This window comes from Papio anubis, chromosome 13, assembly GCF_008728515.1.
Source record: "Papio anubis isolate 15944 chromosome 13, Panubis1.0, whole genome shotgun sequence".
Classification (NCBI taxonomy): Eukaryota; Metazoa; Chordata; class Mammalia; order Primates; family Cercopithecidae; genus Papio; species Papio anubis.
Genome location: NC_044988.1, coordinates 99,326,362 through 99,396,783, shown reverse-complemented (window position 1 = coordinate 99,396,783; position 70,422 = coordinate 99,326,362). Strand labels below are relative to the sequence as shown.

The 70,422-nt window shown below is 50.8% G+C and overlaps 1 protein-coding gene across 3 annotated transcripts; it reads left to right on the top strand.

Annotated features, from left to right (window-relative positions):
• The first annotated feature begins 17,428 nt into the window (after positions 1-17,428).
• On the top strand, positions 17,429-59,746 carry PTGES (prostaglandin E synthase). Of its 3 annotated transcripts, none has more exons than XM_031654634.1 (4): positions 17,429-18,129; positions 43,001-43,274; positions 47,736-47,818; positions 50,901-51,150. In XM_031654634.1, exons 1-4 carry the CDS (start codon positions 17,702-17,704, stop codon positions 50,926-50,928), a joined length of 813 nt encoding a protein of 270 aa, XP_031510494.1. In that variant the 5' UTR covers positions 17,429-17,701; the 3' UTR covers positions 50,929-51,150. The 3 variants fall into 3 exon arrangements, with proteins under 3 accessions (XP_031510494.1, XP_021782825.2, XP_031510495.1); XM_021927133.2 differs by lacking the exon at positions 50,901-51,150 and adding an exon at positions 58,238-59,746 and having other exon boundaries at positions 17,430-18,129; XM_031654635.1 differs by lacking the exon at positions 50,901-51,150 and adding an exon at positions 58,238-59,740 and having other exon boundaries at positions 17,981-18,136.
• Positions 59,747-70,422: the final 10,676 nt, after the last annotated feature.

Genomic DNA, 70,422 nt, shown 5'->3' with positions numbered 1-70,422 from the left:
TAGCAACATGATATACACTCTTTCTTTCCCTCCCTCCCTCCCTCCCTTCCTCCCTCCCTCCCTTCCTTCCTCCCTCCCTTCCTTCCTTCCTCTATTGCCCAGGCTAAAGTGCAGTGGTGTGATCTCGGCTCACTGCTACCTCCACCTCCCGGGATCAAATGATTGTCATGTCTCAGCCTCTCGGGTAGCTGGGATTACAGGCATGAGCCACCACGCCCGGCTAATTTTTGTATTTTTCTTAAAGACAGGGTTTCATCATGTTGGCCAGGCTAGTCTTAAACTCCTAGCCTCAAGTGATCTGCCTGCCTTGGCCTCCCAAATTGCTGGAATTACAGGCGTAAGGCACAATGCCTGGCCTATTTACATATTAAAAATGCAACATGCCAGGCGAGGTGGATCACATCTGTTATCCCAGCACTTTGGGAGTCTAAGGTGGATGGATCATGAGGTCAAGAATTCAAAACCAGCCTGGTCAAGATGGTGAAACTCTGTCTCTACTAAAAATACAAAAAAGTAGACGGGCGTGGTGGTGGGCACCTGTAATCCCAGCTACTCAGGAGACTGAGGCAGAGAACTGCTTGAACCTGGGAAGCGGAGGTTGCAGTGAGCCGAAATAGCGCCACTGCACTCCAGCCTGGGCAGCAGAGCGAGACTCCATCTCAAAAAATAAAATAAAAATAAAAATACAGCTGGGCAAGGTGGCTCACGCCTGTAATCCCAGCACTTTGGGAGGCTGAGGCGGGTAGATCACCTGAGGTCAGGAGTTTGAGATCAGCCTGGTCAACATGGCAAAATCCTGACTCTACTAAAAATGCAAAATTATCTGGGCCTGTTGGCGGGCACCTGTAATCCCAGCTACTCAGGAGGCCGAGGCAGGAGAGTCGCTTGAACTCAGGAGGCAGAGGTTGCAGTGAGCCAAGACTGCACCATTGCACTCCAGCCTAGGTGACAGAGTGAGACTCCATCTCCAAAAAAAGAAAGAGTGCAAAAACCTCACAGCAATCTCATCCATTTTTCTGGACACATAATACATGTGTAGCTGAAGCAAAAAACTAAACACACAAAAGGAATATGAGAGTGTAGAATATATATATATATATATATATATATATTTTTTTTTGAGATTTGAGTCTGGCTCTTGTTGTTTGTAAGCTGGGAGTGGCACGATCTCAGCTCTCACTGCAAGCCCCGGGCCTCCGGGTTTACTTTATTCTCCCTGCCCAGCCTCCAGTAAGCACCAGGCTCACCACCTCGGCCTCGCTAATTTTTTTTGTGGGCTTTAGGTAGAGACGGGGTTTCACCGCGTTAGCCAGGGATGGTCTCGACCTCCTGAATCAGATCCGGCCTGCCTCTGGCCTCCCGTGCTGCTGGGATTACAGGCTTGAGCTACCGCCACCAGCCTTTTTTTGAGACGGAGTCTGGCTGTTGCCCAGGCTGGAGTGCAATGGCTAATCTCCACGCTGACTGCAAGCTACATCTTGCTCCTCACGCCATTCCTCCGCTCAGCTTCCTGGAGTAGCCAGGGACTACAGGCATCCACCACCGCTGCCCAGCTAATTTCTTGTATTTAATAGAGACAGGGTTTCATCTTGTTGCTGTATTTTGTCTCTGACATCTCCTGACTCCTACATCCACCACCCCGGCCTCCCAAAGTGCTGGGACAGGCGTGAGCCACCGTGCCCGCAGGAATTGATATTTTTAAGCATTGGCCTCTGAGAGTGTGGACAACATTTTTTAAAAAAAGGAATTGATATATTTCAACTTAGGCATGGAGATAAATTGAGAGGGAACGCTAAAAGTGATGGGGCCTGAAGCTTCTTAGCCTGGCCAAAGACAGGAGACCCAGGGCCAGGCACAGTGGCTCATGCCTGTAATCCCAGCACTTTGGGAGGCTGAGACAGGAGGATCACTTTGAGTCCAGGAGTTCAAGACCAGCCTGGGCAACATAACGACCCCTGTCTCTACAAAACTTAGTTGGGTATGGTGTTGCACGCCCATAGTCCCAGCTAGTCTGTGGAAGTTGAGGTGGGAGGATTGCCGAGCCCGGGAGGCTGAGGTTGCAGTGAGCTGTGATTGCTTCACTGCACCCAGCCTGGGCAACGGAGCCAGACCCTGTCTCAAAAAGGTTAAAAGGGCCGGGCACGGTGGCTCAAGCCTGTAATCAAGAGCATTCTTGGGAGGCCGAGATCGGCGGATCACGAGGTCAGGAGATCAAGACCATCCTGGGCTAACACGTGAAACCTCGTCTCTACTAAAAAATACAAAACCTAGCCGGGCTGGTGTGGCAGCCTGCAGTCCCAGCTACTGAGGCTGAGGTGGAGAAGGAACCTCGGGAGGTTTGTTTCTGGTGAGCTGAGATCCGCCACTGTAGACTCCAGCCTGGAAGGACAGAATCAGACCTGTCTCAAAAAAAAAAAAAAAAAAAAGAAAAAAAAAAAAGAGATCTGAAGCAAATATAGCAAAATGCAAATGTAATCTCTGTTAAATCTGGGTGGTGAGTATGTTCTCTCCTATCTTTGATGAAATAGGCTTTGCAATTAACAAAAAGCAGATGGTCTCTAGATGGTAGCTTACACACATCTGGAGAATCTGGCCTTTGGTAACCTGAAGAATGTTGCTGCTCTTTACAGGGAGGCTGGCTAGAAAGCATCCATTTCTCCCCAAGGTCTTATAAGCCTGGGGTACTTCCCCTCATCTGTCTTCACTAGATGTACCACGGGTTAGAAATGGTATTCTGAGGGATGTGGTATTCCTCCAACTTGACACAAGGAAGAATCAGTTTTGCAAGAGAAAACAGAGATGATAATTTCATTTGAGAACATGAGAAACAGGTAAAGGTAGAAAACAAAGCAGTCACAGCTGCAGTGGCTCGCTGGTAATCCCAGCACTGGGAGGCTGAGGAGGGCATATTGCTTGAGTCCAGGAGTGCCCGGGAGACCAGCCTGGGGCAACATAGCCAGACCCCTGTCTCTACAAAAATAAAATTAGCTGGGCATGGTGGTACAAGGCACCCAGAACCCAGCTACTTCGAGGGCTGGAGGCAGAGGTTCACTTGAACCTGCGGAGTTTGAGGGCTGCAGGATCCACAATCGCAAGCACTCAGGCCTGGCAACAGAGCCGGAAACTCTGTCTTGAAAAGAGAAAACAAAAGAGTACTAAGACCCAGGTAACAAAAGAACCCCTAAAGTGAAGCAATACCACTTTACAGGTGTTGGTGGAAGTACCTATTTTCTAGTGTCCTAAGTTACCAAGATGCAATTGTTAAGCACAAAACAGATGCCAATAGCCTGTGGGGTTCCAGTTTCTATCCCTTTGGAATTTTTTTGTTTGTTTGTGTTTTGTTTTGTTTTGTTTTTGAGATGGAGTCTTGCTTGTCGCCCAGGGTGCTGGTGTGCAGTGGTGCGATCCTCGCCTCACTGCAAACCCCAGCCTCCTGGGTTCAAACGATTCTCCTGCCTCAGCCTCCTCCCAAGTGCTGGGATTACAGGCTGGACACCACGCCCAGCTAATTTTTGTATTTTTTTAGTAGAGACGTGTTTCACATGTTGACCATGCCAACCCCAAACTCCTGAGCTCAGGGTGTGATTCACCCACCTCGCCTCCTAAGGCTGGGACACAGATGTGAGCCACCGCCACCGCCCCTTTCCCTTTGTCTGATTTCTGATATCCTTCCACCCTTGTTCACTGAACCAGCCAGGAGGCGCGGTCCACCCTGGAGGCTGGAATGATCCAGGAATGCCTGGGCCAAGCATAGAGGCCCCTGAGTTCATCTTCTAGCTCTGCTCCCAGCCAGCCTCTGTGGGATCTCTCAAGTGATGGTCTAGCCTTCCAGGCTTCTGCTCTTCTTGGATCTGTAAAGTAGGGATGATAATAATACTACTCCAGCCTGCAGTCCAGCCATTTGGGAGGCTGAGGTGGGAGGATCCCTTGAGCCCAGGAGTTCAAGGTGCAGTGAGCTGCACCACTACTTCACACCCCACCCCAGGAAGCAACAGAGGAGAAGACTGTCCCATCTGTACAGGCACACAGGGCCTCATGACTGCTCATGTGATCTTTATCCCCGCCCCTCTGGGCCCCAGAATCCTCACCATGTATTTGCTCGCCCAGACTGGCCGTGCATTCCTCTGGGAAGGGGTGAAGCTTGTCTCACCATATCCCAGGGCCAGCACAGGGATAAACTTAAAATTCTTTGGAACGAACAGCAACAAAAAATCAGGGTCAGCGCGGGTGGCTCATTCTGTAAAGCCCAGCACTTTGGTAGCCGGAGGGTATCACTGAGTCCAGGAGTTTGATACCACTTAGGGACAAATATATGAGACCCTGTCTCTAATGAAAAATTTAAAACTTAGCTGGGCATGGCGTGTGTCTGTAGTCCCAGCTACTCAGGAGGCTTTCAGGATGGGAGGGATGACTTGAGCCTGGGAGACTGAGGCCAAGCAGCTTGGAGATCACTTACTGCACTCCAACCTGGGTGACAGAGGGAGACCTTGTCTCAAAAAAAAGAAAAGAAAAAAAGAATAGGCTGGGCATGGTTGCTCACACCTGTAATCCCCAACACTTTGAGAGGCCAAGACGGGCGCATTCACTGAGGTCACAGTTCAAGACCAGCCTGGCCAACATGATGAAACCTCATCTCTAATGCACCATGTACTCAGCTGGTCGTGGCAGCATGGGCCTGTAACGCGAGCTACCAGGAGGCTGAGGAACAGGAGAATTGCTTGAACCCAGCAGGCAGAAGTTTCGTGAGCCAAGATCACACCACTGCACTCCAGCCTGAGTGACAGAGTGAGACTCCATCTCAATAAATAAATAAATCGGTCAACATGGCTCCAACTCCAGTGAACGTCTGAAGTAGCATTATTGAGGCATATATTTTCCATATCATAATTCTACTCCCTTTTAAAATGCAATTCTAGGGATTTTTATCACATTATCATAGTCAATTTTACCAACCTACTATGGTGCAACCACCAACGTGTAAGGCAGTTTTAAAATATTTTCATCATCCCAATATGACGCTTCTTTCTGAGACGGGTCCTGCCTCTGTTTGCCCGGTGGTTACAGTGGCGAATCTTGTACACTGCAGCCTCAACCTCCCAGCCTGCTGCTCCTCCCACCTCAGCCTCCCCAGTAGCTGGGAGACTACAGGTGCACACACCCAGCTAATTTTTCTACTTTGATAGAGACAGGATCTCACATGCTGCCCAATCTGATCTCATGCACATTTAAATGCTCCAGCTCCTGGCCAGGTGCAGTGGCTCTGTGCCTGTAATCCCAGCACTTGGGAGGTCAGAGGTGGTAGATTACCTGGAGGTCAGGAATTCAAGACCAGCCTTGGCCAATATAGTGAAACCCCATCTCTACAAAAATAGTTAAAAATTAGCCAGGCATGACATGATAACCGTAATCCCAGCTACTCGGGAGGCTGAGGCAGGAGAATCACTTGAACTCAGGCGGTGGAGGTTGCAGAGAGCCAAGATCATGCCATTGCACCCAACCCAGGATAGAGAGACTTCCATCTAAAACAGTTCCAGTCTCTAAGCATAGCCCCACCCAGACAACCAATGACCCACGCCTGTCTCATAGCTTTGTGCATTTCTTTCTTATCATTGTATTGAAATGCTCCACATAATATGTGGTCTTTGTGTCCATCTTCTCTCCTGCCATGTCTTTTGAGTTTCATCCATGTTGCAGCAGGTATCTGAGATGGTTCCTTTTTTTTGAGAGGGAGTCTCTGCACTGTCGCCCAGGCTGGAGTGCAGTGGCCGGATCTCAGCTCACTGCAAGCTCCTCGGGCCTCCCAGGCTTACTTATTCTCCACCTCAGCCTCCCTATAGCTGGGACTACAGGCTCGGCTTTACCTCGGGCCTCGCTATTTTTTGTATTTTAGTAGAGACGGGTTTCACTCAGGTTAGCCAGGATGGTCTCATCTCCTGACCTCAGATCCTCATCTGCCCGGCCTCCAAAGTGCTGGGATTACAGGTTTGAGCCACCACCGGCTGAGATGGTTCCTTTCATTGATCTTAATAGAATTCCATTGTAAGGGATATGTCACATTGGGCCTGTCTATTCACCAGTTGGACGTTTGAGCTTTTAATTTTTTAGCCCAGCAAATTTAACCTGTCTCATGGTGGATTTTAATAACTTGTTAGCCCCTTTGACATGACATGTAAATGTGTGTATATGTATGTATGTGTGTGTGGAAAAGAGAGTGGTGGTGGTGGTGGTGGGTGGTTCAGGGTGGCAGATCCAGGTGGTGGTATCAGACCCAGGACAGATCCAGACAGATCCAGGTCCATGGACAGAAGATCCCAGGTGGAATGATCAGGATCCAGGGAGGAATCCAGGGACAGGGACAGGAGACCCAGTGGACAGGAAGGACAGGACATAGGAAGGAACCAGGTGGAAGGGAACTTGTGTGGTTCATCCATGTATGTGTGGGTAGATTCAGGTGGCATCCAGATATGTGTATGTGTGCATTCAGGGGTATGGTGGTGGCATTCAGGGAGGGTATGTATTCAGGTACATGTATTCAGGGTATATGTATTCAGGTATAGATATGTATGTAGATATGTGGTGGTAGAGCATAAGGTAGGTTGTAGGTGGTATCTGTGGTAGATTCAGGAAGAGTGAAAGAAATCTAGGTTTGAGTAAGCCAAAGGGAGACCAGGTCTGATCCCGGAATGTAGAGGGCAATGACTCTAGGACTGAACTGACCCCACCTGAGGTCTGACTGACTCAATGATGTGGAGGAAACGATCTCGAAATGGCATGGAGGGCACGTAGTCCCAGCTACTACTGGAGGCTTAGGCAGGAGAATCAATGGAACCCGGGAGGTGGAGGTGGTGAGCTGAGATGGTTCCACTGGGCACTCTAGCCTGCCATAGAGTGAGACTCCATTCAAAATAAATAAACAGACTAAGCTGTCTGCACGTCTAAATTAGGTGGAATTATTAATCATTCTAGTCTAAGAGTGCATGCCTTTGCTAGGCGATGTTGCCCAGAGGGTCTCTTGGTTGAGGCTGGAGGGCATCAGTCAGCAACGGCGCTCCTGAACCAGCATCCAGGCTGAGTCAGCCAGAGAAGGGTAGGGGTGGGGTCGTGAAAGTTTGCTGGTAGCAGTTCTCCCTAGGAACAGCATCAAGAACAGTGCTGTGGTGCCCAGGCTAGCCCACAACATCTGCTAACACCCCACAGTGTACCTTAGTGGAGGTTCTGAGAGGGATGAAGGGGGAAGAGAAACAAGGGGAGAGGAGTTACCCACCCCATTCCTAATGCAACAATGAAGAAAGACCCTCTTTTTAAGAAAATTGGTAGCATTTTATTTGGGGAATAAAAAGGAATCTACAGAAAATTAGAACTAATACTATGATAAACAACCACATATCCGTGCCTAGATTCACCAAAAATTAATGTTTTCCCACGTTGGCCCCTCTTTCCTCTTTTTTATTGAGACAAGGTCTCACTCTGTCACCCAGGCTGGACTGCAGTGGTGCTATCATGGCTTAATGCAGCCTCAAACTCCCAGGTTCAAGTGATCCTCCCACCTCAGCCTCCCGAGTAGCTAAGACTACAAGCATGCAATCCCACACCCAACTAATTTTTGTATTTTTTCTAGAGTTTGGTTTCATTATGTTGACCAGGCTGGTCTTAAACTCCTGAGCTCGAGTGATCCTCCCACCTTGTCCTCCCAGAGTGCTGGTATTACAGGCGTGAGCCACCACACCTGGCCTCTCTTTTTTGTTTTTTTAACTGACCTATTTGAAAGCACTTTGCAGACATTTTAAAATGTCAACCCTACACCCTTCATCATGTATCTCCTAAGATTAAGGACAGCTCTTCCAAAACCATAATACCCATACCGTCTTGCTTTGCTTTTCATTTCTTTTTCAAGACGGGGTCTCATTCTGTCGCCCTGACTGGAGTTCAGTGGGGCAATCTCGGCTCACTGCAACCTCCGCCTCCCAGGTTCAAACGATTCTCCTGCCTCAGCCTCCCGAGTAGCTGGGATTACAGGCACCTGCCACCACGCCTAGCTAATTTTTGAATTTTTAGTAGAGACAGGGTTTTGCCATGTTGGCCAGGCTGGTCTCCAACTCCTGACTTCAGGTGATCCGCCCGCCTAGGCCTCCCAAAGTGCTGGGATTACAGGCGTGAGCCATCGCACCTGGCCTGTTTTGTTTTTTGAATTCAAGATCTAATCAAGGATTAAACCTAGCATTTTGTTGTCATGGGAAGCCAGAACCCAGGCTGAATTGAATCCAGGCTAATGAACTTTGCTAGCCCATGTGAGAACTTGCATGGGCCAGGTGCGTGGGGAAAGTGCAGTGCACCCTGAATCTCATTTAATCCTCAGAACAGTCTGCTGGGCGCCGCTGCCCACATTTTATGGAGAGAGGTGGTGTCCTTGTCAGAGAGCTGAGCTATCATCACTCAGGTTTAGTAGATGAGAAAAGCGAGGATAGGGACCTGATATGTCTTGCCCAGGTCCTCCAATTTGGGAGGAGTGGCAGAGCTGAGATTTGAACCCAAACCCAGCTGATTCTGAGCACCAAGGCGCTCCTGCTCTGCAGACCCCACACCTCCAGTCTCATCTCGGCCCCTGTCCTGTGCCTGGCCCAGCTCAATGTGCCCCAGATGGCACCCTGCATTTAATGTCCTGTTCCCGCTAAGCCAGCTTCACTGTGGCGCAAGCACCCCCAGTCCCCAGAAGACCCCCAGCATTTGTTAACGCCAGCACCCTTGTGGTGGCTGCACTCAGACTGTGCTAAGCTGTCTGAGTCCGGGAGGCCGCTAGGGGAGTGCCAGAGCTGAGCAAACAACGTGCACCGCCTGCTGGCGCCACCGCTCTGGCTGCACCAGTTGCCTGGGCACCCTGTGCCAGTTCCATTTTCCTAGTCGGCTTCTCTACCCCACTGCAGACCTCACATCTGGGTGGAAGCCATGGAGCTGTGGAGTGAAATGAATAAGGGAGGGGTTGTGGGGAACCTCGGGCTGCTGCCCATTGTTTCTTTTGACTTGAGAATTAAGGGAGAAAGAAAAGAAGCCCCTATAATGGGTGTGTATATTTTAAGATATATTTTTTTAAATGACAGAAACACAGGACATGTGTTGAAGAAAAGTAGAAAATACAAACAAGCAAAAACAAACAGAAATCTCACATCCCTACCACTGACAACCGTTTTCCTTTAAATATCAGCGCACAGCCCCTGAATCTTTTTCCAGACATTGCATATCGGGGTTTTGTTTTAGTTCAGTTTTCCCAACTGAGATCTTATATGACTGGATCACTGGGTGATGGGAGCTGTGGTTTTATTTTTATTTATTTATTTATTTTTTTGAGACGGAGTCTCGCTCTGTCGCCCAGGCTGGAGTACAGTGGCGGGATCTCGGCTCACTGCAAGCTCCGCCTCCCGGGTTCATGCCATTCTCCTGCCTCAGCCTCCCGAGTAGCTGGGACTACAGGCGCCGGCCACCATGCCCAGCTAATTTTTTGCATTTTTAGTAGAGACGGGGTTTCACCGTGTTAGCCAGGATGGTCTCGATCTCCTGACCTCCTGATCCGCCCACCTCGGCCCCCCAAAGTGCTGGGATTACAGGCGTGAGCCACCGCGCCTGGCCAGGAGCTGTGGTTTTATATAAGAATGTTATTCTTCTTAGGAGATGCTGATTAAATAATCTTTTTTTTTTTTTTTTTTTTTTTTTGAGACAGAGTTTTGCTCTTGTTGCCCCGGCTGGAGTGCAATGGTGCAATCTCAGCTCACTGAACTTCTGCCTCCTGGGTTCAAGAAATTCTCATTCCTCAGCCTCCTGAGTAGCTGGGATTACAGGCATGCGCCATCACACTCAGCCAAATTTTGTATTTTTAGTAGAGATGAGGTTTCGCCATGTTGTCCAGGCTGGTCTTGAACCCCTGACCTCAGGTGATCCACCCGCCTTGGCCTCCCAAAGTGCTGGGATTACAGGCCACCGCATCTGACCCTAAATAATCATTTTTAAAATTAATCAATCCTGGCCGGGCGCGGTGGCTCAAGCCTGTAATCCTAGCACTTTGGGAGGCCGAGGCGGGTGGATCACGAGGTCAGGAGATCGAGACCATCCTGGCTAACATGGTGAAACCCCGTCTCTACTAAAAATACAAAAAACTAATCGGGCGTGGTGGCGGGCGCCTGTAGTCCCAGCTACTTGGGAGGCTGAGGCGGGAGAATGGCATGAACCTGGGAGGCGGAGCTTGCAGTGAGCTGAGATCCGGCCACTGCACTCCAGCCTGGGAGACACAGCGAGACTCCATCTCAAAAAAAATAAAAATAAAAATAAAAAAATAAAAAACATAAAAATAAATAAAATTAATCAATCCTTCTTTCCTCCCTCCCTCCCTCCTCTTTCTTTCTTTCTTTTTCTTTCTTTCGTTCTTTCTTTTTTTCTTTCTTTCTTTCTTTTTCTTTCTTTCTCTTTCTCTTTCTTTCTTTTTCTTTCTCTCTCTCTCTCTTTCCTTCCCTCCCTCCCTCCTTCTCTCTCTCTTTCTTGCTTTTCTTTCTTTCCTTTCTTTCCTTTCTTTCTTTCTTTCTTTCCTTTCTTTCCTTTCTTTCCTTTCTTTCTTTTTCTTTCTCTCTCTTTTCCTTCCCTCCCCCCTTTCTTCCTTCCTTCTTTCCTCCCTCTCTCCCTCTCTTTCTTTCATGGATGGGTTCTCATTCTATTGCCCAGGCTGGAGTGTAGTGCTTCGACAATGGCTCAGTACAGCTTTGAGCTCCTGGGTTCAAGCAATTGTCCCACTTCAGTCTCCCAAGTAGCTAGGACCACAGGTAGACACCGCCACGCCTGGCTAATTTTTAAATTATTTGTAGATAGAGCATCTTTCTATGTTGCCTATCCTGGTCTTGAACTCCTGGGCTTAAGTGATCCTCCCATCTTGGGCTCCCAAAGTGCTGGGATTACAGGCAGGAGCCTGATTAAGTGATCTTCATGTGATTTCATTTGGTGGTAACAAAACAAAATGCACTGTTTTATAACCTGCTTTAGTCAACTGGTAATTTACATTTTCTAAATTTTCATCTGATCTAAAACAAGGTTTTATTATGATGTTCTCAGTGAACCCAAAAGTCTTTTTTTTTTTTTTTTTTTTTTTGAGATGGAGTGTTTTGCTCTTGTTGCCCAGGCTGCAGTGCAATGGTGTGATCTCAGCTCACCGCAACCTCCACCTCCCAGGTTCAAGCAATTCTCGTGCCTCAGCCTCCTGAGTAGCTGGGACTACAGGTGTGACCACCACGCCCAGCTAATTTTTGTATTTTCAGTAGAGATGGCGTTTCACCATGTTGGCCAGGCTGGTCTCAAACTCCTGACCCCGGGTGATCCACCTGCCTCGACTTCCCAAAGTGCTGGGATTACAGACATGAGCCGTGCCCAAACTTACTTACTTTCTTTCTTTCTTTCTTTCTTTCTTTCTTTCTTTCTTTCTTTCTTTCTTTCTTTCTTTCTTTCTTTCTTTCTTTCTTTCTCTCTCTCTTTCTCTCTTTCTTTCTTTTCTTTCTTTCTTTCTTTTTCTTTCTTTCTCTTTCTCTCTCTTTCTTTCTCTTTCTCTCTCTTTCTTCCTTCTTCTTTCTCTTTCTTTATCTCTTTTTTTTCTCTCTCTCTCTCCCTCTCTTTCTCTCTCTCTCTCTCTCTTTCTTTCTTTCTCTTTTTTGAGACAGAGTATCCTCTGTTGCCCAGCCTGGAGTGCAGTGGCTCAGTTTCAGCCCACTGCAACCTCTGCCTCCTGGGTTCAAGTGATTCTCCTGCCTCAGCCTCCTCAGTAGCTGGGATTACAGTCAAGTGCCACCTGGCTAATTTTTTTTTGTATTTTTAGTAGAGACGGGGTTTCACCATGTTATGGTCAGGCTCAAAATTATCTTTTTCTTTCTTTTTTTTTTTTCAGAGTCTTGCTCTGTTACCCAGGCTGGAGTGCAGCGGGGCAATCTCGGCTCATTGCAACCTCTGCCTCCCAGGTTCAAGCGATTCTCCTGTCTCAGCTTCCTGAGTAGCTGGAATTACAGGCGTGTGCCACCTGGGTAATTTTTTTTTTTTTTTAATTTTATTTTTAGTAGAGACAGGGTTTTGCCATGTTGGCCAGGCTCAAAATTATCTTTATAGCTGGTTTGTGCATGCTGGTGCAGTGTACTATGTCTGATTGCTGTGTCCTTGAGGTTCAATCTGGTGTGCCCCTCTCTTGTGACAGTGCCCAAGAGGGAACTGGGACAGATGTCGCATGGGAAGCCCCACCCTCTGGATCTGTTGCTGCTCCTGACATTGTTCAACTCATTCCCTATCCCCTGTATTTCCTCCAAGCTGGAAGTTAAAGTGTGCTGGTGATTTTATGTGTCCACTTGACTGGACCATGTGATGCCCACACATTTGGTCAGACGTTATTCTGAGTGTGTCCGTGAGAGCATTTCTGGATGAAATTAACATTGGAATCAGTAGGCTGAGTAAGGTGGATTGTCCTCTCTAACGGGGGTGGGCACCATCCAATCAACCCAAGACCTGAAGAGAACAAAAGGCTGGTTAGGAGGGCAGATAGCCTGCCCGAGTGCAGGAGCTGGGGCATCATCTCCTGCTCTCATGCTGGAACTTGTGCTATCAGCTCTCCTGGGTGTCAGGCCTTCGCACTTGGACTGGAACGACTCCATGACTCTCCTGGGTCTCCAGCTTGCTGAGATCTTGGGACTTGACATGCATAACTGTGTAAGCCAATATCTTTTTTCTTCTATTTTTTTGAGACGGAGTTTCACTCTTATTGCCCAGGCTGGAGTGCAATGGCATGATCTTGGCTCACCGCAATCTCCGCCTCCCAGGTTCAATCGATTCTCCTGCCTCAGCCTCCCGAGTAGCTGGGATTACAGGTGCATGCACCACCACACCCGGCTAATTTTTTGTTTTTAGTAAAGATGGGGCTTCTCCATGTTGGTCAGGCTGGTCTCAAACTCCCGACCTCCAGTGATCCACCTGCCTCGGCCTCCCAAAGTGCTGGGATTACAGATGTGAACCACCATGCCCGGCTTCCAATTTCTTATGATAGATCTCTCTTTCTAATATACACAGAGGATATGTGTATGTGTGTTTATCCTATTGGTTCTGTATTCTCTATATAAACATACATAGAATGTGTGTGTGCACGCACGTGTGTGTGTGTATCTAGGCCAGGCACAGTGGCTCATGCCTGTAATTCAAGCACTTTGGGAGGCTGAGGTGGATGGCTCACTTGAGGTCAGGAGTTCGAGACCAGGCTGGCCAACATGGCAAAACCCTGTTTCTACAAAAATTAGCAAAGTGTGATGGCTCATGCGCCTGTAATCCCAGCTACTCGGGAAGCTGAGAGGCACAAGAACTTGAACCCAGGAGTCAGAGGCTGTGGTAAGTCGAGACTGCACCACTGCACTCTGGCCTGGGTGTTCAAAAATATATATATATATATATATATATATATATATATATATTTATTTATTTATTTATATACATATATACATAGTTGCATTAAGTTATATAGTATGTTCATATATAGTTATACAACATATATAGTTTTATATATGGACAATAATATACTTTATATTTGGGTGCTCAGAAACAGGAACCAATAATAGGAGATAGATATATATGTAGAAACACACACATTTTTATATATACACATATATATGTGTGTATATAGATATATTTTTGAGATGGAGTTTCACTCTTGTTGCCCAGGCTGGAGTGCAATGGCGCGATCTAGGCTCACCACAACCTCCACCTCCTGGGTTCAAGTGATTCTCCTGCCTCAACCTCCCAAGTAGCTGGGATTACAGGCACCTGCCACCGTGCCCAGCTAATTTTTTATTTTTAGTAAAGATGGGGTTTCTCCATGTTGGTCAGGCTGGTCTCAAATTTCTGACCTCCCAAAGTGTTGGGATTATAGGCATGAGCCACCGCGCCCAGCCACATTTATATATTTTTAAATATATATATTTATATATGTGTGTAGTTATATATATAACTACCTCCTCTAGGTTCTGTTTCTACTCTCTCTATATATAAACATATATAGAGGACATATATATGTGTGTGTGCATGTGTTTCTATAGATAAATCTATCTCCTATTGGTCTGTTTCTATTCTACATATAAACATATATAGACTATATATGTGCATGTGTTTCTATATATCTATCACCTACTGGTTCTGTTTCTCTGGAGAACACTAATACATAAAGCAAGGCTTCCTGGTGTGAAATGAGCCTGTGAATAGAATTTCCAGTGACACAGACATGTGTCAATGAGGGACGGGAGGTCTCCCACCCTGCCTTTCCCCGTCCTTGTCTTTGAGATGATGAACACTGTTACTGACTGGGTTTCCTTCTTCAGACCTTTTGCTCTGCTGATATAAACACACAGCTCTCTCTAGGCCTGGAAATTTGCTTTTGTTTTTACAAAAAAAGAAATTTATACAATAGCTCTTGTTCTTTTAAGAAATGTAACATAGGCCGGGCGTGGTGGCTCAAGCCTGTAATCCCAGCACTTTGGGAGGCCGAGACGGGCGGATCACAAGGTCAGGAGATCGAGACCATCCTGGCTAACACGGGGAAACCCCGTCTCTACTGAAAAATACAAAAAACTAGCCGGGCGAGGTGGTGGGCGCCTGTAGTCCCAGCTACTTGGGAGGCTGAGGCAGGAGAATGGCATAAACCCGGGAGGCGGAGCTTGCAGTGAGCTGAGATCCGGCCACTGCACTCCAGCCTGGGCGGCAGAGCGGGACTCCGTCTCAAAAAAAAAAAAAAAAAAAAAAAAAAAAAAGAAATGTAACATATTGTACAAAAATTGTACAAGTTAATAAGAAATGTAAGGATGTTTTGGCCATCTGTCCATTTTGCTAGATCGACATGAACCCTTGGACCATAGGCTAGGTCAGCAGCCCAAGTGGGGGCCTCGGAGTCTCCCATGAAGGGAGACTTCGGCCTCCACTCAGTACCAGGCAGGAGCAATGGGGAGGGCTAGAAGTGGTGAATTGGATAGAACACACCAATTATTAAATAATCTCAGTCTTAAGAAGTGTTTTGATAACAAAAGCGACTGAAAGCTTATGGAATTAAGTTCTGGTAACTTTAAAGGAAGCAGCTCTCTCCTCACTATATGGGAAGGGGCTGGAAGGACATTCTGGGGCAGTTACTGGACAGAAGGAACCTGCTTTGCCTGTGGCTCCAGCTAGTTGTACCTCGTCCCACAGGCTTTGGGTGTGTAGGAGCACAGGTGGGGGGATCCCCAGGCCAGGGACTCCAGTTACCTTATTCCTGGCTGTTCCCACATCCAAATCCATGCCCAACACACAAGCTCATTCAATGCCTCCTCAATAACCCTTGGAAGTGGCCGGGCACAGTGGCTCACGCCTGTAATCCCAGCACTTTGGGAGGCTGAGGCGGGCAGATCACCTAAGGTCGGGAGTTCGAGACCAGCCTGACCAACATGGAGAAACCCCATCTCCACTAAAAATACAAAATTAGCCAGGCACTGTGGCAGGCGCCTGTAATCCCAGCTACTTGGGAGGCTGAGGCAGGCGAACTGCTTGAACCCAGGAGGTGGAGGTTGTAGTGAGCCGAGATCGTGCCATTGCACTCCAGCCTGGACAACAAGAGCAAAACTCCATCTTAGTAAATAAATACATACTACTGGAAGCTAACATGGAGGTTGCTACCCCCTTTTGCTGGTGTGAGGTTCAGTTCTGAGAGGCAGGGCAGACACCCATTGGGGCCTTTTGCTAAGGACTGAGTTATGTCCTCCTAGAATTTGTGTGTCAAACTCCAAATCCCCAATGTGGTGGTGTTGGAAATGGGGCCTTTCGGAGGTGATTAGGGTTTGATAAGGTCATGAGGGTGGGGCCCTCGAGATTGGATCAGTGCCCTTGTAAGAAGAGACACCAGGGAACTTGCTTCCGCTCTCTCTTGCCCTGTGAGGACACAGTGAGAAGGCACCTGGATCTTGGACTTCCCAGTCTCCATAAATGTAAGAAATAAATTCCTGTTGTTTAAGCAGCCAGTCTGTGGCATTTTATTTATTTATTTATTTGTTTATTTATTTGAGAGCCAAGGTCTTGTTTTGTCACCTGGACTGGAGTGCAGTGGCACCATCATGGCTCCCTGCAGCCTCAGACGGCTGGGCTCAGGGGATCCTCCTGCTTCAGCATTCCGAGTGGCTGAGAATACAGGTGTGTGCCACCACGCTTGGCTATTTTTTTTTTTTTTAGAGATGGAGTCTTGCTATGTTGTCCAGGCTAGTCCTGAACTCCTGGGCTCAAGCGATCCTTCTGCCTCAGGCTCCCAAAGTGCTGAGATTACAGGTGTGAGTTACCACACCTGGCGATGGCATTTTATTATGGCAGCCTGAGCTGACTAAGGTAGACAGCAGAGAAAGAAGCTTCCATGCATTCCTCTCTGGGGAACTTTCCAAGGCCTGCCTCCCTCCCCTGCAGGACACTGGAACACGTTCAGTGATAGGTGCTCTGGGCCTGAGGCTGTGCATCCCATGTCCCCAGAGCCTCTCTGTTGCTAGAAAATGTTCTTTCTTTCCTTGTGATTAAGGAGAAATCTGCCTTCCTGGGCCTCTCCACCCCTGGGGCCCATCTCTACTACTCTACCATTTGGGTTTCTAGAACCGTCCCATCTCCTTTGGAGACATCCTCTTTCTTTTCTTTTCTTTTCTTTCTTTCCTTTTTTTTTTTTTTGAGACAGAGTCTCGCTCTGTCTCCCAGGCTGGAGTGCAGTGGTATGATCTCGGCTTACTGCAACCTCCACCTCCCAGGTTCAAGCGATTCTCCTGCCTCAGCCTCCTGAGTAGCTGAGATTACAGGTGCCCGCCACCACGCCCAGCTAATTTTTTGTATTTTTAGTAGAGATAGGGTTTCACCATGTTGGCCAGACTGGTCTCAAACTCCTGACCTCATGTGATCTGCCCACCTCAGCCTCCCAAAGTGCTGGGATTACAGGTGTGAGCCACCACGCCCAGCCTCAACCTTTCTCCTAATCATCACCTTGCCCTGGGCTGGGTCCTAACTGCTGGGAGCCCCCAGCAAGCCTTATCTTAACAAGCCAGAGCCACAGCCCAGATGAGGGGATGGGGGAATGACAGGAAGTCACCAGGTCATGGTTGCAAAGGTGGCAAATGGCAGAGGAGCTGGGACACACCCACAGGGTGTCTGAACGTGATTTTTTTTTTTTTTTTTTTTGAGGCGGAGTCTCACTCTGTCGCCCAGGCTGGAGTGCAGTGGCGCAATCTCGGCTCACTGCAAGCTCCGCTTCCCGGGTTCACGTCATTCTCCTGCTTCAGCCTCCTGAGTAGCTGGGACTACAGGTGCCCGCACCACACCCGGCTAATTTTTTTGTATTTTTATTAGAGACGGGGTTTCACCGTGTTCGCCAGGATGGTCTCGATCTTCTGACCTCGTGATCCACCTGCCTTGGCCTCCCAAAGTGCTGGGATTACAGGCCTGAGCCACCACGCCTGGCCTCTGCCCGTGATTTTAACTGCTCTTCCATGCCTCCATGAGTGAATGAATGAATGAATGAATGAACACCTGTTCTATTACCAGACTTTGTTTTTCAGAAATATAGCAACCCTTTGGAAAAATCATAGATCCCATCACTAACCAGTTGAATTTAGTTATCAGGTCACTTTCTTGGTTAGAGAAGAGGAAAAGGAAGGAGGAGATGGGAAGAGGAAGAGGAGGAGGGAGGAGGGAGGATGAAGAAGCTCTGATGGGACCTAGTAGTGCAGGGCAGAGGGTGTCTCTGAAGGAAGTTCCTCTTCACTGTGGCAATTTCCTGAGGCTTGGTCTTGGCCTCCCGCAGCAAACAGGGTCTTCATCTGCCCAGCATCTGAACCCTAACCGCAGAGAGTTGAGAGACAGAGGAGGGGGCCCCCGCAGGGCCTGTGGTTTGAGTGAGGAAAGCGATTGTGTAAAAGTGGAGAGCCTTTCCGCAGCTCAGAGCCAGTCCCTGCCTGAGTCATGCTTGAGAGAGAGGGAGGAACAGGCAGGATCCCGGAGCCACCTGGATTTCAAGCTGGCTGAGGCCTCCCGAGTGACGTGGCTGCGGTCATTGCCTGATGAGCTCAGGCAGAGGCGCCTGGGGACGGGGTAAGAGGTGAGAGGGAGGGCCTGGGTGAAGCCCAGCCTCTGGTTGGAGACTCTGCTGTGGTGAGAGGTCCACCCCACCCTCTAGCACCATCTGGGGACACTCCAGCCTCCCATTCCAATGGCTGTTCTGCCAGGGCCTCACCCTGGCTCTCTGGTCTCAGGCCTGCTGTGTTTGCTTGCCTGGGTGTGTGGGTCAATCTGTGCAGAGCTGGGGAACAAGTGATCACTGGGAGCAAAGACAGCTTTCAGCCAGGAGGGAGAAGCATTTCTCCCCGCTGGGATAATGGCCAATTCAGAGGCCCTACACCATGCTGTCCCCAGGACCTGGGTGCGTTGCTGATGATGAGATCCCAGCCGGGGGTCAGGGCCTCCCAGGACTGTCAAGCTGGGCTGCGTGGGTCCCTGGGTCCAGGGTGGGGGTGGGGCTGGATGGCAAGGGTCATAGCTGGTCCATTCCAGGCTCCAACCTCAGAACCCTCTGAGAGTAAGATTACCCAGTCCTGTGCTCTGGGCTGAGCAATCAACTATCATGCACACGCTAACTCCTTTCTGAGATAGTTAATTGGAATCCAGATACTCTGGGTAAGGTCAGAACATCCAACTGGCCCAGCATGGGAGATCAGCTCGATGAATCTCCCGCACCCGACTCTGGGCATCAGCAGAGTCAGTTCTCTGAAGAGTCTTTTTCACATCTATCACATAGAGAGAGAGGCAGGCAGGTTGGTAGGTGGGTAGATAGGTCAATAGGTAGGTAGGTAGGTAGGTAGACATAGGGATCTACCTATCATTCATCTATCTATCTATCTATCTATCTATCTATCTATCTACCTATCTATCTATCTATATCTTACTGTAGTTTAGCACAGGCATTGGTTGAGTCATGTCAGTCCTCTGAATCTCAATTTTCTCATCTCCAAAATGGGGATATTAGGCTGGGCGAGGTAGCTCACACTTGTAATCTCAGCACTTTGGGAGGCCAAGGCAGGTGGATCACCTGAGGTCAGGAGTTCAAAGCCAGCCTGGCCAACATGGTGAAACCCCGCTCTACTAAAAAATACAAAATAATTAGCCAGGTGTGGTGGCACGCACCTGTAGTCCCAGCTACGCAGGAGGCTGAGGCAGGAGAATTGCTTGAGACTGGGAGGCAGAGGTTGCAGTGAGCCAAGATCATGCCATCACACTCCAGCCTGGGTGACAGAGCAAGACTCCGCCTCTAAAAATTATAAAATAAAATGAAATAAAATAAAATAAAATAAAATAGGGATAATAATAGACCCACTTGGATAATAATAGATCCACTAGGATTGCTACATGAGGACGATGAGCTGATCCACATAAAGCCTAGTGTCTGGCAGGTAAAGTTGGCCAGTAATGTCATCAACATTGTTATATAATGACAATTATTATCATTAATTTTATTGCCTAGCTGGTGTCCCAGCCTGAGCTGAAGCTCTGTCTCTTGGCCACCCTGTCCAGGAGGTTTTCTTGGGCCAAATCTTCTGCTTGGCTTGAAGCCAAACTGTGGCTTCCCAACCTCTGCATCTGGCCCCCTCCCCAGGGCGCTGGTTGGTCTCTCCTCTCAGCTGCTGTAGCAATGTGCTTCACAGTGACCACACACCCACAGCTCCAGTGGCAGTTGATGGGTCCATGTGGCCAGAATCATGCCCGGAGAACAGCCTGGCAGGACGCACATGGCAAAGGGCTTGTCTGGGTCAGTGCTATGCTCTCTGTGCCAGGGAAAATCCAGCTCTTGGAGGGGATGAGAGCAGGGAGGCCTTCATGGTGGTGGAGTTAGGGGATGGGAGAGACAGGGAAGCAACGAGGGGCTTGCACAGAAAATATCCTTTTACCCTAAGTACCCAGATGACAAGTGAGACCTGAAATGACCTTTGGCGGGGGCCGTGGCTCCTGGTGGACCCCAGCGTTCGATAGAGCAGGTGGCAGAGCCACGGGAACCAGCTCTAGTGCGTGGCAGTTTGTCGGTTTCATTGCCATCGCTGGGCCAGACGTGCACTGAGGACCCCGGGATGAAGCGGTTCACAGTGAGGATGCTGGGGCCCAAGACCTCGTGGGCACAGGACCTAGGTGAACACCCCAGGGCCTGTGAAGAGCTGAAATGGATTTCACTATAAGGGCTTCTTGTCATCCCCAGGGGTACATATTCTTCTGGCCACTCCTGTTGCTGGCAGCCTAGTCCTTGTCCCCGAGCCCAGCCTCCTCTGGGGAGTGCGTCTCAGCCCAGGTCCACATCCACCTTTCTGTCTCTTGCTTGCGTCTTCAGTTCACACCTGGGGAGGGCCTGTTTGGGTGGAGCTCTGGCCGGGCTGTTGACTTCATCGGCTGCTGGATGGCCTCGCCAATGGCTGCCTGCAGCCAGGTGCTCATCCCTGCCCATCAGCTGTGGCCGTGGTGGTGGGAGCTGTGAGAGGAGCGTGTGGCTTGCACGTGAGGAGTGGCCGAGGGATTCTTCCCTCGGGGCAATGCATCTACCTGTGAATGGGGAGGGATCCCTTATAGGGGCCCAGGCAGGTCCGCATTCTGGGCCTTGTCCAGTACACCTTCTGGCTTCCAACCAGCCAACCAGGCTCCTGGGGGACCCACCAACCCTCCACTTTCTTCTCTGTGCTTCTCTCCTCACCTGGTAGACACACAGGTCTTCATTTTGGTTCTTATGTTGAGAGACAAACCCGTCCTTCCCTTCCCTTCCCTTCCCTTCCCTTCCCTTCCCCCCCCCTCCCTTCCCTTCCCTTCCCCTCCCTTCCCCCCCCTTCCCTCCCCTTCCCTTCCCTCCCCCTCCCCCCCCCCCCCCCCCTCCCGCCTTTTTTTTTTTTTTTTTTTTTTTAACTTTTTGTGGAGACAAGATCTCACTGTATTGCCCAGACTGGTCTCAGACTCCTAAGGCTCAAGCAATCCTCCTGCCTCAGCCTCCCAAAGTGCCGAGATTACAGGCATGAGCCACTGCACCCAGACTGAGACAATGATTTCTCTCCTAGTCTCTACCCCGTTGCACTGACAGTCAGTGGAGGGCTGCAGACCTTCACACGTGAGTCTCTGGCCCTGGGCCTCAGGCAGGGTTTGCTGGGTGTGTGTTTACCCAATAGTTGTGGGAAAGTGGGTGCTGACCTCACCGGGTGCGGAGGACAGGGTATTAGGTGGCTCCCACAAAACTCTCCCTCTTCCTCGGGCTATGTTGGCAGGAGCACATCTAACCCTGGCGACCCAGGGTCATAAGGGGGATGACTTAACTTCCTCGTGTGTCCTAAGTGGCTGCTGCATATTTGTTGACTGTCTGAGTAAATGTGGTTAGTGGTGCACTCACTTCCTACCCCTTTTAGCTGGTGGGACTGGATAAAAACTTGTCCTCTGCGTAAAAGCTTTGCCTCTGGGTTTAGCCTGGCCTGGTTGAGTCTCAGTTGTTAAAATAACAACAGCAATATCAATAGCAATGAGAGCTTACACGTAACACCAGGTATGATTCCCTACCTGGACTATCTCAGTAATCCTAGAAGGAAGGTCTATTATCATGCCCATTTTAGAGATGGAAGAAGTGAGGCTCAGTATGGTGCTCAGCTAGGAAGCAGTAGTGCCTGGTGGTAACCAGGCGGGGGTTCAGGGCTTCTCTCCTTCCTGCTCCTCAGGTTAGTTGGCCTCTCCAGGACTCAGTTTCCCCTTGTCTGCAAGTGGGTTAAGAAGGTTTAATGTGACTGGATGCGGTGGCTCATGCCTCTAATCCCAGCACTTTGGGAGGCAGAGGTGGGCGAATCATGAGGTCAAGAGATGGAGACCATCCTGGCCAAAATGGTGAAACCCTGTCTCTACTAAAAATACAAAAATTAGCCAGGTGTGGTGGCACTCACCTGTAGTCCCAGCTACTTAGGAGGCTGAGGGAGGAGAATCACTTGAACCTGGGAGGTGGAGGTTGCAGTGAGCCAAGATCATGCCACTGCACTCCAGCATAGTGACAGAGCCAGTCTCTGCCTAAAAAAAAAAAAAAAAAAAATGTTTAATGTGGCTGGGTGCGCTGGCTCACGCGTGTAATCCCTGCACTTTGGGAGGCCGAGGTAGGAGGATCATTTGAGGTCAGGAGTTTGAGACTGGCCTGGCCAGCACGGTGAAACCCTGTCCCTCCTGAAAATACAAAAAATTAGCCGGGCGTGGTGGCAGGCACCTGCAATCCCAGCTACTCCGGAGACTGAGGCAGGAGAATCACTTGAACCCAGGAGGCAGAGGTTTCAGTGAGCTGAGATCGCATCACTGCACTCCAGCCTGGATGACAGAGAAAGAGTCTGTCTCAGAAAAAAAAAAAAAGAGAGAGAAAGTTTAATGCATGAAGTGGTCACAGAAAATAAGCACTTTTCAAACAGTGAAGCTCAGGCCCTAGTTTGGGATTATTATATTGGATGGAAAGGGGAGCTTTTTTTTTTTTTTTTTCCTTTTTTAAGATTTCCCATTTCACAGATGGAGGGAAGGGGATTTTTGCTGTTCTTTCTGCATTAAGTTGGGGTTTGTAGAGGTGACCTTTAAGACCAGTTTACTCAAAATCAGCCTGTGACTTGGGCACCTCCCTCAAAGGCAGCTTCATCTTCCTTTGTTTTTTTTTTTTTTGTTTGTTTGTTTCTTTTTTTGAGACGGAGTCTCGCTCTGTCCCCCAGGCTGGAGTGCAGTGGCCGGATCTCAGCTCACTGCAAGCTGCGCCTCCCGGGTTTACGTCATTCTCCTGCCTCAGCCTCCCGAGTAGCTGGGACTATAGGAGTGTGCCACCACACCCAGCTAATTTGTTTTGTTTTGTTTTTGTTGGTTTTTTTTTGAGACGGAATCTCGCTCTGTTGCTAGGCTGGAGTGCAATGGCGTGATCTCGGCTCACTGCAAGCTGCGCCTCCCGGGTTTACGTCATTCTCCTGCCTCAGCCTCCCGAGTAGCTGGGACTACAGGCGCCCACCACCTCGTCTGGCTAGTTTTTTGCACTTTTTAGTAGAGACGGGGTTCACCATGTTAGCCAGGATGGTCTCGATCTCCTGACCTCGTGATCCGCCCGTCTTGGCCTCCCAAAGTGCTGGGATTACAGGCTTGAGCCACCGCGCCCGGCCTTGTTTTGTTTTTGAGATGGGCTCTTGCCCTGTTGCCCAGGCTGGAGTGCAGTGGCTATTCACAGTCGTGATCATAGCTCACTGCAGCTCAAGCTTCTGGGTTGGAGCAATCCTCCGGCTTCTGCCTCCCGAGAGGCTGGGACTATAGGCCTGTGCCACCATGGCCGGCTAATTTTTTGTTTCTTTGTAGAGATGGGGTCTCGAACTCCTGGGCTCAAACAGTCTTTCTGCCTCAGCCTCCCAAAGTGCTGGGATTACAGGTGTGAGTCACTACTGCACCTGGCCCTAGAACATTTTATTACATAGTGAAAAGTAAATGACACTTGCCCATCTCTTTTTATAGAACTGTGCTGTCCAATATGGCAGCTACAAGCCAGGTGTGGTCACGGAGCACCCAAAATGTGGTGAGTCCAAATTGAGTACAACTGATACGTGCAGTGAGTGTAAAATCAACACCGGACCTTGAGACCTAATACGGAAAAAAAAGTTAAATATCTCACTAATAATTTGTCAGTATTGGCAGGGCATGGGGGCTCACACCTGTAATCCCAGCACTTTGGGAAGCTGAGGCAGACAGATTGCCTGAGCTCAGAAGTTTGAGACCAGCCTGGGCAACATGGTGAAACCCTGTCTTTACTAAAATACAAAAATTAGCCAGGCATGGCGGTGAGTGCCTGTAGTCTCAGCTACTCAGGAGGGGGAGGCAGGAGAATCGCTTGAAACCCGGAGGCAGAAGTTGCAGTGAGCTGAGATCACGCCACTGCACTCCAGTCTGCGTGACAGGAACGAGGCTCCACCTAAAAAAAAAAAAAAAAAAAAGTCACGGCCCCTCCATGAATTCTCATACTTGAGACAGTTTATAGACCCAGGACCTCTTGAATGAAGAGGAGGCCAGGTCCCCTTGGCGAAGGACTTTGGTATGCTACTGAAAATTTATACTCTCAATCTTTCTCCCAACCTTCCCCCAAAGAGACCTTTACCAGGGTAACTGCACTGGGAAAGGAAATAATCAGATATCTCAGGGACTACTGGACGCTGGCTCTGAACTGATACTGACACCAGGAGACCTCACCTGTCACCGTGGCCCTCTAGTCAAAGCAGGGGCTTATGATGGTCACGTGGCCCACGGGTTTTCACTCAGTTCCTTCTCACAGTGGGTCCAGTGGATCCAGTGGGTCCCCGAGCCCATCCTGCGGCTATTTTCCCAGCTCCAGGTGCATAATTGGAACAGACATACGAGTAGCTGGCAGAATCCCACACTAATTTCCTGATGGTAGGAAAAGTTGAGTAGAAGCCGTGAGAACTGCCTCTACCTAGGAAATTAAAGACAGCACTTTATTCCTGGATGGATTGCAGAGATGAATGCCACCATCAAGGACAGGAAAGATGCAGGGTTGAAGATTCTCCCACATCCCTGTTCAACCCTCTTATTTGTCCTGTGCAGAAAACAGAAGGATCTTGGAGAATGACAGTGGATTATGATACACTTAAACAGGTCATAACTCCAATTGCAGCTGCCGGTACCAGCCCAACCTGATGACACTATTCTGATTGGACATCGTGAGCAAGAAGTATTGGTAGCAATAAGTAATCTAGGTCGGGCGCAGTGGCTCACACCTGTAATCCCAGCACTTTGGGACGCCGAAGCAGGTGGATCACCTGAGGTCAGGAGTTTGAGACCAGCCTGGCCAACTGGGTGAAACCCTGTCTCTACTGAAAATACAAAAATTAGCTGGGCGTGGTGGCTCGTGTCTGTAGTCCCAGCTACTTGGGAGGCTGAGGCAGGAGAATTGTTTGAACCCGGGAGGCAGAGGTTGTAGTGAGCCGAGATCATGCCATTGCACTCCAGCCTGGCAACAGAGCGAGATTCCGTCTCAAAAAAAACCCAACAAACAAAAACAAAACAAAACAAATTAGCTGGGTGTGGTGGCACACTCCTATAGTCCCAGCTACTCGGGAGGCTGAGGCAGGAGAATTGCTTGAACCTGGGAGTCAGAGGTTGCGGTGAGCCGAGATCGCGCCGCTGCACTCCTGCTTGGATGACAGAGCGAGACTCCATCTCAAAAAAAAAAAAAAAAAAAGTAGTCTAGCCGGGCGCGGTGGCTCAAGCCTGTAATCCCAGCACTTTGGGAGGCCGAGACGGGCGGATCACGAGGTCAGGAGATCGAGACCATGCTGGCTAACACGGTGAAACCCCGTCTCTACTAAAAAATACAAAAAATTAGCCGGGCGAGGTGGCGGGCGCCTGTGGTCCCAGCTACTCGGGAGGCTGAGGCGGGAGAATGGCGTGAACCCGGGAAGCGGAGCTTGCCGTGAGCTGAGATCCGGCCACTGCACTCCAGCCTGGGCGACAGAGCGAGACTCCGTCTCAAAAAAAAAAAAAGTAATCTAGACTTGTTGGTAAGACATTTGCATGTCAAGGTTAGAAATAAATATGAGTAAAATTCAGAGGAGTTCTGTATCAGTGAAATTTCTAGGAGTCCAGTGGTGTGGGGCCTGTCCAGCTATCTCTTTTAAGGTGAAAGATAAATTGTTGCTTGGCCTCTCCTACAAGCAAAAAAGAGGCACGATGTCCAGTGGGTATCCTTGGACTGTGGAGGCCACATATTCCTTATCTGGGTGTGTTAGTTACTCCAGCCCATTTACCCAGTGACCTAAAAAACTACTAGTTTGGGTAAGGTTCAGAACAGGGCCTTAGTAGAGACTGAACACCTAACCATGGACAACCAAATTACCACGTGACGTGAGCTTCTCATCATGAACTGGGTGCGATTTGACCACCAAGCCATAACGCTGGGTGTGCGCAGCAGCACCCCATCATCATGCAGAAGCAGTAGACACATGGCCAGGCCAGAGCAGACCCTGAAGGCACAAGTAAGTGACATGAAGTGGCCCAAATGCTAAGCGTCCCCTCTCCTGCCACCCTGCCTTCCCTCTTCAAGCATCCACAGCTCACAGGGAGTTCTCTGCTATTAGGTGGCCGAGGAAGAGGAGACTCAGGCCCGGTTTACGGATGGTTCCTTAGGATACGTGGGCATCCTCTGGAGGTGGACATCTGCAGCACTGTAGCTCCCCTCAGGGACACCCCTGAGGGACAGTGGGGAAGAGCAATCCTCCCAGCGGGCAGAAACTTGAGCAATGTACCTAGTTGTGCACTTTTCTTTCTTTCTTTTTTTTCTTTTTTTGAGACGGAGTCTCACTCTGTTGCCCAGGCTGGAGTGCAGTGGTGCGATCTCGGCTCACTGCAAGCTCTGCCTACCAGGTTCACGCCATTCTCCTGCCTCTAACTGGGACTACAGGTGCTCGCCACCACACCCGGCTAATATTTTGTAGTTTTAGTAGAGACGGGGTTTCATAGTGTTAGCCAGGATGGTCTCGAACTCCTGACCTCATGATCTGCCCGCCTTGGCCTCCCAAAGTGCCGGGATTATGGGCATGAGTCACTGCGCCTGGCCTCCTTAAGCCACCTCTTAGTATCACCATGTCCTGTGGAAAATGACAATAACCAAATCTAGATCAGACTATGAATGGCCCAGACTCTTCAGGAATGAAGGTTTGGGTCACTCCACCCAGATAAAGAACCACGACTTGGCTGGGCGTGGTGGCTCACGCCTGAAATTCCAGCAGTTTGGAGGCTGAGGCGGGTGCATCACGTGAGGTCAGGAGTTTGAGACCAGCCTGGGCAACATGGCGAAACCCCACCTTTACCAAGAATACAAAAACTGCGTGCCTGTGGTCCCAGCTACTTGGGAGACTGAGGTGGCAGGATCACTTGAGCCCAGGAGGTCGAGGCTGAATTGAGCCAAAATCGTACCACTGCCCTCCAGCTTGGGTGACAAAAAACACCCCAAAACATGACCAGCTGAGGTGCTTGCTGAAGGCAAAGGCTGTACAGAACCAGTAGTGGAAGAAGGTGATTATAAATACCAGCTATAACCACGTGATCAGCCACAGAAACAGAGACTGTGATTGTCATTAGTTTCTCCTCCTTATTTTTCTATGCATGTGTGTCTGTGTGTGTGTGTATATATATATATGTGTATATATATATATATATATCTTTGTTTCCTTTCCTCTCTTACTCTCTTATCATGTAACGTAAGATGTATCATAGTATTTAAGCTATGGGATGTCAAGGAGAAGCGTAAACATCACTTTTCTCTTCTTCTTCCTTTTTTTTTTTTTTTGAGACGGAGTTTCGCTCTGTCGCCCAGGCTGGAGTGCAGTGGCCAGATTTCAGCTCACTGCAAGCTCCGCCTCCCGGGTTTATGCCATTCTCCTGGCTCAGCCTCCCGTGTAGCCAGGACTACAGGCGCCCGCCACCGCGCCTGGCTAGTTTTTTGTATTTTTTAGTAGAGACGGGGTTTCACCGTGTTAACCAGGATGGTCTCTATCTCCTGACCTCGTGATCCGCCCGTCTCGGCCTCCCAAAGTGCAGGGATTACAGGCTTGAGCCACCGCGCCCGGCCTCTTTTCTCTTCTTCTTACCTCCTCTTCTGGGGAAGGGATGTGTGTGTTCTTGGTGTATGCAGGAGAGTTGCATCGTGTTAGGTGGAATTATGACTTTGCTTTGTCTTTACTTGGAGATTAAGTACAGTTTAGGAAATGTCTACGGGGTACCTAGTTGGCAAGGGGTGAACTTGTAACGGTTAGTCTTTTGGGTCAGTTTCACTGGCCAAAGGTGCCCAGATTACAATTGTCTCTGGGTATGTCTGTGAGGCTGTGACTGGCATGTGAATCCACAGACACAATAGAGTGTGCTCCCCAGTGGTGGTGGGCATCGTCTAATCTGTTATGGGCTTGAATAAAACAAAACGCAGGTTGGGTGCGGTGGCTCATGCCTGTAATCCCAGCACTTTGGGAAGCTGAGGCAGGTGGATCACTTGAGGTCAGAAGTTCAAGACCAGCCTTGCCAACATGGTGAAACCCTGTCTCTACTAAAATACAAAAAAATTAGCCAGATGTGATGGTGCACGCTTGTAGTGCCAGCTGCTCAGGAGGCTGAGGCACAAGAATTGCTTGAGCCGGGGAGGCAGAGCTTGCAGTGAGCAGAGACCGCACCACTGCACTCCAACTTGGGCTACAGAGTGAAACTTTGTCTCAAAAAAGATACATAAAAAAAAAAAAGGCCGGGCGCGGTGGCTCAAGCCTGTAATCCCAGCACTTTGGGAGGCCGAGACGGATGGATCACGAGGTCAGGAGATCGAGACCATCCTGGCTAATACGGTGAAACCCCGTCTCTACTAAAAATACAAAAAACTAGCCGGGCGAGGTGGCAGGCGCCTGTAGTCCCAGCTACTCGGGAGGCTGAGGCAGGAGAATGGCGTAAACCCGGGAGGCGGAGCTTGCAGTGAGCTGAGATCCGGCCACTGCACTCCAGTCTGGGTGACAGAGCGAGACTCCATCTCAAAAAAAAAAAAAAAAAAATACAATAAATAAATAAAATACAAAAACTAGCCAGGCATGGCGAAGGGCGCCTGTAATCCCAGCTACTCAGGAGGCTGAGGCAGGAGAATCACTTGAACCTGGGAGGTGGAGGTTGCAGTGAGCTGAGATTGCACCAGGGCAGTCCAGCCTGGGAGACAGAGTGAGATTCTGTCTCAAATAATAATAATAATAATAATAATAATAATAATAAGGCAGAGGAAGAAGGAATTTGCCCCTTTTTTCTTGCCTGCCTGCTTGAGCTGAGACATCTCCTCTCATCTTCTGCCCTTGGACTGAAATTTATACCACTGGCTTCCTGGTTCTTAGGCCTCTGGACTCTGAACTGCACCACCAGCTCTCCTGGTGCAGACAGCAGTTAATGGTACTTCTCAGCCGCCATAATCACATGAGCCAATTATATGGCATAGTACATCTATCTATCTATCTATCTATCTATCTATCTACCTACCTGTCTGTCTGTCTGTCGGTCTATCTATCTATCTATCTATCTGTCTGTCTGTCTGTCTGTCCGTCTATCTATCTATCTAATCGATCTGCAATCACTGCTGCACTGCAGCCTCAACCTTCTGGGCTCAAGTGATCCTCCCATCTCAGCTTTCTGAGTAGCCGGGAACACAGGTGTGAGCCACCACGCCTGGCTAATTTTTAAAAATTTGATTTTAGAAATGAGGTCTCATTATGTTGCCCAGGCTGGTCTTGAACTCCCGGTCTTTAGCCATCCTCCTCCCTCAGCCTCCCAAAGTGCTGGGATTACCGATGTGGGCTGCCATGTCTGGCTCCTATTTTTATATAAAAGGATATATTTATGGTCATGTGCCTCATGATGACATTTTGGTTAACAGCTGACTGCATATACGGTGGTGATCCCATAGATTATAATGGACCTGAAGAATTCCTATCACCTAGGGATATCTTAGCCATTGTACCACTGTAAGTTTTATTTAAAAAAACAAAAACAAAAAAACTTGGCATAGTGGCTGGCTTATGCACTTTGGGAGGCCAAGGCAGGAGGATCAACTGAGCCCAGAAGTTGAGGCTGCAGTGTGCCACGATCCCAGCACTGCACTCCAGACTGCATGACAGCGTTGTCTCAGGAAAAAAAAAAAGGATAACTGTAAAACAACTTCAATTAGGTCCTTCAGGGAGGTTTCCAGAAGAAACATTGTCATCATAGGAGATGACAGCTCCATGCATGTTGCTGCCCCTGAAGGCCTTCCAGTGGGACAAGATGTGGAGGTGGAAGACAGTGATATTGATGATTCTGCCCCTGTGTAGGCCCAGGCTAACATGTGTGTTTGTCTCTTCATTTTTAAGAAAAAAGTTTAAAAATTAAAAAACAGGCCAGGCGCGGTAACTCATTCCTGTAATCCCAGAACTTTGGGAGGCCGAGGCGGGAGGACCACGAGGTCAGGAGTTCGAGACCAGCCTGGCCAACATGGTGAAACCTGTCTCTACTAAAAATACAAAAATTAACTGGGCATAGTGGCACATGCCTGTAGTCCCAGCTACTCGGGAGGCTGAGGCAGGAGAATCACATGAACCTGGAAGGCAGAGCTTGCAGTCAGCCGCAATCACGCCACTGCATTCTAGCCTGGCGAGAGAGTGAGACTCTGTCTCAAAAAAAAAAAAAAAAAAATTGCATCCAGGCCTGGTGGCTCATGCCTGTAATCCTAGCACTTTGGGAGACCGAGGCAGGCAGATACCTTAAGGCCAGGAGTTTGAGACCAGCCTGGCCAACATGACGAAACCCCATCTCTACTAAAAATGCCAAAATTATATGGGTGTGGCGTGGGTGCCTGTAATCCCAGCTACTTGGGAGACTGAGGCACGAGAATTACTTGAACCCTGGAGGCAGTGGCTGCAGTGAGCTGAGATTTCGCTACTGCACTCCAGCCTGGATGACAGAGCTAGATTTTGTCTCAGAAAAAAAAAAAAAAATTGTATGTTGCTTGGCTGGGGTGAAGCACAAAAGAATGCTAGCTGCTATTTACTGCTCATGTTATTATTCATAATAACATGTTGGCATTCACTATATCATGAGAGGCCCTATCAAGCTGATTGTGTCTTCAGCTATCTCTGATATTATCCTTGTGTGGGTTTTGATTAGGACGTGCCTTCCTTACTGGCCCTATGTTGAGTCATCCTGAGCTTGAAACCTGGGCCGGCTTCCTGCAGTCACACAGGGCCCTGCATGAAGAAGGACCCCCCAAGGCTTGCTTTAATGTTTTCTGTCGCTGTCTTAAAATTCTTAATAATTTTTGAACAAGCGGCTTTGCATTTTCATTTTGCACTGGACTTCACAAATGATGTGGCCAGACCTGCTCGGAGTCACAATTCTTCCTGTGCTTATAGCAGTGAGGGGGGCCCCGCGAAGGATGGAGGCTCCCGATAGTCTGAGCTGAGTCAGCAGCACATGGGATAAGGCCCGTCTAAGAAGGACCTTTACAAACTGCAACCAACTGGTGGTTACAGGGGCTGGAAAACCTGAGATGCAAGGATGAGCTCACGGGGCAGCGCTTGTTTTGCCTGGAAGACAAGATTTGGGGTGAACTGGGTGATGTCCTTCAATTTCTGAAGGGCAGTGGAGAGGAAAAGCGAGCGTGTGTGTGTGTGTGTGTGTGTGTGTGTACATGTGTGGCCCTAAAAGGCAGATCCAGCTCACTATAAAGAAAGAATCTTGAAGAATTTTGAACAAGGAAAGTTGTGCAAGAAGGGAACAGCTGGCCTGAACTCAAACCTCAGCTCTCTCAGCTCTGGCTGGGGTTCAAGATAATGGGCTCTGGCTGGAACCAGCCACATCTCTGTCCAGATCTGTTATCTTAGATAAGGTCATTCACTGACTTGATCCTTTATCTCCCTCTGTAACAGGGGCCTGATAATACTGCACAGTACAGGGTGATGATGCTGGTATAAAATAGAAAGTACCTGGCTGGGCGCGGTGGCTCACGCCTGTAATCCCAGCACTTTGGGAGGCCGAAGCGGGTGGATCACCTGAGGTCAGGTGTTCGGGACCAGCTTGGCCAACATGGTGAAACCCCATCTCTACTAAAAATGCAAAAATCAGCCAGTGTAGTGGTAGGCGCCTGTAATCCCAGCTACTGAGGGGGCTGAGGCAGGAGAATTGCTTGAACCTGGGAGGCAGAGGTTGCAATGAGCTGAGATAGCACCACTGCACTCCAGCCTGGGTGACAGAGCAAGACTCCACCTCAAAAAAAAAAAAAACAAATATATATATATATATATATGGCACCTAAAGGGTGTTTGACCATTAGGAGGTGCCTAACAAATGACACCATTGTTTGCTGATTTTTTTTTTTTTTTTTGGTTGTTTGTTTTGTTTTGTTTTGTTTTGACAAAGTTTCACTCTTGTCGCCCAGGCTGGAGTGCTATGGTGCAATCTTGGCTCACTGCAATCTCCGCCTCCCAGGTTCAAGCGATTCTTCTGCCTCAGACTCCCAAGTAACTGGGATTACAGGCGCCTGCCACCATGCCCAGCTAATTTTTGTATTTTTAATAGAGATGGGGTTTCGCCACGTTAGCCAGGTTGGTCTCAAACTCCTGACCTCAGGCAATCCGCCTGCTTTGGCCTCCCAAAGTGCTGGGGTTACAGGCATGAGCCACCACGCCCAGCCATTTGCTGTTGTTATTACTATTACTATAATGAGTTCCCGGTGCCTGGCAAAGTTGCAGTTGAGATGAAACTCAGGAAGTTGCAGAGATGGCTCTCGTATCAGAAGTGAAAGAAGACGCACACATTTCCCTCTTGACAATTGCAGCATCTGGCATATTTGGATGATTAGTAAAAACCAGTTGGTCAGGCGTGATGACTCACTCCTGTAATCGCAGCACTTTGGGAGGCCAAGGTGGGCGGATCACTTGTGGTCAGGAGTTCAAGACCAGCCTGGCCAACATGGTGAAACCGCGTCTCTACTAAACATGCCAAAACATTAGCCTGGCATGGGGGTGCACACCTGTAATCCCAGCTACTCGGGAGGCTGAGGGAGGAGAAGTGCTTGAACCTGAGCCAAGATTGTGCCACTGCACTCCAGCCTCCAGCCAGGGCAACAGAGCAAGACTCCATCTCAAAAGTAAATAAATAAATAAATAAATAAACAAATAAACAAATAAACAACAAAAACAAAAACAGAAAAAAACACAAACCAGTCATAAAGTGCTGTCCCGTGAGAAAGGCCCTCAGGGAAAGGGGTGGTACTTCTTGCGGAATGGAGGTTGTTTTGGGGCTTGGAGACTACTCAGAAAGTGGGAGTGGTTTGAAAACTCCAGCCAACTTCCCGGGAGCTAATCACTGGTGGAATCCAATCTGAGGAAGGCAGAGCTCCCCACAGGGCTCCTAGGAAATGGGTCCCTGATGTGTCTGAGAGCTGCACACAGGAATTGCCCATCTCCTGTGCAACCCGTGGGAACTGGCATCCATGGGCCGTGTGCGTGTGAGCATGAGACTGTATGTGCCTAGTTAATGCATGGACAGCCGGGCATGGGAGGGTCGTGGCTCCCTCTGACTCCAGAGCCTCTGCCTCGTGCCACACTCAGGGTGACAGCAGCTTCCCTGGAAATGGAAGTGGTTTGTGCTGAGACAAACATTTCTCCTTTTCCTCCTCCCCCGTCTGCGTCTCCTGGGAGTTGGGTCCCGTCCGGGAGCTGCAGCCAGGAAATGCTCCTTGTGTGTCCACAGCCCTGCACATCAGCATTGGGATCAGAGGCCCAGAGTCCAAGGAGCAGCAGATGGATTCCGTCAGGGGCTGCTGGACCGTGGTCAGAGCTCAGGCAGTCACAAGTGTGTTTGTCTCTCCAGAGACAGAAGGAGGGCACGGCACCACAATCGGCTCCAGGAATTCCCCCGCATTTAACGCACACGTTCAGGCCGTCTGTCTTTCCACAAATATTTACCAAGCACAGCTCTGGGCGCATACCGTGCTAGGCACTGTAAATTCAGCCACGAAGAAGACAGAAGCTCAGTTTTACTTTTTTCTTTTTTTTTTTTTTTTTTTTTTTTGAGACGGAGTCTCGCTCTGTCGCCCAGGCTGGAGTGCAGTGGCGCGATCTCGGCTCACTGCAAGCTCCTCCTCCCGGGTTCACGCCATTCTCCTGCCTCAGCCTCCCGAGTAGCTGGGACTACAAGCGCCCGCCACCTCGCCCGGCTAATTTTTTTGTATTTTTTTTAGTAGAGACGGGGTTTCACCGTGTTAGCCAGGATGGTCTCGATCTCCTGACCTCGTGATCCACCCGTCTCGGCCTCCCAAAGTGCTGGGATTACAGGCTTGAGCCACCGCGCCCGGCCAGTTTTACTTTTTTCTTACCGTAAAACTAACCATCTTCAAGTGTGCAATTCCGTGTCATTGGTACAGTCACAATATTTTGCAACCATCTTTACCATCCATTTCCAGAACATTTTCATCATCCCAGAAGAAAACTTTATACGCATGACGTAGTCACTCCCATTTCCCCACCCTGCCTACCCCCTGGCAACCACAAATCTGCTTTTTCTGTATATATAGATTTGCCCATTCTGGACATTTTATATACGTGGAATCATCACAAAACATGTGACTGTGCACCTGTAGTCCCAGTTACTCCAGGCTGAGGCAGGAGAATCGCTTGAACCCGGGAAGTGGAGGTTGCAGCGAGCCGAGATGGTGCCACTGCACTCCAGCCTGGGCAACAGAGCGAGGCTCCATCTCAAAAAAAAAAAAAAAAGTGACCTTTTATGTCTGGCTACTCTCCCTTCACATCATGTTTTCCATGTTCATCCACGTCACAGCATGAGTCAGGATTTCATTTCTTTTTATGGCTGAGTAATATTCCATTGCATGGATACCCAGTCTTTTCTTTCTTTTCGGGTTTTGTTTTGTTTTGTTTTGTTTTTGAATACAGAGTTTCATTCTTGTCACCCAGGCTGGAGTGCAATGGTGTGAGCTCAGTTCACTGCAACCTCTGCCTTCCGGGTTCAAGTGATTCTCCTGCCTCAGCCTCCCGAGTAGCTGGAATTACAGGCACCCGCCACCATGCCTGGCTAATTTTTTTTGTATTTTTAGTAGAGACGGGGTTTCACCATGTTGGCCAGGCTGGTCTTGAACTCCTGACCTCGTGATCTGCCTGCCTCGGCCTCCCAAAGTGCTGGGATTTCAGGCGTGAGCCACCGCATCCGGCCCATTTTGTTTTGTTTTGTTTTTGTTTGTTTGTTTGTTTTTGAGACAGAGTCTCACTCTTTCACCCAGGCAGTGGCAGAATCACGGATGGCTCATTACAGCCTTGAACACCTGGGGTCAAGTGTAGCTGGGACTACAGGTGCACCACCATGGCTGGCTTTTTTTTTTTTTTTTTTTTTTTAGTAGAGACAGGGTCTCACTGTGTTACCCAGGCTGGTCTCACACTTCCGCACTCAAGCGACCCTCCTGCCCTGGCCTCCCAAAGTGTTGGAATGACAGGTGTGAGCCGCTATGCCTAGCCCTCCAATCTTTTCTGACCACTGGAACTTCCTTATCACTGGAGCAGTCCTGCTTTTCCACATTTCTAAGAGGGGAAGAGCTCACTTTCAGTTTCCTGACTCAGGGAAGCATAAAGTTAGAGAATGGAGGAACCCTGAAATTGCATATGGAAGGCTGGGTAGTAGGCCAGGTGCGGTGGCTCACGCCTGTAATCCCAGCACTTTGGGAGGTAGGGCAGATCTGGAGTCAGGAGGTCAGAGACCATCCTGTGTGGTGAAACCCGTCTCTACTATCCCCTGAAATATGGAGGGAGCACCTGTGATGCAGCTAGGAGGCTGAGGCAGGGGAAGAATGGCATTAACTGTGAGGAGGTGATTGGAGCTTGCAGTGAGTGGAGGGTAGCCACTGCACACTCTAGCCTGGGCACAAGCAGACTCTGTCTCAAAAAAAAAAAAAAAAAAATTAGCGGGTGTGGTGGTGAAGCCTGTAGTCCCAGCTACCGAGGGAGGCTGAGGCAGGAGAACAACGTGAACCCGGGAGGTGGAGCTTGCAGTGAGCTGAGATCGCACCACTGCACTCCAGCCTGGGCGACAGAGTGAGACTCTCTCTCAAAAAAAAGAAAAAAATGAAAGGCTGAGTAGTAAAGTCAGCTGTCTCTTGAGAGCTTACCAGGTACCAGGTGCTATGGGCACGAGCCCACAGCCCCACAGCTAGAACAGGGCTGCCTGTGTGACGAGAATGTCCTCCACTACCAAAGGCCAGCTGTGGGGTTAGGTTAAGGACAACCTCTAACTCAGGACTCAGGCTCCACATCTCTAAAACGGGCCTCCTAAGCATTCCTCCCTGAAATCTGATGACCTCTGTGATTAGCCCAGTGTCGAGTGAGAGGACAACGCCCAGTGACCCTGTGGCCATCACCCATCTGACTGCTGTCCTTAAGCAGGGTGGCATCACCCCTGAAAGCCATCTTGGCTATCTCAGGAATGAATTCCAGGGGCCGGGCTGGGCTTGGCAACCAGGCAGGCAGCTCCCAATTAGAGGTTCCCTAACAGGGAGCTTCTAGGCCTAACCACCCATACTTGTCAATAAATATCAGCTGCTGTGTGCTTCACTCCTGGATGGGTGTTCGTGTGTCAACGTGCAAACTAAATTTAAAATGCATGGTCTTTTCCAGTCCAAACGGAATGGTTACCAAAGGTGGGTGTGTTGGGGTAATGCCTCAGTGGCCTTGTTCCAATCCCAGCCTGCCCAGCACCCAGCCCCTCTCGGGGACCAGCCTGCCCAGCACCCAGCCCCTCTCGGGGACCAGCTGGCCCAGCACCCAGTCCCTCTTGGAGACACACAGGCCTCTCTCTCTGGCTCTCTCCCCATCAGAAGACAGGCGGCCAAGCCCCCCTAGAGTGTTCTGGGAAGCAGGCGGGCAGGAGTCAGGACCCAGGGCCAAGCTTCAGGACGCAGAGCCAAGCTCTTGGAAGACAAGTGGAGGTTTTCACTCATATCAGTGTAGACTTTTTTGTTTATAAGGGAGAGAAATCCAAAACAAATTATTAGCTTAGTTCAATTTAACAAATTGTGGTTGTGGCTGTATATCAGGCACGATACTGGTGCCTGTAGTTCATTGATGAACCAAGAGCCCTGCCTCAGGAGGACAGATGTTAGGCAGTAGGGATAATAAGTTAGATGGTGTGAGGCTGGGCATGGTGGCTCATGCCTGTAATCCCAGCACTTTGTGAAGTCAAGGCAGGCAGATCACCAGAGGTCAGGAGTTTAAGACCAGCCTGACCAACATGGTGAAAGCCCGTCTCTACTAAAAAGTACAAAAATTAGCCGGGCATGGCCAGGCACGGTGGTTCACACCTGTAATCTCAGCGTTTTGGGAGGCCGAGGCAGGTGGATCACCTGATGTCAGGAGTTCGAGACCAGCCTGGCCAATATGGTGAAACTCCGTCTCTACTAAAAAATACAAAATTAGCTGGGCATGGTGGTGCGTGCCTGTAATCCCAACTACTTGGGAGGCTGAGGCAGGAGAATCACTTAAACCCAGAAGGCGGAGGTTGCAGTGAGTCAAGATCAGGCCACCGTACTCCAGCCTGGGTGACAAACCAAGACTGAAGAAAGAAAAGAAAAGGAAAGAAGGAAGGAAGGAAGGAAAGAAGGAAGGAAGGAAGAAAAGAAGGGAAGAAAGAAAACTAGGGTATGGTGGTGGGTGCTACTCAGGAGGCTGAGGCAGGAGAATCGCTTGACCCCAGGAGGCGGAGGTTGCAGTGAACCTAGATGATTGCGCCACTGTACTCCAGCCTGAGCGACAGAGCAAGACTCCATCTCAAAAAAAAAAAAAAAAAGTTAGATAGTGTGTTATCAGGTGATATACGCTATGGAAAGAAAAGTAGAGGCAGGGAAGTGGCCTCAGGAGTGGGGAAGGCAGGGCAGACTGCAGAACAGATAAGGTGGCCAGGATGAGCCTTATGGAGAAGGTAAGATTCAAACCACAGTTTGAAGGAGATGAGATGTCAGCCTCATGGAAACCTAGGGGAGAATTCCAGGCAGAGAGATCCGCCATAGCAAGGGCCCAGAGGCAGGACTGTGTCTGACAGATTCGAGACCAGGACAGAAGGCAGTGTGGCTGGGCTGAGTAAGGAGGGCAGAAGAAAATAGTAGTTCCAAGAGAAATGGGGAGCAGACAGGACAGGACCATGAGATGTTGTCCAGACGTTGGCTATTATTTATTTATTTATTTATTTATTTATTTATTTTGAGACGGTGGAGTCTCACTCTGTCGCCAGGCTGGAGTGCAGTGGCGTGATCTCAGTTCACTGCAACCTCCGCCTCCCAGGTTCAAGAGATTTTCCTGCCTTAGCCTCCCAAGTAGCTGGGACTACAGGCTGGCGCCACCATACCCAGCTAATTTTTTGTATTTTTAGTAGAGACAGAGTTTCACCATGTTAGCCAGGATGGTCTCAATCTCTTGACCTCATGATCCTCCTGCCTCGGCCTCCCAAAGTGCTGGGATTACAGGAGTGAGCCACTGTGCCTGTCCCAGATAGCTTTACTCTGAGTAAGATTGGGAGCCACTGTGGTATTTGCTGAAAAGGAAGGAAGTGATTTGACATTTTTTTTTAAGCAAAAATGAAAAATCCTAGATTTCTAGGTTGAGCTGAGTCAGAGGCAGGTGGATCACCTGAGGTCAGGAGCCTGACCAACATGGTGAAACCCCATCTCTACTAAAAATATAAAAATTAGCTGGGCGTGGTGGCGCATGCCTGTAATCCCAGCTACTCTGGAGGCTGAAGCAGGAGAATCACTTGAACCCAGGAGGCGGAGTTTTCCCTGAGCCGAGATCACGCCACTGCACTCCAGCCTGGGCAACAAGAGCGAAACTCTGTCTCAAAAAAATAAAATAAAATAAAATAAAAATCACTGTGCATTTATTTCCCCATCACTGGCTACAGAAAGCCTAGCAATATTCCCAAAGGTCAGGAACCAGCAGCCAAGGTGGGGCCACTTCCTCCTCTCTCTAAGCCTCCTCTGATGTTAGGGACAATCGGCCAGCGTGAAGAGCTTAGTTTCTGATCCTCAGGAAATGCCAAGGAGGGCGATGGACTAAGTCACAGGATGGCTTTCAACAGGGCAGTGCCTCTGAGCAGTGCCTCTGCTCAGGGTTTCGAGTGGGGATAGGAACAACTTTCACTTTCATGGCTCAAAAAATATGTAGTAAAGTAAAAAGGTTTGAAGATACATTCAGTGATTTTTTTTTTCTCTTTTTGAGACAGAGTCTTGCTCTGTCACCCGGGCTGGAGTGCAGTGGTGCAGTCCTGGCTCAGTGCAACCTCCGCCTCTCCCAGGTTCAAGTGATTTTCCTGCCTCAGCCTCTTGAGTAGCTGGGATTATAGGCACACGCCACCACGCCCAGCTAATTTTTGTATTTTTAGTAGAGACGGGGTTTCACTGTGTTGGCAAGGCTGTTCTCAAACTCCTGACCTCAAGTGATCCGCCTGCCTCAGCCTTGCAAAGTACTGGGATTACAGGCATGAGCCACCGGGCCCAGCCCATCTCATGACTTTTGACATATGGGTAATCACCACCCAGGACAAGATGTAAAATATTTCCAGGGGCTTCTCTTGTCCTCATTGTTGTGAGCACACTGCTGTAGTTCCCGTGGGCCTCAGGACCAGGCCACAGAGAGTGTCCCTCAGCCCCCAGCACCGTGCACACACCATCTCCTGTCCCCCACCCTCTGCAAGGCAGGGGACACCAAGCCCGTCTTACAGGCAAAGAAATGGAAGCTCAGAGAGAAGTGACACCACCATCACTGTCACCCCCAGCAGCCACCACAGCAGCTTCCATTGGCCAAGGGCAGCTTCAGGGAGATTCTTGGTGAAAGATCAGAGATTTTGTCCTCCTTGGCAGGCCCTGGCTTAGCGGGTCCGTTTCAGCAGACAGTGAGGAGAAGATTCCTATCTTGAGATCACGTCCATCAGTTGTACAAATTCCCCCACACAGTCTCTCTTATTTTCGGCTCAGGGTAGCAGGAAGTGATTGTTCTTTGCCCTAAGCTGGTTTTCCCAGCCTCTGCTTTCTATCTTGTTCTTTCTTTCTTTCTTTTTTTTTTTTTTTGAGACAGAGTCTCCCTCTGTCACCCAGGCTGGAGTCGCGGTGGCGGGATCTCCAGTTCACTGCAAGCTCTGCCTCGGGTTTTGCATTCTCCTGCCTCAGCCTCCCAAGTAGCTGGGACTACAGGTGCCCTTCCTGCATGGCTAGTTTTTTGTATTTTTTTTTTTTTTTTTAGTAGAGGCGGGGTTTGCTGTGTTAGCCAGGATGGTCTCAATCTCCTGACCTCATTGATCCCGCCCGTCTCGGTCTCCTAACGGGATTATAGGCGAGCCACCCGGCGCCCGATATTTCAGAAGACCAGTCAGGGAAGAGCCACTCTCCCTAGTCTAAGGAGGACAACCAAAGGGCCCCTCCTAGGCTGGGTCTGGTCCATGATTCTGGGGGGTGGTACAGCCACCAGACCCCAACCTCAAAACTGAGCTTTTTGACAAGGAAGGTAGCTGCCTGCAGGGGTTCCCACGGGCTGGGGGCAAGAGAGGCAGGCATTCTCTCTTCTCTGACAGAAATATCAGCCAGAAGCGAGCTTGCACAGCTCCTCCGACAACCAGAGATAAAACGTGTCTCAGGACATCCCGTACTTTCCATGTTCTGTCCCTGACGGTATGGTGACCTATCATTTATCTTGTGGGGCCGGGACAGCCTGGCCTGGCAGCTCCCCACAGGAGTCAGTTTATCAAGCACATCTTTTGTTTGGATAAAGGACTGCTTGGCACACAGCAAATGGGCAAGGCACCACTCCCACCTTGCTCCCACCCGCCTCCCCCAGCAGCAAGGGCAGGGTTTTCTATGAGTCTTCCTCCTGACAACCCTGCTAGGTAGGGATCATTATTCCCTTTAAGCAGGAGGAAACGGAAGCTCAGAGGCTGATGCTGAATGCAGGGCCTACCGTGTTCCAGGGGTTTAATAATTATTTAGCTCCCACAACTGCACTGGGGAGTGACTTAGGCATTTGACAGCTGAAGAAACTGGTTCAGAGAGGGAACCTGCCTGCCCGAGGCCACACAACTACAGCCGAGGGCTGGCTTTGGGATTGGAAGTGGCTAAATCTGTCTCTGGCAAATCTTCCCTTTGGTCTCTGCTGCTTTGGGGCATAGGTTAGACTGACACAGCTGTCCCTCTGGGCAGGTGCTTTCCCAAAGCACCTGGTCAAGCCCAAGAGTGGAGTAGGCATAGGAGACCGGTTTTTCTCTTTCCCCTTTGCCCAACTTCCCTAGGGCACCTCACAGCAAAGCCAAACGTGTTGGCAAAAATAAGTGAGCAAGAAATTTGTACAAGATCCCTGCCCTTGGCCAGGTGCAGTGGTGTAATCCCAGCACTTTGGGAGGCCGAGGCGGGTGGATCACAAGGTCAAGAGATTGAGACCATCTTGGCCAACATGGTGAAACTCCGTCTCTACTAAAAATACAAAAATTAGCTGGGCGTGGTGGCGCACCTGTAGTCCTAGCTACTTGGGAGGCAGAGGCAGGAGAACTGATTGAACCTGGGAGGTAGAGGTTGCAGTGAGCCAAGATTGCACCATCACACTCCAGCCTCAGTGACAGACCAGGAGTCCATCTCAAAAAAAAAAAAAAAAAAAAAAAAATCCCTGCCCTTGTGGAGGTCCTGCCAGAACCCGGAGAAGGTGACAGGCTGCAGCAAGGTGAGGATTTTTTTTTGAGACGGAGTCGCGGTCTGTCGCCCAGGCTGGAGTGCAGTGGTGTGATCTTGGCTCACTGCAACCTCCACCTCCCAGGTTGAAGCGATTCTCCAGCCTCAGCCTCCCAAGTAGCTGGGATTACAGGTGCGTGCCACCACGCCTGGCTAATTTTTGTATTTTTAGTAGAGAGGGGGTTTCACCATGTTGGCCAGGTTGGTCTCGAACTTCTGACCTCAGGTAATCCGCCCCCCTCAGCCTCCCAAAGTGCTGGGATTACAGGTGTGAGCCACCTGGCCAAGGTGAGGATTTTGAGGTGAGGGATTCAAAGAATCTTAGGAAACAAACGTTGATGCTTGCTTTCTTTTTCTGAGACAGGGTCTTGCTCTGTCACCCAGGCTAGAGTGCAGAGGCGAGATCACGGCTCACTGCAGCCTCAGCCTCCTGGGTTCAGGTGATCCTCCCACTTCAGCCTCCTGAGTAGCTGGGACTACAGGCTAGCACCACCACACCCAGCTAATTTAAAATTTTTTTTTTTTGTAGAGACAGAGTCTCCCTATGTTGCCCAGGTTGGTCTCAAGCTCCTGAGTTCAAGCAATCTGCCCGGCTGGGATGACAGGTGTGAGCCACCACACCTGGCCCAGTGACACTTTCTACTGAAGAGTCCATTGATGGGTCTTTTGGGGAGATCTTGTGAGGAAGAATCAAAGCATGTGCCTGGGGAAAGAGTCCCAGAATAGTCAAGTGATGCTCAGGAAGTCAGTGGAGCCACGTGCTGGTTCCCCATCCCTGCTATAGCAAATTACCACAGACTTAGTGGCTTAAAACAACACAACTTCATTCTCTGACAGTTCTGGTGGACGAAGCCTGAAGTGGGTCTCACAGGGCTAAAACCAAAGTGTCGGGAGGGCTGCGTTCTGTCTGGAGGCTCAGGGGAGAGTTTGTTTCGTCCCCTTTTCCAGTTTCTAAAGGCCCCTGGTATTTCTCGGACCGTGATCTCTCCTTCATCTTCAAGGCCAGCAGGGTAGCAGCTCTCCTGTCTGACTCCTGCTCTGTCCTTTCATCTCCTCTCTTAATTCTGCATCTGTTTTTATATCTTTTCTCTAATTCTACTGCCTCCCTCTTGGAAGGGCCCCTCTGATAACACTGGGCTCACCCAGATAAATTAGGATAATCTCTCCCATCTCAAGATCCTTACTTGTGAAAAGTCTCTTTTGCCACATAGTCACAGTCATGGGTTCTAGGGATTGGGACATGGATGTCTTTGGGGGTGGAGAGCATCCTTCAGCCTGCCACAGATGGCAAAGTCATGTCCTTGTGGCTGCAGCTCCAGTGTCCAGGCTGAGCGTGGGGGCGCATGGCGTGATCCTCATGCCCACTACCTACCCTGACCCTGTGGAGGTGGACAGGAGGCAGCAATACTCACTACGTGCAGAGGTCCCGCCAGGTGCCTGGCCTCGTCATTCCCTAGAAGGCAGGCACCACCACATGCTCCCACACTACAGATAAGGAAACAGCTTTGAAACAGATTTGAAAGTGTTTGAAGGTTTGCCAGGGAAGAGAGATCCAGAGCCAGGGACGGGGTCCGGGACACCGCGAGACTCTGCTTCTTGGAGCTCCAGGGGCTGCTTTCTTTCTCTTCACAGGAGAAGGGGACCCTGCTGCCGCGGCCGTGGGGCGGGGCGTGGGCGGCGCTGGCCGCAGAAAGGCTCTCCCCGCCCCCTTTGTGCTTTCCCCGAAGGCTGCTCCTCCATCGAGCTGATCACACCCACAGTTGAGCTGCGCTGGCCAGAGATGCCTGCCCACAGCCTGGCGATGAGCAGCCCGGCCCTCCCGGCCTTCCTGCTCTGCAGCACGCTGCTGGTCATCAAGATGTACGTGGTGGCCATCATCACGGGCCAAGTGAGGCTGCGGAAGAAGGTACGTGCCTCCCTGGGAGTCCCCGGCCTGGGTCGTACTTGCTTCTCTCCATGTCCTGTTAGGAAAGCCCCAGGATAGGGAAATGTGGCCAAGGTGTGTGCAGGGCTGGGAGCTGGGCACCTCTTGCAGCCCCACCGAGTGGCTCCCTGCCAGCCCCGCTTGTCAGCAAGGCTTGCACCTTCTCCTCTCTGGCTTAAGAGCCCTTACTCGCTTGCCGTGCCACCGGGCTGAGTCCTTGGCACGGAGACAGCCAGCGAGTGTCTGTGAGAGAAGCAGGTTCTGGAGGGTGGAGTGTAGGAGCGTGACAGCACAAAGCCTCTGTCTAACCTGGTGGCTTCCCGGCACGGGAGGTCTGATATCTGGGTGGAGTGGGAACCGGCAAAACAGGAGTCCGAGAAATGTTTAAGTGGAAATTCCCAACTCTCGGCAAATGTCACTAACAAGCCCACTGCAACCTCCAGAGGCCAGCTCCAGCCGGGCACCACCGGGGTGCTCAGGGAGGAATTTCCCCACTAATCTGAGCCCCTGAACCAAAACAACATTAACGAGTCCCAGAGCTGGGCCGGGGCAAGTTCCAGCAGCGTCCGTCACACTGGACGGCGAGTCTGCAAAGTCATGGGCTGATCTTGTCGGCTGTCCTGGCAGCAGAATGCAGAAAGACCCCAGGTACCTGTGGCTTCCGCCCCAGGTATTTTCATAGAGCAATCTTTTCCTGAAACTGCCTCTGTCCTCCCCTGGGTCCAGTTCAAAGGCAATGCGAGGCTGGCTCTGGCACTGCATGCGGGTGGATCCTGGGGAGTGAGGATCTTGGCTATGAGCCAGGCTCAGGCCCTGCTGCAGGTACAGGCAGGATTAAAGGCAGGGCAGCTGCCCAAGTGATAGGATGCCTGGAGGCTACAGCACGCGGATGGCTTCTGACTTCTCCCTCCTTGGCTGGGTCCTGGGATATGGGATCTGTGCATCAAGCAGAACAGCTGCATTCACTCATTGAATCCTTCCCAGAGGACCGAATGTGGCCTGGAGTTGAGCATGAGATCCCCGCCACAGCCCCGGGGAGCAGGGGAGGCGCCACAGTCATCCCATTTTCTAGGTGAGGTACCTGGGCTCAGAGAGGAGACATCACTTGTGAAGGTCACACAGCCCCGTTTGAACTCCAGTGTCCAGCTTCAGAGCCCACATCCTGTCTTGGAGGCTGGGATTCCTTTTTTGTTTTTTTTTTCCTGCTGCCCAGGCTGGAGTGCAGTGGTGTGATCTCTGCTCACTGCAACCTCCACCTCCTGAGTTCAAGCAATTCTACTGCCTCAGCCTCCCCAGTAGCTGGCATTACAGACACGCACCACCATGCCCGGCTAATTTTTGTATTTTTAGTAGAGACTGGGTTTTACCACGTTGGCCAGGCTGGTCTTGAACTCCCGACCTCAGGTGATCCACCCACCTCGGCCTCCCAAATTGCTGGAATTACAGGCGTGAGCCACCACACCTGGCCCAGGCTTGGGTTCTTAACAGCAGGCCAACGATTCCTTTTTTTTGTTTTTTTAATTATTATGTATTTATTTTAGAGACAGGGTCTTGCTCTGTGGCCCAGGATGGAGTGCAATGGTGCAATCATAGCTCACTGTAGCCTCGACTTCCCAGGCTCAGGTGATCCTCCCACTTCAGCCTCCCAAGGAGCTGGGAGGTGTGTGTCGCCGTGCCTAATTTTTTATGTTTTTGGTAGAGATGGGGTTTTGCCATGTTGCCCAGGCTGGTCTCAAACTCTTAGGCTCAAGTGATCATCCCATCTTGGCCTCCCAGAGTTCTGGGGTTACAGGTGTGAGTCACTGTGCCCAGCCGTGATTTCCTTTTAACATGAATTCAAGGAGGGGAGGAGGCGAACCTGTCCCAGAGCCTTTCTGCCTCATTGGCAGACACCGCAGAAGGAAAGCCCCACTCCTTGGGCTGCTCCTGAGCTATTCCTCTTATCTCTGCTTATCTCTGCTCTGGGCGCTCAGTGTCATCCAGGAAGGACTTGCTGGAGGTGACAGTCGCAGGCCCTGGCTCCTCCACCCACCAGCCTGGGGACCTGGACAAGTCTGGGAGCTCAGTGTCCTCATCTGTAAGTGGGGGTCGTGACAGCAGTGCCAGGAGAATGCAACACCCCACCAATGTTTATCCCTAAGACTTATAAGTAGCCGGGCGCGGTGGCTCAAGCCTGTAATCCCAGCACTTTGGGAGGCCGAGACGGGCAGATCACGAGGTCAGGAGATCGAGACCGTCCTGGCTAACACGGTGAAACCCCGTCTCTACTAAAAAAATACAAAAAACTAGCCGGGCGAGGTGGCGGGCGCCTGTAGTCCCAGCTACTCGGGAGGCTGAGGCAGGAGAATGGCGTGAACCCGGGAGGCGGAGCTTGCAGTGAGCTGAGATCCGGCCACTGCACTCCAGCCTGGGTGACAGAGCGGGACTCCGTCTCAAAAAAAAAAAAAAAAGACTTATAAGTAACTGAAATTAATGTGAGCACAGCAGCCTCAGGTCGCTTTCAAGGGAGAGCAACCAAAGGCTGGCCTCCACCCCAGCTAAGGTGGCACCTCGGCTGCTGACTTCACTGACCAGGAAGCAGGGGGCTTCCTGGTCTTCACTGCAGCTGGCTTTGGCCTGGCTGGTTTGTATTTGAGTTGTATCTCCAGGGGGAGCAACCCGATGGGCAGTGGACTCCTAAGGCAGTGCTCACTGTATGCTGAGGCCCCTTGAAAGGTATCACGGATCCACGGACAGGGCCTTTGGTGTTGGTGATTCACTGATTTAAGGGCCAGCAGAGAGGAATTTGGAGTGTGAAGGTTCCAGTCTCGAAGATCTGAGCTGCATTCTTCTCTGGGGTAGGGTAGGGCAGGCCCACCAGGGAGGACAAACCAGCTCTTGGGGATAGTCATGAGTCAGAAGCACAGGATTTGCCGTCATCTGAACAATTTAGAAAACCTGCTGCTGATATTCAGGCTCTGCTGTGGGGCTGGTGGGGTTTGACTGTCTGGATGCCGGCAGGGAACAGTGGAGCAGGAGTCATGGGCCTCCGATGATCTCAGTATGACTTTATGTCTCTGCTTTCCAATGAGAGAAAGTGACAATTCACTGAGCACCTCCTTGTGGTGGGCATTGTCCTAGTGGCTTCTCCAGGTCTCCCTCTCACTCGGCACATGGCACATGAGCTGTGATTTCTCCTGAGTTTACAGAGTTCAGGATCCTGTGGTTAATCAGCGTGGAGCTGGGTTGTCAGCCTGGGGCTCTCAAGACCCTCTCATGGCTTGTAGTGCAAAGTCCAAATTCTTCAGGTGCCGCCAGGACCCTGATGACCCCTGTATCTTTATCTTGGGCCCCTGTCCCTTGCCCTCTGTGCTCCAGTGTGCTGGCTTTCTGTTCTTCACACATGCCCAACTTCTTCCAGCCTCAGGGCCTTTGCATGTGCTCTACCTTCTGCCTTGAATGTTGTTACTCCAGCCCTCCCTTCATCTGGTTAATGTCAATGCATCTTTCAAGCCTCAGATCGTTTGTTTTATTATTATTATTATTATTATTATTTTTGGAGACAGAGTCTGGCTCTGTTGCCCAGGCTGGAGTGCAGTGGCAAGATCATGGCTCACTGTATCCTCGACCTCCCGGGCTCAAGCAATCCTCCTGCCTCAGCCTCCCTGCCAAGTACGTGGGACCACAGGTGTGTATCACCACACACAGCTAATTTTTGCATTTTTCGTAGAGATGGGGTTTCATCATGTTGCCCAGGCTGGTCTTGAACTCCTGAGCTCAAGTGATCCACCTGCCTCGGCCTCCCAAAGTGCTGAGATTACAGACATGAGCCACCGTACCCAGCTTGTTTGTTTGTTTTAGAGACTGGCCTTGCTATGTTGCCCAAGTTGTTCTCAAATTCCTGGAAGCTCAAGCAATCCTCCTACCTTGGCTTCCCAAAGTGCTGGGATTATAAGCATAAGCCAGTGCAACTGGCTTGCTTTAGAGATGGGGTCTTGCTATGCTGGCCAGGCTGGTCTTGAACTCCTGGGCTCAAGTGATCCCCCTGCGTTGGCCTCCCAAAGTGCTGGGATTACTGGTGTGAGCCACCTCATCCAGCCCTAAGCCTCAGCTTTCACGTCACTGCCTCAGAGAAGCCTTCTCAGACCCTCAGACTGGATCAGGTCCCACGTATACGTTCTCAAGGCCAGCCGTGTCTTCTCCTTAACAGGTGAGACACCTTGGCCTTCCCTGGTTCATAGGCAACTCCCCTATCAGACTGTGAGCTTCATAAAAGCAGAGACGGGGGGCCTTTTCATGGTGAGCTCCCAGCCCCCAGCACGGGGTAGGAATCGTGGATGATGGTTGGATGGGCATGTGTGTAACTGCACCTCTGTCCTGCCACTCTGGTCATGGACAAAACATGGCCCCAGTCAACTAGGCTGTTTGTCTCACTACCAGTGACTCTCAACTGGTGTATTTCAGGCCTTTGCCAACCCCGAGGATGCCCTGAGACATGGAGGCCCTCAGTATTGCCGGAGCGACCCTGATGTGGAGCGCTGCCTCAGGCAAGTACTTCGGGCCCCTGGCCTGGCCACACCTGGCCACAGCCTGCCCTTTCAGACCTTCTTCTGCACACGGGGGGCTTGGAGGACTCTCAGGGGCCGAGGTTTGCTGTGTTCCCTGATCTTCTCTGACTGTTTTACTTTATTCAGTGATTTCATTTCCAATGAACTTTGGAAAAGTAAGACGTGGTCATGACTCACAATTACAAAGTGAGAAAGGTGTCTTCAGTGAAAATTCAGTCTCCCTCCTACCTCTGACTTCCAGGCACTACACAGTTCTACTGGCCAGGGGCAAACACTCCTGCCAGTGGCCATGCATCTTCCCATAGAGACTTTCTGCATTTACAAACATGTGTGCCACACTTTTCCCGTTGTGCCCCATAGAATCACCCTTTATCCGCTGGTCTGTACTGTGCTTTTTTTTTTTTTTGAGACGGAGTCTCGTTCTATCACCCAGGCTGGAGTGCAGTGGCACAATCTCGGCTCACTGCAAGCTCTGCCGCCAGGGTTCACGCTATTCTCCTGCCTCAGCCTCCCAAGTAGCTGGGACTACAGGCGCCCGCCACCTCGCCTGGCTATTTTTTTGTATTTTTAGTAGAGACGGGGTTTCACCATGTTAGCCAGGATGGGCTCAATCTCCTGACCTCATGATCCGCCCACCTTGGCCTCCCAAAGTGCTGGGATTATAGGCATGAGCCACTGCACCTGCACCTGGCCATTTTTTTTTTTAATATGACAACAGAGATTGTTCCCCATCGGCTCACAGAGGAGTCGCATTCACTGTATTGGCGCTCCAGCATTTATGTTGCCATTCTGTTGAATGTACGGCCCATAACTTCCCTAACCGATTCCCCTGCGATGGGCATTTGGGCTCTTTCTGTGTTATGAACAGAAGGCCTCAACACCTCTTTTTTTTTTTTTTTTTTTTTTTGAGACAGAGTCTCGCTCTGTTGCCCAGGCTGGAGTGCAGTGGCGCCATCTCGGCTCACTGCAACCTCTGCCACCTGAGTTCAAGCGATTCTCCTGCCTCAGCCTCCCAAGTAGCTGGGGCTACAGGCGTGCACCACCATGTCTGGCTAATTTTTGTATTTTTAGTAGAGATGGGGTTTCACTATGTTGGCCAGGCTGGTCTGGAACTCCTGACCTCAGATGATCTGTCCGCCTCGGCCTCCCAAACTGCTGGGATTACAGGCATGAGCCACCGCACCCAGCCTCAACACTTTTTTCATTTGCCTTTATGGGTATGTGTGAGCAAAACCGCAGGGTGCAACACAATAATAAGACATTTTGTCAAGTGTGCACGAGTCTTTTCCTGCTACTGGTGTGGGAGCCATTTTCCCATCCCTCTGACAACTCAACTGACAACTCATTGTATTGGCATATTTGGGTGGATCCCTACCAAGGTGAGAGGTGAAAATTTATATCACATTTTCATTTTGCTTTGCACTTATTTATTTATTTATTTATTTATTTATTTATTTATTTATTTTTGAGATGGAGTCTCACTCTGTCACCCAGGCTTGAGTGCAGTGGCGTGATCTTGGCTCACTGCAAGCTCCACCTTCCGGGTTCACGCCATTCTCCTGCCTCAGCCTCCCGAGTAGCTGGAACTACAGGCGCTCACCACCATGCCCAGCTAATTTTTTGTATTTTTAGTAGAGACGGGGTTTCACCGTTTCAGCCAGATGGTCTCGATCTCCTGACCTCGTGATCCACCCGTCTTGGCCTCCCAAAGTGCTGGAATTACAGGCGTGAGCCACCGTGCCTTGCCTTTATTTTTTTTTTTTGGATACGGAGTCTCGCTCTGTCACCCAGGCTGGAGTGCAGTGGCACGATCTCGACTCGCTGCAGCCTCCACCTCTCGGGTTCAAGTGATTCTCCTGCCTCAGCTTCCTGAGTAGCTGGGACCACAGGCGCCCGCCACCACACCTGGCTAATTTTTTGTATTTTTAGTAGAGACGGGGTTTCACCATGCTAGCCAGGAAGGTCTCGATCTCTTGGCCTCCCAAAGTGCTGGGATTACAGGTGTGAGCCACCGCGCCCGGCCTGCACTTCTTTACTCTTAGTGAAGTTGAACATCTTTTCATATGCTTAACATCCCCCTGGTCCATCAAAATGAATTTCCTCGTTATAAAAATCAGAACTCATTACAGACGATTTGGGTAATATTGAAAAAGCACAGAGACAGAAAGGAGAACCACTCACGGTGCTAGTCACGGTTCACACTTGCATCTCTCTCCTCTTTGTCTTCTATATCTAAATACTTTTCATAAAATTAGGCATGCATTAGGTACACCCAATTTGAAGTTCTGATTCTCTTTTGTTAACATTATTTTGCGAACACTTTCCTTGTTGGTAAATGTTACTTAAAAAATGATTCTTGGCCGGGCGCGGTGGCTCAAGCCTGTAATCCCAGCACTTTGGGAGGCCGAGACGGGCGGATCACGAGATCAGGAGATCGAGACCATCCTGGCTAACACAGTGAAACCCCATCTCTACTAAAAATACAAGAAAATTAGCCGGGCGAGGTGGCGGGCGCCTGTAGTCCCAGCTACTCGAGAGGCTGAGGCAGGAGAATGGCATGAACCCCGGGGGGCGGAGCTTGCAGTGAGCCGAGATCGCGCCACTGTACTCCAGCCTGGGCGACAGAGCGAGACTCCATCTCAAAAAAAAAAAAAAAAAAAAAGATTCTTGGCCAGGTGCGGTGGCTCATGCCTATAATCCCAACACTTTCGAGGGCTGGCAGATCACTTGAGGTCAGGAGTTCTAGGCCAGCCTGGCCAATATGGCAAAACCCTGTCTCCACTAAAAATACAAAAATTAGCCGGGCATGGTGGCACAGGCCCGTAGTCCCAGCTACTTGGGGGGCTGAGGCAGGTGAATTGCTTGAACCCAGGAGGCAGAGGTTGCAGTGAGCCGAGATTGTGCCACTGCACTCCAGCTTGGGGGATAGAGCAAGACTCCATCTCCAGCAAAAAAAAAAAAAAAAAAAAAGATTCTTAAAAAACTGGCCTTGTAAAATCCCATCAGAGACCAAATGTTAATTTCACATAATTACAGTCAATATTAAATTTTTTTTTGGCAGTTTCTGCTCTGCCATTTTTCACCAGTGACCTGGAGAGTGAGGCGGTGGCACTTCAGGGATTGAGGGTCATCGGAGGAGCTTGAAGGGCAAGTGGGGAGGACGGAGAGCTGGACAGGCTGAGGCCGGAGACAAACTGTTGCACAGGTCTCAACACATTCCCCTACATCACAGGCGGAAATGGGTGGGACACTGTCATTTAAATAATACACATTTCTTTCACTTGAAATAAAGTCTGTGGGTTTTTTTCTTATGTTTTTCTTGGCCGTTGATGATAATATGTCCACTTGTGGTTTTAAAAAAATTACAGACCTGTGTCATGTAGGAAGTTAAATTCCTTGCTATTTCACCCTTTCAAATCCTTCATATGAGGTCCGTCTCTCCATCAATGCACACCTACTATGTCCAAGACACTGTGCTAAGCACTGGCGGTACTTTCATGAACAAAAGCCTTCTCCATACATGACTTCCATTGGTGACTCTTGCCCCTGGCTGTCTCGGCCCTCCTGGACAGTGGAGAAGGATGGAATGAGCTGTCCAGGCAGCAGGAGGCCGGGATGGTGGGTCACCCGGGGCCAGCTCACAGCAGCCACCAAGAGGATGCGTTTTGGCTCCTCCCAGGCTACAGAGGTTTCATGTAGCAATGCTTTCATGTGGCACAGGAGTGGCTAAGTGGCCTTATAGATACTTGGTTTATTTTTACTGGCTGAAACCATGCCCCATGGAGGGACAAGAGACCCGGGTGGTGCCGAGACATTTCCACCCAACCAATCTTTTTCTTTTTTTTTGAGACAGAGTTTTGCTCTTGTTGTCCAGGCTGAAATGCTATGGCACGATCTTGGCTCACTGCAACCTCCGCCTCCCAGGTTCGAGCAATTCTCCTGCCTCAACCTCCGGAATAGCTGGGATTACAGGAGCCTGTGACCACGCCAGCTAATTTTTGTATTTTTTTTTTTTAGTAGAGACAGGGTTGCACCATGTTGGCCAGGCTGGTCTCAAACTCCTGACCGCAGGTGATCCACCTGCCTCGGCTTTCCAAAGTACTGGGATTACAGGCATGAGCCATTGCGCCCAGCCCAAAATAACCCATCATCTATTGTACTGGGGCTTAAATGGTTGCAATTCATTTCAGCACTTTCTGAGTGCCTCTTATCTAATAATACTTTGTAGCCATTTGGTGAGGACTTACTGGAGGCCGACTATATACTGGGCCCATGTCAGACCTGGGCAGTGCCTGGGTCCCTTGGGCCCTTCCTCCGCCACCTGATTTCACAGAACATCATGCAAACTTGAGCGTGCAGAACTAAGAGAATTCTTTATCCTGCCGTCTGCTACCGGAGAACTGGCTGGAACCCGAAGGGGGAGACCACCTGGAAGCAGAAGTTGGTTAAATATTAGACCAGGGTTTATGGTATGATTCGAGTCACTCTTCTGTCAAACAGGAAAGCACTGCAATCTTGGTTCTTGGCGCATAAATCTGCCTTGCAGTTTAGCACACGCTGGAGTCCACATGTGAGCCTAGCTCTGGGAGAAGCCGAGGACCAGCCACCTTTTCAGGATACCTATCCGGAGTTCCTGGCAATGTGTGTTGGGGCCAGAATCGGAGGTTGGGTGTATGGAACTGCACGGAGGGGTTATCTGTGTGGTCCCAAGGAAGGGAGGCAAATGCACAGCCTAAGCTTGGAGCATTTCTGTTGGGAGCATATAGACTTAAACGGAGTGAACAGGTCTGTCAGGAAATTGGGTCCCAAAATGTCAGCCCTGGAAGTCCCTTAGATGTCATCCAGCATGTACATTTTGTACATAGTGATCGCAGGCCCAGAAAGTGAGAGAGATTTGTCTGAGGCCATGGAGCTAATGGGCACCACAGCAGAACTGGAGGTTTCCAACCTAACACTCCCTTCCCACTACACCATGAAGTGCTTAAAAAAAATTTTTTTTTTTGTTTTTGAGATGGACTTTCATTCTTGTTGCCAAGGCTGGAGTGCAATGGCGTGGCTTTGGCTCAATGCAACCTCCATCTCCCAGGTTCAAGCGATTCTTCTGCCTCAGCCTCCCGAGTAGCTGGGATTACAGGCACCCACCACCACACCTGGCTAATTTTTGTATTTTTAGTAGAGACAGGATTTCACCATGTTGGCCAGGCCGGTCTCGAATTCCTGACCCCAAGTGATCCACCTGCATCGGCCTCCCAAAGTGTTGGGATTACAGGCATGAGCCACCTCGCCCGGTCTTTTTTTTCTATTTTTTTATTTTTTATTTTTTGTGACAGGGTCTTGCTCTGTCGCCCAGACTGGAGTGCAATGGAATCCCGGCTCACTGATGTCTTGACCTCCTGGGCTCAAACGATCTTCTCACCTCAGCCTCCTGAGTATCTGGAACCACAGGCACGTGCCACCAGGCCTGGCTAATTTTTAAATTTTTATTGTTGTAGAGACGGGACCTTGCTATATTGCTCAGACTGATTCCAAACTCCAGGGCTGAAGTGATCCTCCCACCTCAGCCTGAGATCACAGGTGTATGCCACCACACCCAGCCCCATAACATGCTTTTTATTTATTTGGCCTGAGCATCTGAGGGCAGTCAGAAAGTCTGGCAAAGCCAAGAGGGTGACGTGAGCTTTAACGACGCTGTCCAGGACAGGGCTGGTGATGGCGATGGAGGAGATGGCGGCTTGCTTAAAATCTCCCTACTCAGCCTAGCACAGTGGCTCACACTTGTAATCCCTGCACTTTGGGAGGCTGAGGCGGGTGGATCACCTGAGCTCAGGAGTTTGAGACCAGCCTGGTCAACATGGTGAAACCTCATGTCTACCAAAAATACAAAAATTAGCCAGGCATGGTGGGGCTCACCTGTAGTCCCAGCTACTCGGAAGGCGGAAGCATGAGAATTGCTTGAACCCAGGAGGCGGAGGTTGCAGTGAGCCGAGATCGCGCCATGCACTCCAGCCTGGGCAACAGAGACTCCGTTTCAAAAGAAAAAAAAAACAAAGATCTCCCTACTCAGTGTCCAGGAGAGTTGTAAGCACTTTCCAGGAATCCACTCACTTGGCGCTCTGAGGAGGGGCCTGGCCCTCTTGCCTCTGCTCCTGAGGCTGTCCCTCTATGGGAAGGCGATTTCACTGTCGTGAATACCTGTCTTTGAAACGAAGCAGGCACTGCATTGTATCAACCCTGATACAAATTCAAGGAAATTGCCACCGTGGATGTCAGCAGGTGGTGGAGAGAAGAGGGGACCCTGTGGAACGACCAGCAACTGTCCCTGTCTTGGCCTTCTGGGGGTCACTGTCCTCACCGCTGTCACCTAGTGCCAGAAAATGCAGCGGGTGTGGAAAAGTCTGTGGAGGGTGAGGGCAGGCCTGATGCTGCAGGAGGCAATACAAGTCCAGTCTAGTAGGAATTTGCTTTGGGTGGCTTTTACCTTAAACAAGTGGTTATTATTTGAATGATGCATTTCACCCGAGCATGTCCGTGGTACGTGCCTGCCTCCATGTCTCTCGGTTTGGCGCCTGGAGGTGGGAGGAGGGAGGTGAGCTTTCTTCCATCATTCTTTGGTGTCTCCATTGCTCCCCGTCCCTGGCCACTGCAGCCTCGGAGTGGCCTCTCTGCGGTTTGAGACAGACCAGACAAGGGAGGGAGGGCTGGGCCAGCCCCCAGGGGCTGACAGTCAGAGCTCCTGACCACCTCTCCTCCCACGCTGGTGACCGCTGAATTGCTGCCCAATGGCTGGAAATAGAAGGTGGGGCTCAGTGCCCACTTTTTCTGCAAGGCCTGCTCCTCCCCAGCCTGCAGACGTGCCAGGCAGAGCAGGGTCCACTCCTGCCACGAACTTCTCCCTGTCTTGTTCCTCCTTCCCACCCTGTCTTCCCCAACTTCTTTCCTTCACCCACTCTTCAGGGGTTTGGCTATGTTTGTGAACTATCTGTACTGTGATTCTCTTAACAGCTTTCCAAACATTGACTTACTCTTTTTTTTTTTTTTCTGAGATGGAGTCTCGCTCTGTCGCCCAGGCTGGAGTGCAGTGGCTCAGTGGTGCGATCTCGGCTCACTGCAACCTCTGCCTCCCGGGTTCAAGTGATTCCCCTGCCTCAGCCTCCTGAGTAGCTGGGATTACAGGCGCCTGCCACCACGCCTGACTGATTTTTGTATTTTTAGTAGAGACGGGGTTTCACCGTATTAGACAGGATGGTCTCGATCTCCTGCGTGATCCAACCACCTCAGCCTCCGGAAGGACTTATTCTTAAAATATCAACACAAACTTTAAGGAATGGCTGAGTGAACAGATTGCATGTGCTGGTTGTGCTTTTCCTGAAACTTTCAGGTAAACATTACAAAGTCCTCATCCAGGTGGCATTCCCTTGGAATCACTTGTGACAGGCAGACCTCCTTTTGGGACATAATCAAAAATGGGTTTTCCAAGGGTGTCCCTCTAATCAGCCTGTATCAGGATGTGGGTACCCACAGCTCCATTGCCAGAGGACGGAGTGATTTTTGTTTTGGTTTGTTTTTTGTTTTTGAGACAGAGTCTCACTCACTCTGTCGCCCAGGCTGGAGTGCAGTGGCATGATCTTGGCTCACTGCAACCGCCACCTCCCGGGTTCAAGTGACTGCCTCCCTCAGCCTCCTGAGTAGCTGGGATTACAAGCACACGCCACCATGTCCAGCTAATTTTTTTTTTTGTTTTTGTTTTTGTTTTTTTTGAGACGGAGTCTCGCTCTGTCGCCCAGGCTGGAGTGCAGTGGCCGGATCTCAGCTCACTGCAAGCTCCGCCTCCCGGGTTTACGCCATTCTCCTGCCTCAGCCTCCCGAGTAGCTGGGACTACAGGCGCCCGCCACCTTGCCCGGCTAGGTTTTTGTATTTTTTAGTAGAGACGGGGTTTCACCGTGTTAGCCAGGATGGTCTCGATCTGCTGACCTCGTGATCCGCCCATCTCGGCCTCCCAAAGTGCTGGGATTACAGGCTTGAGCCACCGCGCCCGGCCTTTTTTTTGTTTTTTTGTACTTTTACTAGAGACAGGATTTTGCCATATTGGCCAGGTAGGTTTCAAACTCCTGTGCTCACGTGATCCACCTACCTCAGCCTCCCGAAGTACTGGGATTACAGGCATGAGCCACTGCACCCGGCCAAGGATAGAGTGATTTTGGAGGAACACCTATTGCCTTTCCTCATGAGTCCTGGTAAGGGACTTACTTGACTGGGAGGTGGCCCCAGTCTTTGGTTTCTCCCTCTCTTTTATTTTATTGATTGATTGATTGATTTGAGAGAGAGTTCCCCCTCTTTTTGCCCAGGCTGGAGTGCAATGGCATGATCTCAGCTCACTGCAACCTCTGCCTCCCCAGTTCAAGCGATTCTCCTGCCTTAGCCTCCCGAGTAGCTGGGATTACAGGCATGCACCACCACGGCCGGCTAATTTTGTATTTTTAGTAGAGACACGGTTTCACCATGTTGGCCAGGCTGGTCTCGAACTCCTGACCTCAGGTGATCTGCCCACCTTGGCCTCCCAAAGTGCTGGGATTACCGGTGTGAGTCTATAGTCTCCCTCTCATGTCTTCCCTGAAGGGAGTACCCCAGGATCTATCCAGAGCCAGCCTCTCTGATGCAGGTAGGCCACAGTGTTCCCCACTGCTGGGTGAGACCTGCCCTGCCACAGACTTGCTTTTCTTGTGTCTGGGTTGCAAGGTCAGGATCTGGGGGAAAAGGAGAAGAGGGGTTCATGTCAGTCTTGGGATATGGGGACCCAGATGGCAGGTGCTGTGTCCTGAATTTGGCCTGAGAAAGATCTAGGCCCTGCTGGGTTTACAGGAGTTTTGTACACTCAGATTGAATTCCTCTCCCACTCTCATTCTGCCCCACTCCCTCATGTGCACCACACTGTAGCCATGGGCTCCCTTTTCTGCACATTGAACATGCTGTGCTTATTCTGACCTCAGGACCTTTGCACACACTGGTCTTCCTTCCTGGAAAGCTTTTCCCCTGCAGGGCCAGCTTCTCATCATTCAGGCTTCTGCACAGGTGTCTCCTTCCCTGCCCATCCCCACCCCAGACAAGGTGCAGAGCTTCCTACAGTGTGGAGTGGCCAAGCACTCCAGGCTCCCGCCCTGTCCTGCCCTCTTTCTTTTGGTAAGGCCTACACACCATCGCCCTGGCCCAAGAATCGTCTTGCCAGTGGGAGGGAAGAGGAGGACCCTGCAGCGGGTCCCCACACAGGTGCTGCTAGTCTGGGCCTGGCCCGAGGATACGGCATTATTGGTGGAATGCATGGCAGCAGGAAGGCCTGGAGAACATGCTTCTGTTCCTGCACCTCACACGCGTGGCCTGTCCTTGGGGGAGGTCATGCCCTGGGCACTGAATTCCTGTTTATTTGAGCTTCCAATGTGGCAATCTACGGGTTTAGTTGCTCATTCAGTCTCTAATTTATGGGACTCAACCTCCTCACCTTTCATAAAGGAAGCAGGCCATTAGTAGGAGTCTGGAAAATGTGAACCAGCTCTTAGCAGAAGAGGGTGAGTTTTCTGAGTTTTCTTTCTTGGTCATTTATTTATGGTGGGGTTATACAGAGCTCCCCCACCCCCACCACACAAATGCACATGCTTGATGACTTTCAACAAAAAAAGAGGCAGGAAATGATGTGTAAAATGAAGAGCTTCACCGGGGGCTGGTCATCGGTTGACGCCAATGAGTGGAAAAGGATCTTGTTATGATTGTCCCTGAAAGGATGGGTGGTACTTAGATTTAGGGGCAGGGGACATAGCCCGGCATTCATGTCAAAGGCCTGCTCTTGGGCTCTAGCCCCTTCTGCTCGGCAGAGGCCCAGGAAGCTGCATTCAGAAGGAGGATGACCTCAGGCCTGACTCAGAGAAGTCCTGCTCTGGAGGTAAAGAGCACAAACTCGAGTCAGAACTCGGTTCTAATCCCAGCTCCTCCACTCGTTGGCTCTGTAAAGCACTCAGCACCTCTGAGTCCCACTTTTCCTGCCTGGTGTCTAAGGGCTAGAGAGGACAGTGGGGGAGAGTATGGCAGGGGTGGGGTCCTGGCAAGCCCTAGAGGTATGGTAAGAGCATCCTAGACCGGTAGCCCTCTGTGACTTCCAGCCCATGGCGTGGCCTTGTGGCCTCAGCTGCTTGCAAGCGTAAGCTTGGAGCTGCTCTTCCTCCGGACTCTGGGGTATCCATCTCCTTGACCTGGCCATTAATGGATGTGAGTGTCTGGTATGCCTGAAATGACCCCCAGTGGGTCAAAGCCTTGTCAGGGCAGAGCACCCCAGCTTCCATGACACTCTCGGAAGGGCCTATGGCCCCAAAGCTGACACCTGACTGACTATACCCCTCTTGTCTCCCCAGGGCCCACCGGAATGACATGGAGACCATCTACCCCTTCCTTTTCCTGGGCTTCGTCTACTCCTTTCTGGGTCCTAACCCTTTTGTCGCCTGGATGCACTTCCTGGTCTTCCTCCTGGGCCGTGTGGTGCACACCGTGGCCTACCTGGGGAAGCTGCGGGCACCCATCCGCTCCGTGACCTACACCCTGGCCCAGCTCCCCTGCGCCTCCATGGCTCTGCAGATCCTCTGGGAAGCCGCCCGCCACCTGTGACTAGCAGCTGACACCTCCTTGGCCACCAGACCATGGGCCAAGAGCCGCCGCGGCTGTACCTGGGGACTTGGTGTTCCTTCCAGATTGTGGTGGGCCCTGAGTCCTGATTTCCAGGCGGCCTGCTGCGCATATGGGTCTCTGGGCCCAGTGGGCCTGTGTGTGTGTGCGTGTGTGTGCGTGTGTGTATGTGTGTGTGTATGTTTCTTAGCCCCTTGGATTCCCGCAGGAAGTGACTGACGGGAACCATTTCAAGACAGATTGTGAAGACTCACAGAAAATCCTTCAGCTAAACAAACAGAGCATTAAAAACATCACTCCCTCTCCCTCCCTAACAGTGAAAAGAAAGAAGAGAGACTCTAAGATTCCCAAACCTAATGATCATCTGAATCCCAGGCTAAGAATGCAGACTTTTCAGACTCACCCCAGAGATTCTGGCCCAGCCAATCTAGAGGCAATACTGGCCTGGTTTTTTTTTTGTTTTTTTTTTTTTTTTTTCCCAAGACAGAGTCTTGCTCTGCTGCCCAGGCTGGAGTGAAGTGGTATGATCTGGCTCACTGCAGCCTCCGCCTCCCAGGTTCAGGCGATTCTCCTGCCTCAGCCTCCTGAGTAGCTGGAATCACAGGCGTGTGTCACCATACCCGGCTAATTTTTGTATTTTTAGTAGAGACAGGGTCTCACTATGTTGCCCAGGAGGGTCTCAAACTCCTGGCCTCAAGTAATCCACCCACCTCGGCCTCCCAAAGTGCTGGGATTACAGGCATGAGTCACTGCGATCAGCCATCATCTGGAGTTTTAAAAGGCTCCCATGTGAGTCCCTGTGATGGCCAGGCCAGGGAACCCCTGCCAGTTCCCTGTGGAAGCGAGGCTGGAGTCTTGGGTTCCTGTATGGTGGAAGCTGGGTGAGCCGAGGACAGGACTGGCTCCTCTGCCCTGGCAGACGCTTCCCTTGCCCTTGGCTTTGGATGTCTTTGCCGGAGTCTTCTCTCTGGCTCAGGTGTGGGTGGGAGGGGCCCACAGGAAGCTCAGCCTTCTCCTCCCAAAGTTGGAGTGCCTCCAAAGGGCTGTGGGTGGGGGAGCGGGAGCTTTGGGTGACCAGTCACTCAAAGGAACGTTCTGGTCCCTTTGGTTATCTTCAAGATTTGGAAACTGCAAATGTCTCCTCCATGTGGAATCCTTATGTATGCGTGTGTGTGGTTTCTCCTAGACCCGTGACCTGAGATGTGTGATTTTTAGTCATTAAATGGAAGTGTCTGACCAGCTCCGTCCAGCACCTCGTCTTGGGTTGCGCGTTCTTGGTGTTCCCTGCTGCCCAAGCGGGACTGATGCTCCAGCGCGCTGGGCGTTCTTGCCGGTGACTGTCTAGAGCCAGTGTGGCGGGACAGGGTCTCCGGCGCAGACACCAACGCGCCCTGACTGGGTGTTAATCACACAGCAAGCAGCAGCCTCCTGCTTCCCGTTGGGGCGGGCAAGGTGGCATCCGGCGAGAGGAGCCAGGAGCACCCGAATCCTGCCCCGGTCAAGTCACCCCTCCCTGCGGGGCTGCCCCGCCCGCGGGCTGCCATCAGCTCCGTCAACGAGGACACGGAGACTCCAGGAGGCCACCGCCCTGAAGTGCTGGGCCAGGTCTGAAAGGCGGGACTGCCAGGCTCCCAAAGCCCCTGTGCGGAACCCCTGTGCTGCACGGCCTCACTTTCCCTGCACGCCACCTCCCAGCACCCCGAGGCCGGCGCCCCTCTGACGGATGTGACCTGCCGTGCCGGGGGGCGGTTCTCCGGCAGCGCGGGGACCCCAGGCCCCGCCAGAAAGCGCCGTGAGTTCCCGGCTCCCGTTCGGAGCTGCGAGAGGAAACACTGCCCCCTGGTGGTAAGGAGACGCCTCTGTTTGGGGCCGCGGCGGCCCCAGGAGAGAAACGGAGAGGGCGCCATCCAGATTGAGCACCTACTGTTTGCTAAGCGTTGGGCTGGGCATACTAGTTGGATTTTTTTCACCTAATCCTTAAAACAGGCTGGGTGGGTTGGCTTATGTCTGTAATTCAAGCACTTTGGGAGGCCGAGGTGGAAAGATCTGAGCCCAGGGGTTTGAGACTAGCCTGGGCAACAAAGCCAGACCCCCTTCTACTGAAAAAAAAAAAAAAGAAAGAATTAGCGATTGTAATGGTTGGTGCCTGCCCATCCCAGCTACTCAGGGCAAAGCGGGCACAGCTGAACCCTGGGAGGTTAAGCTACTGTCAGCTGAATCCCACAGCACTCCAGCCTGGGTGCTGAGAAGAGCTTTGTCTCAAAAAAAAAAAAAAAAAAAAAGGCAGCCTTGGTGGCTCAAGCCTGTAATCCCAGCACTTTGGGAGGCCGAGGCAGGTGGATCCACGAGGTCAGGAGATGAGACCATCCTGGCTAACGGTGAAACCCCGTCTCTACTAAAAAATACAAAAACTAGCCGGGCGGTGGCGAGGCCTGTAGTCCCAGCTACTCGGGAGGCTGAGGCAGGAAGAATGGCGTAAGCCAGGAGGCGGAGCTTGCAGTGAGCGGGCCACCTCCAGCCCGGCCCGGACAACGAAGTTCCGTCTCAAAAAAAATTCCCTAAAACAATCCAGTAGGGAGGGATTTCTGTTTTAGATGAGAGGTGGGGAAGCACTTTTAGATGAGAGAGGCGAGGTTCACAGGAAGGAGGCTTGTGGGGGGGATCCTCTCCCACAGGAGGGCAGGGCGCCTGCCGTCCCTGGGCTGGGACACTGTAAGGCCAGAGGGAGGGCAGACCCCAGGGCAGGGGCCATCCAGGAGGTCAACCCAAAGTGCATTTTTGTTGCTGTTTGTTGTCGCTATTGTTTTAGACTGAGTCTCACTCTGTCACCCAGGCTGGAGTGCAGTGGCACCATCTCGGCTCACTGCAACCTCTGCTTCCCAGGTTCAAGCGATTCTCCTGCCTCCACCTCCCGAGTAGCTGGGATTACAGGCATGTGCCACCACACCCGGCTAATTGTTGTATTTTTAGTAGAGACGGGGTTTCACCACGTTGGCCAGGCTGGTCTCAAACTCTTGACCTCAAGTGATCTGCCCTCCTCAGCCTCCCAAAGTGCTGGGATTACAGGCATGAGCCACTGTGCCCGGCCACACCAGCGTGCATTTTTAAATTTATATTTTCCTTCTTGGGGAAAGAGGGGCTCTGTGGGCAAAATAACCTGCTGAGAACCCACGGGACCCAGGTGAGCAGGGGCATCGGATGCCCATGGCAATAACGTGAACCTGGGGTGTGGGTGACGGAGGCAGTGCCTGCCACACTGGAGCTGTAGAGACCACAAGACCATGAGGTCCCCTCCCCAGCACCGCCCCTGTTCTGTCAGCTTGCGAGTGCCTCCTCGGGGTAGGGTGGTGCCTGATGCTGGGGTGACAACCTCCTGCTGTCCCCAGCCCCACGCAGCTCCAGCCTGGGGAGGTGTCCTGCAGGCTCCGCAGGACAGGGCCCGGGACAACCCCAAGTGCTCAGCTCCCTGATGGAGGCGGATGGGGCCTTCTAACCCCTGCTGGGGAGCGGCTGCCTGGGGAGTGGGCAACTCATCTGCGGTGGGGGGGTGAAAGACCGGTTTTAAGGGGACCATCCAAGCCAAGAAAGCAAGGAGCAAAGAGAAGAGCTCAGCAGCTCTCCCCAGACCCCTCCACCTTGAGCCTGGGAAGCGGAGGGTGGTGGGGAGAGTGGGGAGGGTGTGAGGGTTGATGGTGTGGAGGAGATGTGTTCTAAAATCCGAGAAAAATGTAAAGGCGCGGAGGAATCGAATAAAAAGAAAGAGAATCTCGACAATCTCGAGAAAAAGTAAATATCGAAAAATAAAAGTCTCAAATGATATTAAAGTAAATCTCGAAAAGTCGATCAGTCTCGGCGTCGAATCGGCGAAAAAATCCCGGAAATCGAGTCAGTCGATCGAAATCGTCTCCGAAAAGATATTCGAAAACCTCGATCGTCGTCCAGAAATCCGAAATCTATCCATCAGGTAGTCATCATCGAAATCTCAAAGGAAAACTTCAATCTCTCAGTGCTCAGTCTAAAGTCAATCTCAATCTCGGGTAGGGTGGGTTAGGGGATATAGGTTAGGAGGTGGGTATAGAAAGGGAGATTGGGGTGGGGTGGGCGTTGGGGGTGAGTGTGTGGGGGAGGATTGGGGTATGGAAGGGAGACTAAGGGTGGTGTGGGGTGGGTGTGGGTGTTGCAGGAGTGGTGGGTGCTGGAAGGGAGGGCTTTGAAAAGTTTGGGCTGGATTAGGGGGGTGGGTGTGTGGGGGAGGCTGGTGGAAGGGGAGGGTGGGGGTGGGGGACAGGTGGGCCTAGAAAGGAGGTGGAGGTGTGGGAGGGGTTAAAGGGATCAGTAGTGTGGGGTCACTGGAGCCTCTGGCCCTTATCAGGGAGTCTGGGGCTGGGTCTGTGGGTCACACCAGGGTGGGCATGGCATGGCTGGCTTTGCCTCCTAAGGGGACCTCTGACTCTGCCGTGGGAGGACAGAGGTGTGGACGAGGAGCGAGTAGACACGTCTTGCCAGTGGCATGGCTCTCTTAGCTTCTGGGTGGCTTTCGGACAGTGCCCTGGCTGCTCACCCAGGAGCTGGAGGACCCAGATGGGGGGGAAAGAAGGGAGGGGCAGTACCCAGGATGGTGTCTGGGCTGCTATCAGGAGCCCACTGAATTTTTTAAAGGAGAGAAGGAAGCCCTGGAGGCCTGTGCTGCTCCCGCCCAAGATCAGACCCAACCCTAGGGGATGGAGAGGGCTGGGGAGAGGACTCCTGGCTCCACAGCCAGGGCTCCAGAGAGCCAGTGCCCATCTCCCGGGCAGCAGTGGAGCACAGTGGGCCAGCGAGGCAGGGAGGGCATCTCATGGTTTTTTCTTTTTCTTTATCTTTCTTTTTTTTCTTTTCTTTTTTTTTTTTGAGACAATAGTTTTGCTCTAGCCTAAGCTGGGGGTGCAGTAGCGCGATCTCAGCTCACTGCAACCTCTGCCTAGCGGGTTCAAGCGACTCTCCTGCCCTCCAGCCTGCCAGTAGCTGGGGTTACAGAAGCCGCCACAGCACCAGAGAATTTTGTATTTTTGAGACGGGGGTTTCACCATCTTGGCCAGGCTGGTCTCGAACTCCTGAACTCAGATGATCCACCTGCCTCGGCCTCCCAACGTGCTGGGATTACAAGCATCTTTTTCTTTTTTTAACAGGTGGGGGCGAGGAGAGTCTCGCTCTGTCATCCGAGTTGGAAAGCAGTGGTGCGATTGCAGCTCACTGCAGCCTTGAGTTCCCGAGCTCCAGCAATCCCCCCACCTCAGCCTCCTGAGTAGCCGGGACCACAGGTGTGTGCAGTACGCCTGGCTAAAGCACCTCGTGGTTGATCAAATCTTCTGAACTGACCAGAGGTAGAGTGGGAATTGGCCCAGAATGCAAGATGAGCTCAGGCACCGGCGGGATTCTTCCTGACCTCATCCCCATGCCTGCAGCCCATCTTCCTCCCAACTGCCCCCAGATTTATCTCAACCCCTGGGGTTGGGGGCTCTGGGAAGGGTGGGCCTCAGCTGTCTATGGCTAGGAGGCAGAGGGCACTGAGCAGAAGCCTGGGGAGCCCAGAGCCTCGATTCAGGGAGGTAGGCGAGGACTTTTTCCTCTTGGGGGCAGTGAATGGAGCCAAGGTCCAGGCCTGCGAACTGAAGCTGCCCTGGTTGGGGCCCACTGTCTGGGGCATCTTCTCCCAAGCCCTGAGTGAGCAGGGGGTGCCAGAGCTGAGTTGGAATTCATGTAGACCCAAGGCCCAGGGAACAGGATAGCAATCTGGGGCCCTTTTCATGATATGCCAATGAGATCTCATGTTACAGAAGCTTTCATTCTCACCCCACACGCCTTCTTAGGAGGAAGCCCAAGGCAGGTGATGGCGGCTGTGCCCTGCCCACCTGAGCTCCCGCATCTCCCGTGACAGCCCCACTGAGGACCTCTTGGGGCTCCGTAGTCAAACAGGTTAATAAGTCTAATGGCTCAAGGCTTCTGAGAACCTCCCTGGTGTGTGAGGACCTTGTGGGTATGGATAAGGGCAGGCAATGATGACAGTGCACAGATGGGCCTGCTGTTCACAGCTTTGGATGCTGGTCTGCGAGGCAGGGACCGAACCTGGGGACCCCCTGGGGAAGCAGAGTCCACAGGATTGAGGGGATTCCTGGGCCTCTGTGGGTGTATCCCAGGAGGCTGCTGCGGTTGGGAACAGATTTCCAGGTAGTCCAGGTGGGAAAGTTGCACTGTTTCTAACTCAAGGCAATCCAAAGAGGGGATTATCTGTTGGGGCTGCTGAGAATCCAGGCAGGAGAGGCATCGCTTGAATTGGAACGATGGGATATTTAAAATTTGTTTACGATTTTAGGCTGGGCGCGGTGGCTCACTCCTATAAATCAATCCCAGCACTTTGGGAGGCCCAGCCAGGCAGATCATTTGAGACCAGGAGTTCGAGACCAGCCTGGCCACCATGGCAAAACTCCATCTCTATTAAAAATGCAAAGATTAGTTCGCGCGCAGTGGCCCATGCCTGTAATCCCAACACTTTAGGAGGCCGAGGCGGGCGGATCACGAGGTCGGGAGATCGAGACCATCCTGGCCAACATGGTGAAACCTCATCTCTCCTAAAAATACAAAAATTAGCTGGGCATGGTGGTGCCTGCCTGCAATCCCAGCTACTCGGGAGGTTGAGGCAGGGGAATCGCTTGAACCTTGGAGTCGGAGGTTGCAATGAGCCAAGATTGCACCACTGTACTCCAGCCTGGTGAGAGATCGAGACTCCGTCTCAAAAAAAAAATACACACAAAAAAACCAAAAAACAAACAAACAAAAAAAACAAAGATTAGCCAGGTGTGGTGGCACGCGCCTATAATCCCAGATACCCAGGAGGCTGAGGCAGGAGAATCACTTGAACCCGGGAGGTGGAGGTTGAAGTGAGCCGAGATTGCACCACAGCACTCCAGCCTGGGCGACAGAGGAGACTCTGCCTCAAAAACAAAAGAAAGACTTGTTTAAGTTTCTGAACTTGTTAATTATATGTACTTGCAAGTAATGGTCGATGTCACAGGTTTAGAAACCACGGGAAAGCTCACAGAGGAAAATCTACCCCTCTGAGACTCACCACGCAGAGGCTGACCCAGGCCAGGCTCCGGGCGCTCTGGGACTCGTGTTCAAGCATCTTGCGGTGAGGCCCTGGGTCACTGCAGTACCTTCCAGCTGGATCTCTGAGTCTACCCTGGGCCCTTACGGTCACTCCCCACCCAGAGTCAGAGGCCCCCATCACTCCTGTGTGCAAAGCCCTCAGGTGGCTTTGATCCCGCTTGGAGGGAGGGCAAGTTCTCAAGAGGCCAGCAAGGTCCCTTGAGGTCGTCAGTGTGCAGAACCCCTTTAACGTCTGTGTCTTTATCTCATTGCCTGTGTCCCCCTGGGATGTGCACTTGAGGGGTACTGGGATTTAGGTCTGTGCTGTTCTCTGCCATGACTGTGTCTCTGGCTCCCTAGGGCAGATCTGTTAAGTGAAGAAACAGATGTGAACAATGAGTATGTACATGCATGTGTGTATGGATATAATCAGAGGGCCACAGGGAGGTTCAGGTTGATTTTTCCCCCACTGGACCAAATTGAACACTCGAAGGTTGTTTATATTCAGGATGGAATTCCACAGCAAAAGGTATTGACAGAGGGTTTCTCAGCACCGGGGAGACGCCACTGTGTCACAGAGGTGGGTGCTGTCCGTGCTCGGGGCTCACAGCTTTGAAGAGACACCTCGGACTTGCTTTTATGTCATTGCTTGAGAATTTCCTCCGATCATACATCTGCACGTACTCCTAGGGGTCTCGATGGTCAGTAGCATGAACTGCGACAGTGCCCTGGCATGGTACACCATCATCCTGGAGACCCTCATCATTTATTTAATCAGCCCTTGTTGTTGGATAATTAATTCGTCAGGGTGCATGAGCACTCCATGCTTTCTTTTTTTTTTTGAGACGGAGTCTCGCTCTGTTGCCCAGGCTGGAGTGCAGTGGCCAGATCTCGGCTCACTGCAAGCTCCGCCTCCCGGGTTCACGCCATTCTCCTGCCTCAGCCTCCCGAGTAGCTGGGACTGCAGGTGCCCGCCACCTCGCCCGGCTAGTTTTTTGTATTTTTTAGTAGAGATGGGGTTTCACCATGTCAGCCAGGATGGTCTCGATCTCCTGACCTCGTGATCCACCCGTCTCGGCCTCCCAAAGTGCTGGGATTACAGGCTTGAGCCACCGCGCCCGGCCCACTCCATGCTTTCAATGGGCATCTTCGCACATCAATCTCTGTGCAAAGCGGATGCAGGACAGGCGAGCCTCAAAGCAGGGCTCAGCCCGTGATAGTTCTTGGCTTTGCCCAGGAAATAATTCAAGGGCCAGCCATGGTAGAACAGAAGAAAACAGCTTTATTGAAGCAACGGTGTCACAGCTCCGTGACTGCTCCTGCAGAACAGGGCTACCCCCATGGGTAGAGAGGGGCAGCTCAGGGCAGTTTTGCGGCCATATTTATACCTACTTTTAATTACATTTTAATTAATGTTGATTAAGGGGTAGTTTATGCAGAAATTTCTAGGGAAGGGGTAGTCACTTTTGGGTTGTTGGGTCACTGCCATGGAAATGGGGGGTAACTCCTGGGTGTTGCCATGGCAATAGTAAACTGACATGGTACACTGGTGACCTGTGTTATGGAAAGCTGCTTCTGCCCCCGTCCCTGTTTTAGCTAGTCCTCAATTTGGTCCGGTGTCTGAGCCCCACCTCCAGAGCTGAGTTCCACTTCCTACCTCACAGCCATTTCGTTAAAATGTGTTTCTTTCTCTCCCTTCCTTCCTTCCTTCTTTCCTTCCTTTTCTTTCCTTCCTCCCTTCCCTCCCTCCCTCCCCATCTCTCTTTCCTTTCTTTCTTTCATTCATTCTTTCATTCTTTCTTTCATTTTCTTTCGTTCTTTCTCTCCCCTTCCTTCCTTCCTTCCTTCCTTCCTTCCTTCCTTCCTTCCTTCCTTCCTTCCTTCCTTCCTTCCTTCCTTCAAGACAGGGTCTTGCTCTGTCATCCAGGCTATAGTGCAGTGGCACAGTCATAGCTCACTGCAGCCTTGACCTCCTGGGCTCCAGTGATCCTTCCACCTCAGCCTTCCAAATAGCTAGGACCACAGGCATGCACCACCACACTTGGCCAAGTTTTTGACTTTTTTGTAGAGACAAGGTCTCGCTCTGTTGCCCAGGCTGGTCTCAAACTCCTGGACACACGCGATCCTACTGCCTCAGCCTCCCAAAGTGCTGGGATTACAGGCGTGAGCCACGTGCCCTACCTAAAATACGTTTCTAGAAGTAAAATTGCTGGGTCAAAAAGGCATGTCTGATTGTAAGACGTGTAATACATATTGTCCTCCAAAAAGATGGTTCCAATTTGGACAGGATTTTTTAGAGTGTTGTCAGTTTTCAGTACCCAAGTAGAGAAATTTACAAGCATATATATAAAGAATAGGGACCACCCAGAATCCCACCTCCCTGAGAAAATCACTGGTCACATTATGGTTTATGACTTTCCAGATTCTTTTACTATGCATGTTAAACATATACAATGTAATATGGATGTATGTGGATATGTATATCTAAAAGAGAGAGTGGGCCTGGGAGGTAGGCAGTGTTTCTCCACCTCTAAGCCCCTTTTGATGATGTTATTGTGATGGTCCCTGGAGATGCGGGTTTGAGGCCACCCAGGTGATGGTGGCTGCCGCCTCAGTGTCTACACCAGCCAAGAAGACTTTGAGTAGCTTCACTTTTAGAAGTTTGAATTATTTGAACTAGGGCTTTTTTTTTTTCATTTTCCAAATATAAAATTATAACACAGAGTTATATATATTTTTTTATTATATTTGCTGACTGTCCAGAATTGAACTTGGCCAGGTGCAGTGACTCACACCTGTAATCCCAGCAATTTGGGAGGCCGAGGTGGGTGGATCACTTGAACCTGGAGTTCATAATTAGACTGGGCAACATGGTGAAACCTCGTCTCAAAAAAAAAAAAAAAATATATATATATATATATATACACACACACACACACAAAAAAAAAAAAAAAAAATTAGCTGGGTGTGGTGGCGCATGCCTGTAATCCCAGGTACTTGGGAGGCTGAGGCAGGAGGCAGAGGTCGCAGTGAGCCCAAATCACACCACTGCACTTCAGCCTGGGTGACAGAGTGAGGCCATGTCTCAAAAAAATAATAATAATAAATAAAAATAAATGTAAAAGGTGACACTACATTGCAACCTCATTGGAGTGGATTTTTGCTGGCAAAGGGGTTGGATGGGAAGGTGTTGCTGCAGGGGGACAGGGAGGAGGGACACAGTGGAACAAGGGGACCAAATTGTTCCGATTGTCTAAAGAATCTGGCCAGGCGCAGCGGCTCACGCCTGGAATCCCAGCATTTTAGCAAGTTGAGGTGGGTGGATCACCTGAGGTCAGGAGTTTGTGACCAGCCTGGCCGACATGGTGAAACCTTGTCCCTACGAAAAATACAAAATTAATCGGGCGTGGTGGCATGCGCCTGTAGTCCCAGCTACTCAGGAGGCTGAGACAGGTGAATCACTTGAACTTGGGAGGTGGAGGTTGCAGTGAGCCGAGATTGTGCCGTTGCACTCCAACCTGGGTGACAAGAGCAAAACTGTGTCTCAAATAATAGTAATAATAATAATAATAATAATAGTCTGGGGTAGGGACAAGGTGGGGTTAAGGTTGGATGGTGGCACTGTGGACACCTGGCCTGGGTGATTGATCTTTGCTGCGAGGGCCCTGGGGAGCCAAGGGAGGCTTTAGGCAGGGAAGAGATGTGATCAAGGCTGTGGTTTGACAATTGGCCTGTTGACTGTGCAGAATGGCCAGGAAGGAGATAGATAAGACATGAGGCTGTTACTGTGGCCTGGCAGGTAATTAGAGCAGGGGTCTGCCATCCAGTCTGCTCTGTGGCAGGTCTGGGGGTTCTCTGGGTGTCCCGTGGGCCAAGGGAGGCCAACCTCAAGGTGAACTTTCTTTTTTTTTTTTTTTTGGAGAGACAGTCTTGCTCTGTCACCCAGGGAGAATGCAGTGGGGCAATCTCGGCTCACTACAACCTCTGCCTCCCGAGTTCAAGCAATTCTCCTGTCCCAGCCTCTGGAGAAACTGGGATTACAGGTGTGCACCACCACGCCCGGCTAATTTTTGTATTTTTAGTACAGACGGGGTTTCACCTTATTGGCCAGGCTGGTCTCAAACTCCTGACTCTCAAGTGATCCTCCCGTCTCGGCCTCCCAGAGTGCTGAGATTACAGGTGTGAGCTACTGTGCCTGGCCAAGGTAAACTTTCAAGCTTCATTCTCACCTGTGTTAGTTTTTTTATTGCTGTGTAACACGTTGCCAGTTTAAAACTACACACGCTTAAGATCGTACGGTTTCTGTAGGTCAGGAGTCTGGGCAGGGCTCAGCTGGGTGCTGTGCTCAGGATCTCTCAGGGCTGCAATCAAGGTGTCATGCCGGCTGAGTCTCACTTGGAGCTCAGTGTCTTCTTCCAGGCTCATCTGAATTGCAGGCAGAATTTGGCTCCTTGTGGTTCTGAAGTTGAAGCCCTCAGCTCCTAGTGGCCTCCCCCTCTGCAGGCACTTCACAGCACAGCTGTTTGCGTCTTCCAGCTCAGCCGGAAAGTCGCTCTCTGCTTGGAATCTCTTCTTTCAGGGACAACCTGGATCTTTCAAAAGGCTAGCCTGATTAGGTCAGGCCTACCAGGGAGAATCTTCTTTTTGCTTACATCAAAGTCAACTGATTGGAGACCTCAATTACATCTGAAAAATCCTTTCACCTTTGCCGTACTCTATTCATCAGAAACAAACCACCGTTGCCACTCAAGGAGAAGGGATTACACAAATGTGGGGCCACCTGGGGTGGGGA

Coding starts and splice junctions, on each gene's coding strand:
- PTGES (XM_021927133.2), top strand. CDS start 17,702: ATGGGAAGAGGAAGAGGAGGAGGGAGGAGGGAGGATGAAGAAGCTCTG. Junction 18,130..43,000: donor CAGAGGCGCCTGGGGACGGG/GTAAGAGGTGAG, acceptor TTCTCTTCACAG/GAGAAGGGGACCCTGCTGCC. Junction 43,275..47,735: donor AAGTGAGGCTGCGGAAGAAG/GTACGTGCCTCC, acceptor GGTGTATTTCAG/GCCTTTGCCAACCCCGAGGA.